Below are 60,195 nucleotides of genomic sequence, written 5' to 3' on the forward strand. Positions count from 1 at the left end.
ATTTGGACCAGGACATGAAAGATTATTCTGAAACCTTATTAGAGGGTCTGAAAGGATTGTTGATGAAGGTGCTCCTCAAAAAAATGAAAAGACAATTTCAGTTGTATTATGAAAATGCGATGGTGCTCAACGTGGTATTGCAAAGGCACGCTTTGCAGGGTTCACAGAGCTGCGTGTATGAATTTGGACCCAGTTCTGGAGCTGTCTGGGTTTACGGCGTATAACCACAGGTTTCCTCCCACAACCCAGCGCTGTTTAGGGTGACTGGTGAATGTTAAGTGCTCTGGGTGACTGAGTTCTTGCACTGGGACATACAGGCTCCCTTCCCTTTACTTCTTTGAATTTACTGTACTATATAAAAACATTTTGCTGACTTTTCCAGTATCTCTTTACAGCAACCAAACCATGCTGCAAATGAATCAGAGCTCAACGGCTGTTTAAATAACTGAGATAATAACAGACTATGAAATGTACTGTGTAAATAACGGCTGAATAAATACAGTGTTAATAATGAAGCAATGCTTAAACTATAGCAATTTATCAAGATGTGTCATGTACTGTGCTTATATATGCTTCTTTACAGCAACATTGTGAAACCTTAGTTTATAATAGTATATTGCTCAAGAACTGCTTCTGCTTGATGAGTAATAAATCACTTTGTTTCACTGAACTATAACCTCAGCTTGGAAGTTAGTGTAAAAAAGGCGCTATCAGTTAGACTAACGTTTTGTCAAACTAGTAATGTGTTTTCACTTTTCTTTTACTGGGTCATGAAAGTAGAAAAACATGCAGTTGTGACATAAGAAAGTTGTGACAACATAAAAAAAACAAAGAAACAATAAATTCCATTTTATTAGACTCTAGATAATACCCGATCTTTTGTGTTGCTGTGATAAAAAAGGAGAGGGGTGCGGTGGCGCAGTGGGTTGGACCGCAGTCCTACTCTCCGGTGGGTCTGGGGTTCGAGTCCCGCTTGGGGTGCCTTGTGACGGACTGGCGTCCCGTCCTGGGTGTGTCCCCTTCCCCCTCCGGCCTTACGCCCTGTGTTGCCGGGTAGGCTCCGGTTCCCCGTGACCCCGTAAGGGACAAGCGGTTCTGAAAATGTGTGTGTGTGTGTGTGATAAAAAAGGAGAGTGCAAATTAATTCAGACGTTAAATTCATAATGGGTGGTAAAGTCAAAATTAAACATAGTTCCAAATTGTGAAAACTGCATTTTATAACTATCACAACATTAACTAAACCAGTAAAAAGCATATAAACAACCTTTATTAGGCTTCTGAGCATATGCAAAAATAAGTAGTTTTTCTACATTTTCCATTTAAATACACAGGACACACCATAAATACTGCATACAAAAAAGTCTATAGGTGCAAAACACCTTATGCACCTGCAAAAATTTCAAAGCTGTTCCAGAGATATTATTTCTATTATCGCGCAAGGTTCGTACAGTAATTGACAAAGACCTGTGTCACATTTATATCTCGCTTAAAAAAAAAAAAAAAAAAACTTCATCCAAATCAGTTTTGTAATCTCATGAGACCCATCCGAAATGAAGGATTTTGGATTTATTTCTAAAATATAAAAGCTCTTTAAGGTGCTTTATGATTCAGTGTTACAGCATGTAAAGTTTGTGAGACACATTTAAAAAGGTGCTCCAGTGGGGATAAAAAATGAATGTTGGTCTTAGGTGGATACATACTAATCTGTGAATATGAAAAAAAAAAAAATAGTTTCCACAATTTATGAGCGTTGTTAATACAGCTAAACATTGTTTCATAAATTTCCACTCATCTCAGTTCCACATAATCTGCTGTAGCTGGACTAGTGTGACTGTAAACCAAAGGTTGCTGGTTCAAGACTCAGTAAAGCAAGGAACTACCAGCTGGTTGGACAGTGATCAGCGCTGCTGCTGGACCCAAAGGTTATTGGTTTGAATCCCCCTCCAGCTGTAGTACCCTTCAGAAAGGTACTTACCCAAAATTCCTCCAGCTAAATGTCTGTACTTAATTAGCTATAGAAATGGGTAAATAATTGTCAACTGCTTTGGGGAAAAGTTTCAGCTAAAAGAGTCAATATAAAGCTCCCTGAACTACTCTGGTAAATAACCCAGGTGTACAAATGGCCCAAATACAGCAAATAAGGAGTGTACAGAAAAAGTGGAGAGATGGTTCAAATTATATCTCGTTTTGAAGAAAACTGTTGTTTCACAATGGGGGCACGGTGGCACAGCGGGTTTGATCGGGTCCTGCTCTCTGGTGGGTCTGGGGTTTGATTCCCACTTGGGGTTCCTTGCGATGGACTGGTGTCCCATCCTGGGTACGTCCCCTCCCCCTCCAGCCTTGCGCCCTGTGTTGCCGGGTTAGGCTCTGGTGACCCTCTGAACAAGTGGTTTCAGACTGTGTGTGTGTGTGTTTTTTCACAAGCTTATCTGTTAAATTGGTCTCTATGCTACCGAACTCTTTTCATTGCCGTTGGCTCTTTCAGTCGCTTGGACGCACAAGAACTTTGATCATATCCTATTGGGCTGTGCTTTTCTTTTTAATAACACAGGCTGGTGACTTGAAATTTTATGTGAGCTTTTCAACTGCAATTTCATTTGAGGTCTTGGTTAGAAGTTTGCCAGCTCAGTAGTATAATAGTATAATAACTCAAGTTAATTGTTGTGCTTTTTCGTTCTGTTTCAGCCATTGTATATACATGTTATGAAAAAAAAACTGGATGATGTACGTGGAAGAACCATCTAAGTCTTCATATTGTCAACATTAACTGAAAACTGAGGACACACTAAAATAACTTTGATGGTACTTTAGTGGGGGGGGCATGGTGGTGTGCTGTGGTGTGGTGGTGTGGTGGTGCAGTGGGTTGGACCAGGTCCTGCTTTCTGGGGGGTCTGGGGTTCAAGTCCTGCTTGGGGTGCCCAGCGATGGACTGACATCCTGTCCTGGGTGTGTCCCCTCCCCCCTCCAGCCTTACACCCTGTGTTGCCGGGTTAGGCTCCGGTTCCCCGCAGCCCTGTATGGGACAAGCAGGTCAGAAAGTGTGTGTGTGTGGTACTTTAGCACTTAGATATTGATAACAAAAATCTCATTTTTTTTTTAACATTGTCATCTTGTTGCCCTGACAGCACGTTTAGCCAAAAGTAAAGTTCATATTATTTTATCAGATGGATATTTCAGAAGGCACCTGGAGCAAGGGTACAACAGCACCCCTTGAGGAGACTTGAACCTGGAACCTTCAGATTTCAAGGCTGTTACTTGTACACCTGTAAGACTACAGTTTACATTTATCTGACACTTTTTCTGCAAAGCAACATGCTATGTTACAATACCTTCAACCTCAAGGGCCAAAGGGAGCAGCTCTAACCACTATCCTACCAGCTGCCCATTTTTGATTCTTAAACATTCAATCATTTAAGTATATATGTGAATGATTCTATCCTGCAGGGGTGTGGTGGCGCAGTGGCGCAGTGGGTTGGACCATGGTCCTGTTCTCTAGTGGGTCTGGGGTTCAAGTCCCCCTTGGGATGCCTTGCAATGGACTGGCATCCCATCCTGGGTGTGTCCTTACGCCCTGTGTTACCGGGTAGGCTCCGGTTCCCTGTGACCCCGTATGGGACGAGCGGTTCTAGAAGTGCGTGTGATTCTATCCTTTTCATCTGTGTACCATTTCACTTGACTTCAGTCCCAGAATTTTGTTTTTGTAACAGTCTTAAGGATGTTAAACATTTTTATTCCTTTTAAAATTATTTTACTTCCTCTAATAGTCCAAAGGTATGTGTTTCAGGTGAATTACTTTAATATATACATGTATGTACATATGTGTATATATGTAATATATAGCAAGGGGGCGTGGTGGCGTGGTGGCGTGGTCCTGCTCTCCAGTGGGTCTGGGGTTCGAGTCCCGCTTGGGGTGCCTTGCGACAGACTGGCGTCTTGTCCTGGGTGTGTCCCCCTCCCCCTCTGGCCTTACGCCCTGTGTTGCCGGGTAGGTTCCGGTTCCCCGCGACCCCGTATGGGACAAGCAGTTCAGAAAATGTGTGTGTGTGATACATATGTATATATATATATATATATATATAGAGAGGCCCATATATACACACATATATGGAAAACTCTCAATTTTAATGAAATTTTGAGACAATTTAGTATAAAGGTACAACATTTGGGAGACAGCAATGTGTACCATTTTTTTAATCATTTACAATAAAGGTAATTACATCTTCGAGTTACGGAGGAACCACCATACGAAAGAATTTCCAGGACTCATTCTCTTCGGCTGTCCTTGGCTGGGAAATCGTTTTTCCGCATTTTTCGTTTGAGAACACAGTCGCGCCCTAGTGGACAAAATGAGACACATAAATGAGACAGAAGAAGCGAAGCGCGGCTGTGCTTTTGCGGATACATGTATTTTATGTGTGTATTGTTTTTAAATATGTATTAATGCAAATAACTGTTATTCCAAACTCCTTAAATAAAAAGAACGACATAAAAGCAGACATATTTCGGACTGGAAATTACATAATGGTATTTGGAATCCCCTTAGATTTCCGAGGATGAATGAGGACACATCACATGCATATTTTTGTGACATCAATTATCTACAGCAGATTTACTAACGCATGCAACAGCTAAGTGAAGCAATAATATGAATGAAGGGCTGAACCTTGTGTCAGAAGACATAACTCATCTGTCAGTGCACATTCCTAACGTTTGCTCAGGCTTTCATTTTCTTTATTTACCAGACACCTCATTTTAGTGAGCTGACCACATCTAGCCGACCTATACTGGCAGATAATGAACTTTACTATGATTTGCTCGTTTATACAGCAACCGAATCTTGCTGTATCAATTCGGGGTACGTAGCGCCATCAAGGGTGAAGAGCAGGAGTGGGGTTTGAACAGAGAACCTTCAGATCACACAGCTGCCCCCCCCCCCCCCCCCCAAAAAAAAAAAACTTAATTATTTCATTCATTTATCGTATGATCAAAAACAGATCTTTAACGTTATAGGGCAAGTTAAGCTGTAAAATTGGCTTCATCATGTAGCCAAAGTTTAACACTGTATTGTCAATGTTCGTCAAATCCACTGAGTGCCACTATATTAATTATTTTAAGACGCACGCACGAATAAAGATTCTTTCAATTTTCATTGCAAATCGACGTTCAAAAATAAGTTCACGAGTCCATTCGGATTCAGCGGAAACCCAGGATCATTTTCTTTTCTTTTTTATTATTATTTATTTATTTATTTTTTTAATTGGTGGCGGCGGTGGTGGTGAGGGGAAACACCGCACTCCTGGACAGCGATGACGCAACAGCAGCGTCACCGTTGGGTGACGCAATCGCCGTGACGTCGACGCCTCCGCGCGCGTGCAGAGCAGGCAAGCCCGACCGTAAAGAAGACGGCCGGTGTGTGCGGCTGGAGATGGAGGTGGAGGAGAGACTTATCGCGGCCGTGTCGGACTATCCCGAGCTGTACAACTCGACGCTGAGCTCCTACAAGGACCCGGAGAGGAAGGCGCACGCGTGGCGCGCGGTGAGCCTGCAGGTGGAGTTACCAGGTAAAAACAGTCAGTGCGAGCCGCGCCGCGGTCATTCGCGCGCTCAGCCCGCAAACACCGTTTCACCGACTAGTTAGTGGAACATCTCGACACATTGCTCACTATTATATTTAGCCCGTTTGTGGCTATTTCTTGTTACTAAGCAACGCCACAGGAACACACAGTACCGAGTGACTGTGTGTGTGTTGCAGAGTATATTGCTTCTAAATCTGGGCATTTTTTGAGAAGTACCTCTTGCAGTGAGGCTTTTTTTTATTATTGCCACTAGATCATGCTTTATTTACACACGCTATAAACAGCAGAGAAACAAGTCAAGTATTTTTTAACGTGTATTTTTTTTGTACAGAATATTACCTACTTGTATGTTCTCTACTGTTAACACCATTCACCCTTTTAAATGTACTTGGAAGCCCACACGTTTAAATAACAGCATCTATTTTTGATGTACCTCTTCAGAAAACAATTGTTATGTAGCTTGCCCGAATATGCAGTAATAAACAATAAACAAAATGAGCATGGTCCCCTGTACGTTACACGTAGTGTCGTCCCACTACGGGTCTCCGGGAGGCTCAAACAGAGCCGGACAGCGGAAGCAGAAGGAAGCGAGTTCGCCTTACTGCGCCTTCGTGTTTCACGCGCATTTCACTAACGCGCTGTCAGCCTTGCGCGTCGACCAGGTTTTTTTTTTTTTTTTTTTTTTCCCCCCTCCCTCTTTCCCCTAAAAATCCGATAAACTCGCGATCTACGTCATGCTGGTTCTTGATACGACCCGATACTCCTTCACCAGCCGCAGTGGCAGAAAGTGTAAAACAGCAAAAGAGGTTAAGCACATTTTTATAACTGACAGAACTGCGTGTTTTATTTTATTTTGTAGAAGTATGCTAAAATATCACAAATAACCCTTTTGCCCTATTTTTCATTAATTAATACTGTCTGGAATACCTTATTTTTAACCTTTAACTGCAGTGTGGTAAATTTTAGACAAGCAAATTTGTAATTTTTTACCTGTTGATACAGCAGGTAATTTTTACCGTATGAGTTCAAGGTAGGTACCTTGGTCAAGGTATTACGGCTAGAGTGTTATTCTTGCTGAGGACGTTCACACCAGGCCTGACAACAGCACCGCTGACACCAGCTGCTGCCTCACTTTTATTGTGCGCTGCCTTTTTGTCCAGGGCTCATCAGCTGTAGAGGTGTCAGTAATTAGGCTTCAAAAATTACTAATATAAAATTTGTAAAATCAGTTTTAGTAAAATGGTGTAGTAATTGATAAAATTGGTAATTAGTTGTCAAAAGTTTGGCTTTCATATGAAGGCAGCTGGGAACCTTGTTGCTCAAAACGGGGTAAGCAGGCTATGACTTTACCGTGGCCTTTGTTCGTTCAGAGGAAGACTGCAGGAAGAAGTGGAAAAGCCTGAGAGATGTGTTCATCAAGGACAAAAGGTCTGAGCAGAGGAGGAGGGCTTCAGGTGGCACTCACCGCAGCTGGAAGTACCGCCGCCAAATGGCCTTCCTCACACCCTTCATCCAGTCAAGGTCTTCATCTTCAGGTCTTGCTGCACAGGACCTGGAGGATGACGGTGAGAAGAGTGCTGTCAGTAACAACTCAGCCACCGGCCTTCCGCAAACGGACGGGGAGATCAGCGACACGGAAAAGACCCTCAATCTCTCCGCCTCTGTCCTACAGGCTCTCAAGCAGGCGAGGTGCCAGGAGGAGGATGGAGGTCTGGACGGCACTGAGGATGAGATGTTCCTCATGAGTCTTCTTCCTCATTTGAAAAGGTTGCCATATGAAAAAAAATGTGCTGTCAAACTGAAATTCCACCAGCTTCTGTATGAAGCCGAGTTCCTTTAGTTTTATACCTATTAAAGCTTTATTTTTGTATTGTACGTGATGGAAGGTTTTTCTAAGTACAGTACAGTATAATAATGTGGCCTGTTGATGAATTATAGATGGCTGATTCAGTACCTTGGAAGGCTATGCTTGTGGACCGTTGACAAGCAAGGGTTTGCCACACTTGTGCGTTTCTGTAAGGTTGACCGTAAGGCAGTAGTGCTTTTCAAAGAGGGATCGAACATTGGTGGATAAATGGCGCTGTTGGATTATTAAATAAACATGATGGGTGACTGTATGACAGGTTGTGCGGGACATCAGTTCCCGCTGAGTTGGTCATGATTGCTTTTTGCTTTTCGACCGTGTCTTACCTTTACTAAACTCCGACACGTTGAGTCCTGTAGAGGACATCTGAGCACCAGGTTTCTGTAAACCTCATTTGAAAGACGTTTAATAAGCATATGGTTCACACATGAAAAATCTGCAAAAGCATTGCAGTTTATAAAAATGTAAAATGAATACTCCTGTTACATGTCAACATAGTTGACTTGGTTAAATATTTCATAGACGGTATTAAGGAGTGCTTTTACTCCTCTTTTAAGGGGTGGAAGGAGTTGTATTTTATGCTCTTTTTTCTATAGACATTTCAGTAACTATGTAACAAGTTTTCAGTCTTATTTAGGCTGTAATTTTGCAGCTTCCTTGACTGATCAGAGTGTTATTGTACAAATGCATCAGTAATGTAAAATAGTAATTTAGTTACAGTATAGTAACTTTAGGAACCTTTCTTGCATATTTGTTGTTTCTAATAAATACGAATGTATTTGGTCCTTAAAACATATTGTCAGAGTGGATAGTCAGTTACTGACACTTTCTAATTTTTAAATTGAAACATCACATGAAAAAGTTTTACAAAGCAACATTGTTTTAATTTATACGTTTCATTTCTAATGACACAAAATAAACACAAAATGTGAAAAATTTCAAAACACAAATGGCTGTTCTGATTTTTTCCCCCCTTCACGTCATCAGAACCTAATCAAATAATTGATGACCCATGGAACTTAATTGCTTCCTATTATAAATGACCTTAAGGAGACCAGCACAGCGTGAGCCATGTTTAGCGATGCCACGGCCATTATATTTAAGGTTGGAATTAATAAGGAAAAGTATTGCTACGGTTAGTTTTAAATGAAATGTCTCAAGCTGGCATAAGTGAGTTTTCAGCAATTTTGTTCAAAGTTAATTGAGATTTCTAAAATTTCAGAGTAAAAAAAAGTTTCTCTGAAATAAGTTTGAGACCAACAGGAACTTAACTGCTCAGAAAAATAATGAGAAATAACTCGCAGTTTCCTGGTGTCTGCCCTGCATCCTTTCCCAGGAAAACGCATGTCTCAGGAAAAGTGCCCAAGGAACTAATAAATGTCCAGTATATTTACCGATATATGAAAACTATTTTTTAAATTAATCAGTTTCATTAAATGCCTGGAGTTTAAAATATGAAGTATTTTTTTTTATTGACAGGACTTAGAATGGATTAATTGGTTCGTCAGTTATAACAGTGCTTTTTAACTTATAAATTATACCAGATGCGGATTCAATAAATCTTTTCCAGCAGAAACCTCATAGTTCGGCATTTTAGCCAGAACCAAAAAGTATATATATTGCTACGTAGTTGTATCTATTCATAACCTTCCTTGCGTATTTTTTTAAACTCGACCGTGCTGCTCACAGACGTCCACAAGGCGCTCAACAGAGACTCATCAGCAAAACAAGTCAAAACAATGAGGGGCTAAAGACTCATTGTTTTTCTCCAGAGAACGGAACTGGCTTCCTTAGAATAGACAAAAGAAACAATTTTCAGTGTTTTCCTGCTGAAGTTTATCTACAGAACAGGACGCAGCTGTTTTCAATATGCCATTCAAATTTGCAAGCAGGACCCCGGGCCAGGGGTTTCTGGTGTGCGTCTTCCCCAAAGCATTCGCGGTGGACAAGGTGGATCTACACCACAATCCTCTATGAGACAATTAATGAGAAGAGCTGTTTTCAGCTGAGAAGAAAATGATGTTGTTGGTTCTCCTGCTGTTCCCTCATCATCTTCTGGTTGATGGGATTATGTCTGACCCAGCTGAAACAGTATGCATGGGCAACGCCTGTTACACCTTCCATCTGGAGCGAGCGATGTTCGAAGGCGCACAGAAGCATTGTCAAGAAAACGGAGGCAACCTGGCAGTGGTAAAAACCAAAAAGGAGGCCCGCAAAGTCCAGGAGATTCTCACACATCTTGGGGCAAAGCATGAACAGAAAATCGATTTAAAGTTTTGGATCGGACTGAAACTGCATAAAGGTCAGTGCACGGTGTCCGCAAAGGAGCTACGGGGGTTTCAGTGGGTTTCTGGAGAAGAGGACACACAGTATGCAAACTGGGAGAGAGAACCTAAAAGCACCTGCACGGAGGACCGTTGTGTTGCTGTCCATCATAGAAGGTTGAACGCTGATGATCTTGTATGGACTGAGCGATCGTGCAAAGATCATAACGGCTTCGTGTGCAAATTTAATTTCAGAGGCATGTGCAAAGCTTTTCCTTTGGTGGAACCCAGTAAAATTACCTACACAACTCCTTTTGCCCAAAGACCTGTGAATAAGCTCACTGTTCTCCCACATGGAACTTCTGCAGATTTATCATGTGACAGTCAACATGTATATTCCATCTGTCATGAAAAAAATGGATGTTTTGGCTGGACCAATCCAGGTTCGAGTTGTGACTTCAGCAAAAAGAGCTGTAAAGATGGACTTTGTTATCTTCACTGTGCAAGTGCTGATCTTCCCTCCGAGTGCCAAGAAGGTTATGAACTTGGAGAGGATGGAGTCACATGCATCCAGAAGGATTTCTGCAAGGATTCGCCTTGCAAATTCAAGTGTGTTTCCGGACCTCAGAGTTACAGATGCCAGTGCCCACCAGGGTTTCAAGTGGCCAAGGATCAAACTAGTTGTGTGGATGTCAACGAATGCTCATCTCATGTCTGCGATCAGCTGTGCATTAACACAAACGGAAGTTACACTTGTCTTTGCAAAGAGGGATACAAAATGACTGATGGCAAGTGCCGAGACATAGATGAATGCTCTGACCATAGGTGCCCACAGGGCTGTGTAAATACCCACGGATCTTTCTCCTGCTATTGCCATGCAGGCTTCAATGGTTCAAATGGCGGTCAAACGTGTGACGATATTAACGAATGCCAAGGCAATCCATGTGATCATGATTGCGAAAACACTGCTGGCAGTTATAAATGTTCTTGCAGAAAGGGCTTCAGATTAGCAGCCGATGGGATTGAGTGCATTGCAGACTCGAGGATCTCCAGCTCAAAAGGAGAAGATGATAAAACTGATATTTTAAATGATAAAAAATCAGAAGTCCTGGAACACACGCTTCCCCCCACCAGTATTTCTGAACAATCTATAACTGTTACATTTACAGACACATATAATGTTTCTGTTGATTCAAGTGTTTCCCAAAATTTGAAAACTGCGGAATCAAACAAAAGCGTGAGGAGTATTTTCAGCCACACGTGGATGTTCGTGAGTATTGTAAGTTCAGTTGGTGCTCTGTTATTTTTGATTATAGTGACTTCTGTTGTTGTGGTTTGCCGCCGTTATGGTATGCAACAAGAGAAAAAGAAACACAAGTTGACTGCTGACAGCTACTGCTGGGTGTCTTCTGGCTGTGAAGTGCAAAAAGAAAAGATGCAGGAGCAGAAATGACATTTAGATACATGCCAGGGATTGTTTCTCGTGCAAAAGCTTAAGGCTGTAAAGCTGTTAAAATAATTTACGCTTTAAGATGGAATAACTGCCTAAAAATTAAATGATTGAAGGAATAACTCAGTAACCCAGTCGGTGATGAAAATGGTTGTTTTTTTGAGTGAATTACATTGACGTAAAATTGGCTATTATGTATTTTGAGTGAGAAATAAGTTGTGGTGAATGTAAAGTTAAGTACTGTTGCATGTTACGCAGGTTATGGAAATGAGTGAGTGAGGATGCGCAGTAAAGTACAGTAAGTGTGGGCATAATGCTGTCCATGTAATTTTCAGAATAAACTACCTATAAAGCACAATTCATCAAATTAAAGCAAAGAAAAAAAAAAACAAAAGAACAAAAATAGTGATAAACAAGGATCACTTTTTAGTTTCTTTTGAACTTCAGGTCGCAATTACGTTTTTTTCTGTAACAATAAACTGAATGTGATGCAACTGTACATAATACTGTGCTTTAAATAAAATAAACTTGCCATTTTAAACATAGATATTAACTGATACAATATTTCTTTGAAATTATTTACCTTAGGGTTAATGGGTTACCTCAGAGACATTAAATGTGTCGGTTTGCAATTTTAAGCTTTAGCTCGGAGAACATAACATGAGAGATAAACAAAACTTACAGTGGAAGTTGATTCACTTTGCATGGGGCTGGTAAAACTGGATTACAACAAATTTGGCTTTTTATTTCATCTGTAATTTTATACATAGGCCTGCTTTCTGTAATATTCTTAAAAATATTTATCCAAGAATTTGTTAAACAAAACAGGGTTTGCTTAAATATTATTTATTTGGAACACACATAAAATATGCGAAATATAATATGAACTATACGTACGGAAAAAATGTTTTATCACATTTGGGGGAAAAAAAAGAGCTGTTGGACTCGGAAAAAACGTTTTCCTTCCTCTTTACTTTGCCTAAACTCGGAAGGAGTATAAAAGGGTGGAACCTGGAGGCACAATGCAAGTGGTTAGTCGAATAAGGTTGTTAACTGGTGGAGTGAAGAACTTGGCTTCATTTGCTTTTATTTTTAACTGCTACTTTTTTTTTTTCCCAACTGCAAAAAAGAAAATATATATCTGTAAATAAAAATGCTGTCCTTTTTTGGAGTTTTCATAGCTGCAATGTTTTTGCACATAGAAGGACATGCACCCTTTGCCAGCTCATGTTTTAAGAAGAACTGCTACATGGTTTTTAAGGAGAAAACAGATTTTCAGACATCTTTAGAAATGTGCAAAATGAATAGATCAACTTTAATGTCAGTAACACCTGGAACTTCCAGTCGAGTCCTGCATCAGCTGCTGCTCGGTGACAAAGGACACTTCTGGGTCCAAGACGGCCGCTGCGGAGGCCTGTCCTCAGAATCGCGGGAACGCAGGCGGGAAACGTGGAACAAGACCGCGAAATTCACTAAGTGGTCGAGAATGGAATCTCTGTGCTCCCCCCACTGCTTCTCTGTTTCCAGCGACACGAATCTGAGGGAAAGACCTTGCAGAGACGAAGTGGATGGATTCATATGTGAGAACACTGTGAATTCTGACTCAGAAGACTCGGTTTATGGACAGAGCGCTTCCAGAAGTTCAGAAAAGCCAGCTGTGCGGTTCGTCCGCACGAAAAGGACCGCTTCGGGGAAGACAACAAAGAAGACACCCCAGTGTGCCAAGGAGACATGGATCGGAAGGACACAGACATGCACAATGGAACATGGGCACTGCCAGAGCCAGACCCAGAACATGACTCTGAGTCCAACCTCGACGTGCCTCTGCCCCAGCGAGAAAGACAATCAGAACCTTGTCTGCACATGCAATCCGGGCTTTGAAATGACAAAGGGTAGGTGCCAAGATGTCAACGAGTGCATGTTGAACCCTTGCGAGCACATGAATTGTACAAACACACCTGGCAGCTATGAATGTGGATGTCAGCCAGGATTTATTCCAAAGAAGGAGGACAAGAACCGATGTGAACAACACTGTGATTCGATGGAATGTTCCCCTATTTGTTTGGGGAATAAAACAAGTTGTTACTGCCCTACAAATTATATACTTAACGAAGACAATTTTGTGTGTATGGACTATTCCGTCAGCAGTGGATCTCTCCTTTACTCTGTGTCTCTGCTTCCATGTGCATTTAATCTTTTTCTGGGCATTTTTTTCTAGTTACTGGCATCCTCAGGAGGCAAAAAATGGTATTAAAGTAGTGCTCCCTGACGGTGCTATTTTTTTAATGAAGTTTGTTCACTCACTCACTCACTCACTCACTCCTCTTTACATATATAGTACAATTAATGATATTTTAGTCTTTCTTCTGCATATCTGAACATGTTAAAATGTGTGATAGTTACAGATTACATGCAATACTAAGACATTGGGTGACATGTTTTTGCACATAGCTCTTTTTTTTTTACACTACATTTGTAAGTCCTGAGACAAGTATATTGCACATAGTTAAAGTTGTTTGTCAGAGTGAATAAAACATGTGAAAAACATTTTAATTTTTTGGTAACCGTACATATGAACCTTCATACTCATGGAGTATTCTTATCAGTTATTATGTGTTGATTTACAGTGATGGGCTTAAAATGTGTGAGTCCTGTTCTCCAGACATTAATTCTTCACTGCTTCTAGCTTTAATTTCACATTATCCTATATTTTTCCACATTGAAGTATGACTAACCTCAATAATCAAATATATTTTCTGCAAAAGGCACTAGTGCACAACAGTTGCTGGAGGTGAAAGGACATATTAATTTTTATTTCAATATCACAAATGTAAATTTGAATTTGTATTGTTCCTGTACCACCTTAATAATAGTAAACCATTTATCAAAGTTCAGATCTGTTATTTTGTCTTAAACAGCAAGGCTTATTTAGGTATTTTTTTAGTAGGTAATTATGATGTCATTATTGAGCTTAAGTAGAAGAAGAATCTCTTTGTATGCATCTTGGCACTAAGTAACATTCGAACAATGCTTCACAAAACACTAAATAACTATTATTTTTACATGTTTACAAAAACATCAATAAAGTGTATTCCTTTTCATAGGCTACTCAACTCTGCCTGTGATATGAGGCCATTTCTCTGCAGAGGAAAATGTACACATGATTTAAAAATCCCATCTACTGGTCTTCTGTCCTCTACAAAGAAAATCAAAAAAGTAAAAATTCGAGGAAAAAAAAGACTTTTTTGGCACAGTTGTAGCAGTCAACACTTTTATCAGCGTGCCCCAATACAGAAGAGACAGAAAGAAGGATGTTTCGGTAATGGGTCTAACAAAAACTGGAGAACAATGAGATGAAATGGTAAAATACCAGATAGTGAGGAAACTTGTTGGAAGACCCTTAAATCATGACAGAGAATGGTCATAAAACTGTATGTGTGTCATCAGAGTGATACCTGTCCAGTGATGCCCCAGGAGAGCTGGACGTGATTCGCTGGACCGGAAAGGCGGGACTTCCTATACAGTGAAAAGCCACTTCCTGGAGGCCATTTAAGAGCTAGCTTGGGGAAAGAACATTTTTTTTTTTTTTTTTTTTGTGTGTTTAATAGTGTGCTCACTTTTCCTGTTTGTGTTCCTGCTGGTTTTTATGATATGTTTGCTTCATTCTTTGTACCACTTTGTTTGTACTGCTTGTACACCTATTTGTTTGTTTTCTTACTTGATGGTGTAAGAATAGTGCAGTTGGGAAGGTGGGGAAGCCTTTGTTTAGGGTTTTGACCCCTTTTTGTTTCTGCGATTCAGTTAAAGTGGTTTGTCTACAAGCATTATGTTACTTAATCTTTTCCTTTGTTTTTTTTCAGTCCCCTTTACATTCTGTTCACTTCTCTAAGGTTTGCTTGTTGGCTTTTTCTTTTGTACACTTAGATTATTTGCTCTTTCACATGAACATTAAACACACGCTCCTGTCTGTGCGCATTATTTCTTTTGTCTCATCGATTCCTAACCCATTCCTTGGTGCAAAAACTTTATTACACCCCTCAACACCTCTGGACAGCCTTTGGGGGCTTATCTGGAATATCTCTCTTCACTGAAAAGTACCCAAAGATTTAGTACCAATTACTTGTGATGGGTGGGGTGTTTTGTTCCGCGGTTTCAGTAGTTCTGTGCATTCTTGTTAGTTCATTACTTCTCATGGAAAGGATGGCTTTGTTTGATTTACAGACGTTCTTGGACAATCCTACCTTGGAACAATGTAACAAGTGCCGAAAACATGATCTGCTGAAAATAGCGGATGACTTCAGTATTCCTATTTTGAGGCAGTCACTCAAATGTGATGTAAAAGCTATTGTCCAGGAGAAGTTGGTAGAAAAAAAATCATTGTTACCTGAAGCTGCTGTGGCAGAGGAGGTCAACTCTGTTGTTTGCCCCCCTGAGTATTTGGAAGAGCAGGATGTTGGGCAGACTGACCTCAGCTAAATCTGCATCTATCAAAACCTGGTTGTCGCCTTTCAGTCTGTTTTCTCCTGTGTCCGCTGCCTCTGGCAGTTCCTTTGGTGAGGCGCAGGAAGCAGCACATAAGTGCTCAGTGGAGCTGAATAAATTAGACCTCTGCGTTCTGGAGAAGGAAGCTGCGAACATCGGACTCAGGTAACTTTTGAATTGGATGCAATAAAGAAAAAGGTGACTATTGCCTCTGTGTGAACTATGGATACATACCAGGAGAGTCAAAGTTCATTTTCCACTAATTCTTCCCCATTTAGTATTCCCAAATGTATCTCTTGCTCTGCCATTCAGTCACAGAGGTTGGCTCTTAGACCGCAAATTTAAATCCCCCATCTGGCGAGGTGCTTAATCTAACTTGCTCTAGTAAAATTACCTGGTTCTTTAAATTGGCAAATAATTGTAAGTAGATTAAAATTGTAAATCAGTTTGGAGAAAAGCATTAGATGAATGAATAACTGTATGTAAATATTTTAAGTTTGCATGTATATCTATAATCAAGAAAGTTTCACAATTGGTTGTTTGCAAACTAGCACTAGAGGCTCCCTAGCCCAAAGCCAGTTCATTAATCTAACTTATCGCACTCTTACAGTATATAAAAATAATAGATAGTGCTTTTGAATAGTGCACGCACTATCGTTACCTTTCAGAAAACAAAACAAAAAATCCTCTATGCACTCATTTTTCAAAATTTTCCTACACTTATAATTTGGCAGTTGTACAATAAGACCATTATATGATATTGTATCCAACTGGTTCAGTTCCCAGTCCAGCCACACCACTGTTCAGTAGGTGTCTTTGGGCAAGATTCCTGATTATAGACTTGCTCACCTGGCTCAAACATCAACAAAATTAATGCACTGAATGTTTGGGAAGCAAGTTAGTTTGATATAAAGTGACCTACTGCAAGCAGTCATAGATGGACAAGATCTGACAACCTTGATGGAATTCATCTGCTTTTTTTTTTTTTTCTCTTTACATAGAGGTGTTTCTGTTTATTCAAGAGAAATATCTTAGAGTTATTTTTAAGTTTGTTTGAGATTTTCTGTTATTGTGACACAGAGCAAGTAGAGACACCCTCAGCACCCAGGACAGCGCCATGTTCCCAATTACAGGAACCATTGCTGATTCCCCAGTTATGCCAAGAGATGAAGAGAGCTAGAAGGCAAGGAGTGGCAGAGTCAGTAAGGAGCCATCCAGAACTGAGCACTGCTCTTTTTCTTTTTCTCTTTCTGTCCCTGTAAAAATGTCCTCAATTTTTCAAAACAAAGCAGTTTCTCTTGCACACAACAGCCATCAGGGCTGGTCATAACGAAACAACATTTATGTGAACTATACTGGTGGCCAGAGATGGACTCAGGAGAGCAAAGTGCCTTTGCAAACTGTCAAAAGTGTCAAATGAACGACAAAACTGCCAAGACATACGTCTCACTATTGCAGCCTATGTCACATCCTGAAGGGTCTTTTTAGAAAGTGGATGTTGACATTGTTGGTCCATTTGAAATGGGATCACAGGACTGCCGACGTGCAATTATCCTGCTTGGTTATTATAGAAAATGGCCAGAGGTTGGATTCACTTCATTAGTTCCAACTAATGTTGTACCTGCTGTTGCAATGCATGTTGCCAGCAGTGTGGTGTGATGTTTTTAGAAAGAAGGGAATGTGTTTTTTTTTTTATTTGTATGTGTAACAGTAAAACTGTTCCTCCTGCACATTAGGTGGCGCAGGAGTATAGGAAGGAGGCAGGAAAGAGAGACGTATGTAAGAGTAGAGCATTTGTGTGCCAGAATGTTATCAAAAAGGAAATCTGTGTTAGAATTTTTCAAGAAAATTAATGGAGAAAATTAATGGAGGTTGTTTCACTAGTTGCGAGTACCTCAGTCCAGTAAACTCGTATCTTATCGCGTTCCCAGAATAAATGTGTCAAAATGTTCGGAGAGGTTTTGCATTTTAAACACAGGTGTGTTGTCCCCTTTAGAGTGACAGGTTTCAGGTACCTAGGATTTTTTCTTAATCCTGGTCTATTTATCCCTAAGAAAGAAGATTAAAGAGGAATTGACTTCAGGGGTCTCTTTACCAATTTCAATATCTGAGAAAACTAACATTGCCTGGATTAATGTTTTTCCTCATCTGCTAGATCTGTTCTAAAAACATGTTCCATATTATCAAGTCACGTAGGCTTCCGCGGCTGTTGTCATTAGACTGGAATTCAACGTCTTCTGGAGTAGACCGTGTCGTTATAGAAACTAATGCCAACGTTTTGTTTCCTATGTTGGAAACATCCTCAGGGTTCTGCGTCGTAAACTGCTAGACGTTGTCTTGGGCTAACAAAGGAACAAGATTGAATCAGTATACAGCACTATAGCAGTACAGATGAATATAGTTTTAATAACTTACAATCACTATTAATAGTGCTTTTACTCTTGCTTGTCATTACCTCTGTTGTTAATCACACACACACACATTTTCTGAACCGCTTGTCCCATACGGGGTCGCGGGGAACCGGAACCTACCCGGCAACACAGGGCGTAAGGCCGGAGGGGGAGGGGACACACCCAGGACGGGACGCCAGTCTGTCGCAAGGCACCCCAAGTGGGACTGGAACCCCAGACCCACCGGAGGGCAGGACCCGGTCCAACCCACTGCACCACCGCGCCCCCTGTTGTTAATCAAATATAATAAATATCACTCCATGAATCCTATTTGTCCTGTGGTATGAAAGGAGTTTGACATCTTTCACATGGAATATTATTATGTATCAATATTAAAAACAATAATAATGTGTTATATACATTACACACACTGTCTGAAACTGCTTGTCCCAAGTGGGGTTGTGGCAAACCGGAACCTAACCCAGCAACACAGAGCGTAAGGCTGGAGGGGGAGGGGACACACCCAGGATGGGAGGCCAATCTGTCACAAGGTACCCCAAGCAGGACTCAAACCCCAGACCCAGCGGGGAGCAGGACCTGGTCAAACCTGCTGCGCCACCGTACCCCCCTTATATATGTTACTCTATATATAACGAAATCAAATATTTTAGCTCTTCAAAATGACATATAATATTCGCCAGGGGAGGGAGACAAAAAGCATAATACACCTGCAAAAAAAAATTTTCCTTTTCTTTTTTTCATGTGAATTGTTGCAAAACTAAATAGCCTGATGTCAAAACCTTTTTTTCATTTGGATGACAGTAATGTGGCACACCTTTAAGTTTTTTTTTCTTTTTTTTTAATCCTTGAGAAATGTTCATCTTACAGGCAGTAGGGTTCATGCATACTGTTATAATTGCATTTGACACAAATAAAGGTAATAAGTCTCAGCATGTTGCTGCAATAAGCAGGTTGATGAAACATAGTGGTTTGACAACTATTTCTCTGCAACAGTAGCCATTTTTATATTTATTTTTTTAAAATGATTATCACGGTTCTTTATCATACTGTAGTTCTGTACTGTGAAATTACTTCTGCAATGCTGCCTAACTAGTTGCAAATGAGCAGAACATTGTAGTCTAATAGTTTGCATCTGAACATTTATGCGCAAGTGCTACCTTCTCAAAACGACAGTTTTCGCTTATTAAAGGCTTTCATGGTTAACTTATTTTTCATTCCCAGCATAGAATGTACCATTTCCATGTTGATAGCATGAGCTAAGCAGATATTGCTAACAGAATTGGCGATCTAATGTTCTACTATAAACACAAAACAATTAAAGGAAGTAAAGATGGCAAACAAAGATCCTCCTTACACACTAGAGCTAACCATCATATTACAGAGGAAAGGATGGTGGTAAACCCTTACTGAACATGAAAATCCCATAAAGCAATAATTTTATATGTTTAAAACTTATTTGCTCATTGTGTGTGTGAGCAAGCTCACACATTGAATGCCACAGTCCGTATTTCACTTTTACACGCTCTTCTCAAAAAAATGCCGTATCATTATTGGGAGAATTAATAAACAAAATGCGGCCTTTCGAATACAAGTCAAAACGCTGCAAACTCAAATGCAAATCAGTGGTATTTGATCCTGTTTTTAAGGGAAACCTTTCCTGTTGCTGACAGACCTAATAAATTTAGTTCCAGCATTTACCACGACATAAATGGAAGGAGGAGGAGGAGCTTTATTAAAAAGTAAGAATTTTGTGTTCCATACATTATATGGGGGGGCGTGGTGGCATGGTGGCGCAGTGGGTTGGACCACAGTCCTGCTCTCCGGTGGGTCTGGGATTCAAGTCCTGCTGGGGGTGCCTTGCGATGGACTGGTGTCCCGTCCTGGGTGTGTCCCCTCCCCCTCCGGCCTTACGCCCTCTGTTACCGGGTAGGCTCTGGTTCCCTGTGACCCTGTATGGGACAAGCGGTTCTGAAAGTGTGTGTGTGTGTGTGTGTGAGTTCATTGGAAGTTGCTTTGGAGAAAAGTGTCTGCTAAATTAACAAATACCAGTAAGCAGTTATTGTGTACAACTTAGCAGTGTCATGACTGCACTTGCATTGCAACCACCAGTACCTGACTCTGCTTAAGCCTGTGACCTCATGGCAATTGGAGCAGTGGGCTACAAGAACCATCCCCAGCTCCTTCCAAGTTGCAGAATCTCTTTGCGATAACAGTCCCTCCTGTGATCATGACTCTTCTGCAGTACCCTGTCAACTGGTCTCCTAGTTCCCTTGTCCTTCTTCCTGTCTCCTATGGCATTGACCCTCACAACAACCTCAAATTCTCCTCACGTACAACGACTGAGTGCTGGATTCACCATGATTGTTCCTGACTACAAGTACTGTCTTGTCCCAAAAACCTTAGCAATAAAGGATCCTGCACCTGAAACCACAGCTGGCTCCCTGGTCTGCTCTGAGTGACAAGTAATTAAATAGCAGTCATCTTTTAATACTTGAAGCAGCCTGCCTAAATAAATAAAGCAGCAGAGTAGCTCCAGCAAAAGCTGTGGTTTTACCAGTTAGACCACTTACATTCTGTTACTGTAACTAGACATCAAGAAGCACAACATAAGGAAACAGACAAACTTCAAAACAGACAGTAGGCAGATTGACGATCTACTTTGGTGCAATTACATCAAAAACAGTCAAATCTCTTGAGTCTGTTTATTGTGCATCATAATAATAATAATAATAGAGACAGCTGGTAGCATAGTGTTTACAACTGCTGCTTTTGGATCTGAAGGTTGCAGGTTTGAATCTCACCTCTGGCTGTGATACCCTTGAGCAAGGTACTTACCCTCAATTGCTCCAGTAGAATTACCCAGCTGTTTAAACGGGTAAATAGTTGTAAATAGATGAACACGGTAAGTTGCTTTTGAGAAAAGCATCAGCTAAATAAATAAATGTAAAAAAAAATCTGCCACCACAGCCAACAGATTGGTTTAGGAATGAAAACTTTACAGTACTGGGGTCCCACATTAAAATGAACTTTTCTAGCTGCTCATTTGACTATATAGGACATACACTATACACTATTTGCCAAATATACACATCAGGGTATTCTTATCAGGGCAACTCAGAGCTTATTTCTTTCTCAAAACACTACAGCAGAAGCCTGGAGTGGGTGTGAACTGACAGAAGTCTGGCCACAAGTCATGTTTTTACCTGCTGGTAGTCCAGTTCACTGGTTCACAAAAGTAGCAACATACCAACACAGACACACACACAGACACACACACACACACACACAGTCTGTTCTGCTTGTCCCAGTACAGGATCACAGGGAGCCGGAGCCTAACCCGGCAACACAGGGCATAAGGCTGGAGGGGAAGGGGACACACCCAGGACGGGACACCAGTCTGTCGCAAGGCACCCCAAGCAGGACTCGAACCCCAGACCCACCAGAGAGCAGGACCCAGTCCAACCCACTGCATCACCGCGCCACCACATCCCCCTTCCCCCGCATACCAACACATTTAAATAAATATATAACCTCAAATACACACACACACACTGTCTGAACCGCTTGTCCCATATGGGGTCACAGGGAGCCAGAGCCTAACCCAGCAACACAGGGCAAAAGGCTAGAGAGGAAGGGGACACACCCAGGATAGTATGCCAGTCCATCACAAGGCACCCCAAGCAGGACTTGAACCCTAGCCCCACTGGAGAGCAGGACCTGGTCCAACCCACTGCGCTACCGCACCCCCATAACCTCAAATATTAAAATAGCATCAACTTTTATGGTTTTAGAAACAATAACAAATAAGTATAGATTATTTGTGTCAACTGAAATCAAGGGTCTACTGTAGCATTTGTTTAGATTGTCTTATAAAAGAAATGCACTCTTGTTTGCTTGTATATGGGCATTTTTGACATGAAAAGAATAACCTAATACTGCATTCCCTTTGGTCTTATACCTCCTGCTGTATGGGGTTTAATTTTCTCCTTTCATGACCAGTTAAATAAAAGGCCTCAGGTAAACTTAAAAAAATTGCTTCATATTTATAGAAATATTTGTGGTGCAAGAGGGCGTGGTGGCGCAGTGGGTTGGACTGGGTCCTCCTCCTCTCTGGTGGGTCTGGGTTTCGAGTCCCGCTTGGGGTGCCTTGCAGTGGACTGGCGTCCCGTCCTGGGTGTGTCCCCTCCCCCTCCGGCCTTACGCCCTGTGTTGCCGGGTTATACTCCGGTTCCCCCGCGACCCTGTATGGGACAAGTGGTTCTGAAAATGTGTGTGTGTGTGTGTGTGTGTGTGTGTGTGTGTGTGTGTGTGTGTGTGTGTGTGTGTATTTGTGGTGCACATACAATTATACAATAAAATAAAGGGAAAGAAAAATCCAAGTCTTAAAAAGAAACTTCACATACTATGTGTTGTACACATTTGTATTTGTAGAGTTTATTTACTGTGAAATATGACTTTGTTATTAAGATAAACTCCATAACAATTAAACACAGTTAATACTGACAACACTGTTAATATCTGACTCAATTCACATTAGGCAGGACCCAAAAAGAAGTTGTTGTTCTGCCTACAAGTCTAGTCTTGTTGCATTGGATGAGATACAGTGAAGTTGGTGACTGCATGAAGAAACAAAGCTATTTGACATGAAAGAAGATGGAATGTTTGCCTAGGGGTGGAGATGGCAGAGTTTGCCAAAAGCGCAGTGAACCAGTAAACAACCCTTGCAAGTTCACCATTTTCAGTGCTTATAAAAGGAGGGCAAAAGCTTTGGACCGATATTTCTACGACAGACTTCACTTACTGTGTGTTTCTTATAGCTCACGTTAAGAAAAGGTAAGGTTACTATCTGTGCTATGTGTTGAACTTTTGCTATTGTCACTTGTTTTCTGCTACAGCCAGAAGGGCAATTCCTTCAATGTGTGAATCATAACAGCAGAAGCTTATTTTTTTTTTTTTACTACAGCTACTTCAGCATTGGAAGGGGGTGCAGTGGCACAGTGGGTTGGTACTGGGTCCTGCTTTCCGGTGGGTCTGGGGTTTGAGTCCTGCTTGGGGTGCCCTGTGATAGACTGGTCTCCTGTCTTGGGTGTGTCCCCTCCCCCTCCTGTGTTGCCGGGTAGGCTCCGGTTCCCCGCGACCCCGTCTGGGACAAGCGGTTCTGAAAGTGTGTGTGTGTGTGTGTGTGTGTGTGTGTGTCTGTCTGTAATTAGACTGCTTTGCTGAAGAAAGGATGATGCAAAAAATTCAGTTTTTGTTTATCGAAAAAAATTACTTGGGTTTTTGATTTTACAATTTCAATGCATTAAAATAATAATAATAATAAAAATATCCAGCAAGAAATTTCAACGCAATTGTACTAAGGAAATACATGTTATAATTCGGTTAGTTCATGTGTCAAATCGTCACCTATAGGCCTTTTACACTTAAAACACTGTCTCTGAAAGATTCAGTTACTTGCCTAATACTTTGGTGTGTTAAACTGGTATCATGTGTGCTTGATCACTTCATTCTTCTTTGTATCTATTCCAAAGAAAAAAAGCTATCAGTTTCCCACATAGCTTATTTATATAGGTGAGTATTTACAGAAGCAATAGTGATTAAAGCTAAGGAAAGCAACAATAATGGCTCTCCCATTGTTTGAGTCTTTAGAGCTGTGATCACTGCCCTCAACCTCTTCATTCATCTCTTTTTTTCTTCTAGATTGACAAAAATGCCTCCTCCTGGTGTGATTCTGGACATTATTGAGCACCGTAGGAGGGTTGAAGGAGCAGGAAGCCTCAAAAACCCTGTTAAATTTCATAGGCAAGACTTCCACACACTGCGCCAGTACTGCCTGGACAACAGGCTAAGGTTCACTGATGGCAGCTTCCCCCCAGACAGCAGCTCCATTGGTCCCGGTGTACTGAAGGACCATGATTTGGCCAGGGTGGTCTGGAAAAGACCATGGGTATGTTGTACCTTTGTCATTTTACTGAGATGTCATTTCCACTTATGGTCTTCATGATGAAAGGACTCGTAACAAATCAATAGTGAGGTCTCACACACACACACACACACACACACACACACACACACACACACACACACACACACACACACACACACACACACACGCAGAATTCAAGAAATGTCTGTGCAGTTCGTCTGCGCATGTTACTCTTTCCTTTGCCTTTTCTAACCTTTAGCACAATATTTCTGAGTTTCTTCGGTGGTTGAGAGACAAATGAGATGTGAAGCTGCATGGCAACTTTACGTCTCCAAGACTTGTGTTTTGAATATGTTCTCATAAGTGTTAGTTGAGGGCTTGTTAAGCAAATTTTACAGCACAAATTACATTTTGCATCCACATTGTTATAGAAGGACTCCTTACTGTTTAACAGAAACCTACACTCCATGAACTGTGATGCTGATCTTTCTGTTTTATTTTGTTTTAATTTTTCACAATTAGATCAAAGATTAAAAACCACATTTTGCCCCTTTGAAGTTGTCTGAAATAACCAAAATGCCTTGCTGTGCAGAGGTGATTCAATAAAACATTGCAATTTATATATTGTATTGCAGAAAATTGTGCAAAACCCATGTTTAATTGTGCAAGGAGTTTCAAGGTTTGACTTTATGCAGGGGAAAGTAGGTAAGGTTTACAATATTTATTAATTTTTTTGCACATTTATTCATTAAACCAACACTTTCCTCCAGAGCAAATTACAATGTTAAGCTGCTTAAAATCATTTACCCTGTTTTATACAGCTGGATAATTTTTAATAGAACAATTAAAAACAGATATGGTACTTAAGGGTACCACAGGTGGAGGTGGAACTTGAACCTGTAACCTCCGGGTACAGAGAGAACTGCTCTAACCCCTACATTACTGGCTGTCACTATACTTTGTTTTCTACTTCTTCAGTATAGAGAAGCACAGTTCAACACGTCCAACACAGTTAAACTTGGAATTTTTATTTGTTTCACAAATGACTTCATATTTCAGTGCACTGAATTACAACATGCTAGTAAAGTGGCAGTGTATGCATTAAAATGCAAGAACTCATCATTAAAATTTCATTCACTATATTCTCAAAAATTTAACTTGGCTCTTTTCATCTGCAGGTGATTGCTGGTTTCTGGCTGCTATTGGCGCAATGACATTTCAGACGAGAATATTGGAACAAGTGCTGCCAATTGACCAAGGATTTGGAAATGATTATGCTGGAATCTTCCACTTCAGGGTAAAGTTCAAATTAACAGCAAAATTACTTGTTGAAAATATTTTAGCCTTCGTATATCTCAAGGTTACTCATAATACTAAGAACAAAGACTTCATAAAAAAAAATTGAAACGGAGTAACCCAGATGAGTGTAGAATTTTTATAGTACACATGTAAACGCTATAACATATTTATAGTATAAAAATAAAGAGCTACTGATTTTTTTTTGACATTTCCATTACATACTCCACTTGTAAGTTAACTGCAATGTTCTGAAAGACACCAAATTAAAAGGCACTAATGTCCATGTACTTGTTCTATTTTTACTTTTATGTATAAACAATTTGAGCCCTCACTTTATTTTCACTGGCTGCCGGTGACCAAGGGTATATATTAAAATAAACATTTCTTTATTTTTCAGTTCTGGAGATTTGGGAAATGGGTGGACGTCGTGATTGATGATAAGTTGCCAACATTAGATGGCAAATTAATCTTTGTTCATCCGAATAGAGACAATGAGGTAGAGTACTGGGCTCCGTTGTTGGAGAAAGCCTATGCCAAGTAAGGAACTTCATCTCTTTCAATCTTAGATCATGCAAAATACGTCACAGGGTAAACCCTGTCTTTGAGAAAAAAGAGCTATGGCTCCATAACTCTTTATGTCATTGATGTCTCCTTTCTATTTCACTTTCAGAGTCTGTGGGTCCTATGCTGATGTGATAGCTGGGAGTGTGTCAGAGGGATTGATGGACTTTGTTGGGGAGGCATATGTGGGATTCATACTGAAACCTGCACTCTCATACCTCTGGGATCTCATGGATAGAGCTAAGAAATACGTATCCCTAATGGGATGTGCAACCCTTGCAGTGGTGAGTCCTGCTCATTTTTTTAATAGAACTGTAACCCCTGCACCACCTGCTCCTCATGGTTGTAATTCTGTATTCAGCCAAAGAGGAAAATCTACAAGTTCTACTTGATGGAAACACTCTCTCTTACAATAAAGTGTTTTGTCTATCATGTGGTTTTGCTGTATCTTTCAGACACCTGGGGAAGATACAGAGTTACCAAATGGCTTAGTAGCTGGTCATGCTTATGCTGTCACAGGAGTTGCACAGGTTTGTTAAGAAAGAGCTATAATTTTTTTTGTAGTGTGTAAGAAATGGATACATTAATTATATAAGTATTAATTAAAATAACTGCTTCATCGTGTTTCTGCAGGTGATAAGTCACGGACATCCCATGAAGCTGGTGAGGGTGTGGAATCCATGGGGATTTACAGAATGGAAGAATGACTGGAGTGACAAGTGAGAACCTGTGAACTTCTTCCTTCAATGCTTTTCTGATGTGTAGATGGTCTGCACTTATAAAAGGTCATCATTTATACTAGAGCACGGTAGATTCATTATGAAGCCCGTAATTCATTTATGTGTGAGTCATGTCTCAGAAACAAATGGAACTTTAAACATTTTCATCCATTTCAGTAAATAAAACCAACTGTTCAAGTACAAGTCTTGTCCAGCATGTTTGGTCAGGATGTGTGATCCCTTGAGACCATTTCTTTAAAATTCCATATGCACATAACTACTCAAGTCCATTACTCTTGTGATTTATTTACTCAGATTGTTTCGTTGATCTATATCTTTTTAATGGTAGATCTCCCTTGTGGCAAACAGTCAGTGAGGAGAACAGAAGAAAGTGCCTGAAAGATGCCGACAATGGAGAATTCTGGTAAGGATATATTATTTTCCAGAAATGCATAAATTCTGGGCTCTAGTTCATTACTTCTGACTCAGCATGATACAACAGAAATACAGGTTGAAAAATTACAAATAAAAAAGGCTTCCTTTGTCACAAGTTTTATTTCTTTTTTTTTTCCAGGATGTCAATGCAGGATTTCCTGGAAAATTTTTGTGAATTGCACATTTGCTCTCTTTCTCCGGATTATTTGGATGATTCCGAGTGTTGCTGGACCTCTTCCACTCAAGAGGGTAGATGGGTTGCAGGAGTCACAGCTGGGGGATGTACTGATCACATGGGTACTTGATAAATTTCTACTTTAACGTGTTCCTTTTCTTAACTAAAAGACTATTTTGACAACCTCTTAGTTGGAAAACCTTTTAACTCCCACCTATTTCACTATACGTGTAATGGAGATTGCAGATACTTTGGGACTATATTAGTATGCTTAATTATTCACTTTTTTTGAAATGTCTAGCTCATGAACAACTTTCAAAGGCCTCTGCCTTACAGTTCATAACACACATAGTTTTCAACTGATTGAAAACCTGCAATCAGGCTGAAGACATAGGCAGTCTCTGTGGAGTTTGAATGTTCTCCCCGTGTCTGCATGGGTTTCCTCTAGGTGCTCTGGTTTCCTCTCACAGTCCAAAGATGTGCTGTTCAGGTGGATTAAGGATTCTAAAGTGACCCATAGTACGTGTGTTTGTGTGTGTAAGTGATAGAGAGGAAGTGTGGTTCACTGGTGTATGGATGAGTGACTCATTGTAAGCAGTGTATCTGGTGAATGAGGTGTGGGCTGACACTACTGCATAGTGTTCATTGGAAGTTGTTTTGGAGAAAAGCATCTGCTAAATGAATAAACGTAAATGTAATGTAATTGTAATGCCATCACCACCTTTGTCCCAGCCATCCAAAACCACTTCTACAAATTTGTGAAGTGACGTACACTTGCAGACAGGTGCACTGGGTTAGGGGAAAGTGCCAACCTTGTAGGTTAGTTAGGGCATCTCAAGATGTAGAAGACCTTGTTTTTGTTTTTGTTTTATTTGGGTTATTTTGGTTACATTATACAGCATTTGAGAGTTGCAGTGGTGTGGCGGGTTTGGCCTGTGCCTGTCTTCTGGTGGGTCTGGGGTTTGAGCCCTGCTTGGGGTGCCTTGTGGCAGCCTGGCATCCAGTCCTGGGTGTGTCCCCTCCCATTCCAGCCTTGTGCCCTGTGTTGCCGGGTTAGGCTCCGGCTTGCCGCGACCTTGCTCGGGACAGGCGGTTTCAGTCAATGTGTGGGTGTATATGCTATATTTGTTTGATTTTGATATTTCTTCTTTGGTACCCTTCATGTCCCTTTTGCCCATGTGACCTTGTGTGTTTATGGGAAAATGCAGCAATTATAGTTTCATATTCTATATATTCACCTGTTGCGTTGTTATTTTGTCCCCTTCCTAAGTCTTTCAGTGTCCAAATAATTTTAATGTCACTCCCCTGAACCCCTAGACAAACTGGGGTGTAAACTAACAAGTTCAGTTGCAGTGTTTTTTTTTTTTCTATTACAGAAACTTTTTGGACAAATCCCCAATATTTGGTGACGGTAGAAAATGAAACTCAGCACACTGAAGATCAAGGCACTGCAAATATGCTGGTGTCCGTTATACAGAAATCTGACAAGAAGCATCGACACCTTGCTACAATGTACCAGATTGGTTTTTACGTTTTTGAGGTTGGTAAAAATTGTCCCATTACAATCAAAAAACCAAAGCAAAGATAGAAGAAATAGTTATATTTCTTTAATGTGACGGCCACATTTCGGCGGGATATAAAATTATGTTATATTATATACAGAACTGTATATATGTCATCCACAATATGGATAAAGTCCTGAGATCACATAACAGGAAATGATATAACAGGAAATGATGTCATTGAATGACCAACTGCTAACACAAATGGTGGAAATGGCACAAATGGCACAAATGGCACGTGACATGTCAAAAATGTCACTTTGAAGAGAATGTGCCAACAACAGAATGAAAACATGAAACAGGACACCTGAAAATGATCCATCTCAATGTATAGACCTGAAAGAGCAGACTTACTGTAAGTGCAATGAAGACGAAAGAACAAAAATAGCTATTCAAAACTTACAGAAAAAAATTAATAAGGGCATAAAGCTAATAAAACTGAGGACTAGACTGCAGAAAGCAGCTTCTCTCTGTAACAGATGTGTGTCCCTATTTCCAGCCCTTCTCGAGAGATTCACTAACTCCGTGCCTATGAAATGACTGTACTGGCTACAGTTTGGCTTGGGTATACCTGTGAAAGTATCCCACTGAAACACCAAAATCACGATACAAGAAATATAGCTATTTCATCTAGTTCCTATGTGCTCACCCATCTTTGCTTTAGTTTTCATATACACCAGGGTATTCTGAGCACCCAAACCCTGAACACCTACGTTGTGTTTTTTTCACTATATTCCTTTACAGTCAGTCATTCAGTTTTTAAATACCTTTCAATATGTTATATTACAGAGAAGGTCACAGAATTGTTTTCTTTTTCTTGTACAGGTGCCCCCAGAAGTAAGTAACCTCTGCTTATTCAAATATTTTTATAAATATAGCGACAATTTTTTTCTATATGTATGAATTGTGTAGGGGATGCGGTGGCGCAGTGGGTTGGACCGCAGTCCTGCTCTTCGGTGGGTCTGGGGTTCGAGTCCCGCTTGGGGTGCCTTGCGACGGACTGGCGTCCCGTCCTGGGTGTGTCCCCTTCCTCCTCCAGCCTTACGCCCTGTGTTGCCGGGTAGGCTCCGGTTTCCTGTGACCCCGTGAGGGACAAGCGGTTCTGAAAATGTGTGTGTGAATTGTGTATTATTTACATTTTAACCTCAGTTTCAGAACAGCAAGCAGAGATTTCCTGCCTCCTTCTTCAACACTCACAAACCTGTCGAGCAGACTAAAACTTTAATCTCTGCTCGAGGGGTTCCAAAATTCTTCTGGCTGAGGCCTGGCCAATACATCATTGTGCCGTCAACAAAGAATCCAAATGAAGCCAGTGGTTTCCTACTTAAAATATTCTCAAAATTCAAAGTTTTTGTAGAGTAAGTCATTCTTTTTGTGAACACCAAGTGAGAGATTTCAGTTGTGCTAGTCTAAATTTTTCACACCCAATGTTTTAAAACCTTTTTTTATTTTCTTCTGTTTTTTTTTACAGGGAATGCTGTGTTCAACCTGATTTTGACGTCAGAACGGTATGAACTCTATTTTCATTTAATCTGAAATTTACTGTTTCTTATGAACTGTGCTTATAATATTCCACACAATCAGCTTGTAGACAGATTTGATGTGGCAATCAATGTTCAGTACAATATTTGGACTTGCAGAAAAAAGTGGTTGTTACCCTCTGGCACGTCAGTGTAAAATTCAAAAGCCTCCGAACACGGAGCAGAAGGAGGAAAAAACTCACATACATGTCAGTTGAATGTATTTACTGAAGTATCACATCCTTCCCTTTCCTCTTGCAGCACCTGGATGGTGCGAGAGGACGTGGGTTTGATCCGCACTCAGTCTGTTTGAAGTTTGCATGTCTCCTCATGCCTGCGTGGGTTTCTACCAGGTGCTCTCGTTTCCTCCCACAGTCTAAAGAGCTGTTCAAGCAGATTGGTAACCGTAAAATCACCCATAGTGTGTGAGCGACAGAGAGAAAGTGTGTTTCATGGGTGTGTAGATGAATGACTTATTTTAAGTAGTGTATCTAGCAGTGTACGTCACCTTGGGTGAATGAGGTCTCGGCTAATAATGCTACATAGTGTCAGTTGGAAGTCGCTGTTGAGAAAAGTGCCTGCAAAATTAATAAATGTAAATGAGAGCATGCAAACTCCACACAGACTGTACTGAATTCAAACCCAGAACAGCTCAGGTGCTGTGAGGCAGCAGTACCACCCACTGTGCTAACTGTTCATATAGAACAGTTCTAGTAATGTTAAATTTTATATCATTAGCAATTTCACACAAACCAGCAAAAGGAACATAATCCACCTTGAGATGTCCCACACACCCACGCTGACTGAAACTACTTGTCCCAAGTGGGGTCACGGCGAGCTGGAGCCTAACCCAACAACACAGGGTGCAAGGCTGGAGCGGTGGGGGAACACACCCAGGATGGGATGCCAGTCTGTTGCAAAGCATCCCAAGCAGGACTCAAACCCCAGACCTGCCAGAGAGCAGGACCTGGCCAAACCTACTGTGCCACCGCACCCCCCTGCTGAGATGTCCTAATAACACTAAATTCCATGATTTCTTCTTTTTCCAGCTCAGTCATTCCCAGAGCTATGAGCCAGAGAACATCAAGAATGTGTTCTCCCAGTACGGTGATCAGGTATTGTAAAGTAATGCTTCAACTCCTAAGACTTTTAATGAATTAAATAACATTTAAATTTATGTTTGAAAGCACAAAAGTTTTCAGTTAATGGTTCCCCAACATAATCATATTTTAAATTTTTTTTTCTAATTAAAAGTATATGGAAATCAATGCTGAACAACTCCAGAAGCTTCTGAATGAGAAGATAATCAAAAGTAAGGATTTGGCAAAAGACTGTAGTTTTGTGATATTCAACTAGGTGTAAGGGGTGGTAAATCTGAACAGTAAATCATGCCGAATTTCGCCTCTTCATTGTATGAGTTTGTATTATTTACACTCAATTACTATTACGTACCTTCTTTTGAACCTCTAATTTGTTGCATTTCAACTAAGTCTAGCCTGTGTTCCCCTTCTTTTAAGAAAAAAACATGAAACAGAATGTAATTTCTTAAATTTTCAAGTAACAATATATGCAGCATTTAATTAAAAGCCAAGACAACCAAACATTTTGAAAGAGAAAGGAAGTAAAAGAAAAAACACTGCTCCTCTTTTTCCAGGAGCTACGTCACAGACGGAAGGCTTTGCCTTGGATACCTGCAGAAGCATCGTTGCGATGATGGATGTATCCTTGCAAATGAACAACAAGAATGTGTAATGTTCTTCATCTCATTACGTTCATCTCATGTGGGCTGTAAACACTGTGGGTACAACGTGACTTCAGGGGGTCCCACACTGAAATTCCTTATTGGCTGAATTCTGGCTATAAACAATTTTTAGAAAGGCAAGTGAAAAAAGCAAACAAAAAAATACAGTATATATATAATGTACAATTTTTAAAAATAATTTGGATTTTGAAAATTTGTTACCGAACAGTCGTTTATTTGAAGAGACAGTCTGTATAATTGCGATTACTTCACACACAGATCCTTAACTCTAATAAGAGCATTAAATTTTTAATCAGTCTCTAGTTGAGATGTGTGCTCTATGCTGAATATTAATATTTGGCTAGCCCTTTTGTTCAGAACTTTTATTTTAATTTATGAAACCTGTAGTTGGTATCCTTAACTAAACCCTCTTCAGCTCTCAACCACTGGAACACTGAGTAACAAGGAATTCTCACGTTTGTGGAGAAAAGTCCTGAATCACAGGGTACTTAATGCCACACAATGGCACATATCTTCACAAAACATATTTTACAACTGCAACTATTAATGATACAGGTCTGACATCTAAACATTTTACAGGACCTTTTCCTGAAGCTTGATGAATCTCGTTCAGGAAAACTGCCACTGAGTAAACTGTGGAACACACTCCAAAGAACAGGTTCTCCATCACTTTTGCCATAAACGGAACCTGTTTGGGTATCTCTGCCAGACTTTGACACCACTAATGATATAAATGTATCAAATGAATTTCATATATATATATATATATATATATATATATACATACATACGGGAGGGGTGCGGTGGCGCAGTAGGTTGGGCCGCAGTCCTGCTCTCGAGTGGGTCTGGGGTTCAAGTCCCGCTTGGGGTGCCTTGTGACGGACTGGCGTCCCGTCCTGGGTGTGTCCCCTCCCCCTCCGGCCTTACGCCCTGTGTTGCCGGGTAGGCTCTGGTTCCTCGTGACCCCGTATGGGACAAGCGGTTCAGAAAATGTGTGTATATATATACATGTATTTATTTTCATAAGTGATATTTTACATATTTCAATTTACATTTACATTTATTCATTTAGCTGACATTTTCTCCAGAGAAACTTACAGTGTTAAAGCTACCATTATTTATCCAATATATAGCATAAGAACAACAGCATAACATATATAATAAGTATGTTATATACAGTATATAAATATATATTTACAAATATCAATTCAGCTACAACTGTGTGACCTCTCTGGTATTTACTCAGTTTTGCATATGTCAAAAAAAAAATGAAAAAGGCAGTTGACCATTTTTACTAACACTTTGGAAGGAGAATGATTTCAAGTGGTGTCTCTGACTGTCTCTTCTCTCAGGTACCATGGTCGATCATACCTTGATCCACCTCATTACCTCCCGCTACGGCAACTCTTATGGAGAAATCAGCCTCCAGAGTTTCATTTTCCTCCAGCTGCGCTTGGATTACATAGACAGTAAGTCTTGTGGACAGGGCTAATGGAAAGCATTCATAAAATATGTACTTTATTAATTTCTCTGCATTAATTTTATTGAATTAAAATTCTATATATCATTGCATTTTTCTGCTTTAATGCATCTCTGCCTAATAACTTCAAAGTTAGCTGAACATTGATGCAAATTTTTTGTAGGTACACATTAAATATGAAAAAGTCTCAAAAACTTAAAAATGTTGCATATGTAGGAAAACATTGAAGGTGACTTCAGGTCAAAAATATTACTGTAAGGCTCCATTAAAGCATAAGGATGGGATAGGGTGGTACTTTATTGATTTCCAGAAAAATTTACATAACTGAGACATGTACATCATGCGTTGCTTTGGAGAAGAGTGTCTGGTAGATGAATAAATGTAAATATAAAAATAATTGTCAGTGTCACAAAAGTTATGACAAATAGGGCTTCCCTCCTAATTTCCTTTGCATGCCCCATGTAAGCTACTAGGTGTTTTCACTGGGTGCTTCCTTTTTGAGCTCACTTTAAGACTGTTCCATTAGAGAGCTTAATTATGGTGCAGCTGATAGTGTAGTGGTTCTAGCTGTTGCCTTTGGACCCAAAGGTAGTAGGTGCAAATCCTGCTTTTGGCTGTAGAACACTTGAACAAGGTACTAACCCTCATTTGCTCCAGTAAAATTACCCAGCTGGATATATGGGTAGATACTTTTAAGTGGCTTAGAAGAAAAGCATCAGCAATTTGAAATCTGTATCTTCTTGCATGTCGTGAAGTAACAGAATAAAGAAGAATAGTGTGTTATACACTGATTTTCCCCAACTTTGTGACTCTAAATTAAAAGGACTAATATTCTCATAGAAACATTTCATACCCTGTCCAAAGGAAATGGAATGCATCTTCAACAAAAGGAGGTAAGGTAATTTATCATTTATAATCAGTGCATGAATAGTAACGTTTTTAATATCTGGAGCTAGGTAAGAATGCACAGAAAAGGAATTTTACTTAAAGACTGTATTTGAAAATGTAGCAGTTTGATACAGTGCAGCGTTGTGACCAGAAACTTGCTATGTTTTGTTACAGTGGCTGCACCTCGCCATCTACTCCTGAGCTATCATGAATCTCACTGAAACAACAGACAGAGCTAAGAATCATGGCAGTGAATGAGAATCAAAATGTAAAAATCTTCAGTAATTATTTCTGACAATTCTCTCCTTTATAAAGCAAACTGCTTTCAAATATTGAAGACATTTAAAAATTGGGAAACTTACTGTATCAGTGCAGAAATTCACTTTGCTCAAAGGCACTACAGCAAGAATGTGTCCAGAATGTGGGATCTTAAAGTACAAAGTGATGGCTTTAACCTCTACGCCACCAAAAAAATATTTACAGAAGTTCTGTTTTATTACTGTAGTTAATAACCAGTATGGAATTTGAGCATACAAAATTGAATGACTAATACATTTTTTGACTCACATAAACATTAATTTTGCTTATATATGCAGAAGAGGACTATTTTATTACACTGGTTAATGATCCCAATACCGTTTCCTTAAAAAAACAAACAAATTCAATAGATGGTGTAATGATGGTTACAAACGAAATGGGAAAATGGAATAAAAACTGTAAAGTTAACAGTTATACAATTGAATCGTGTGGAGTACTAACCGAGAAACTGGTGGTGGACTTTTACAATTTTTTTTTTTTTGTCTTGCATTTACTGTATGTAAATCCCTACTCTAGCTATACTATACAGACACTATTGTATGTATTGATCAAATAAAAGAATAATTTTCTGAGTTTACCTATGTTATGATTGTATAATTCTTCAGCTGAATTCTCTTATGACAGGAATGCCAGAAATTCATTCACAGTACTAATTCTGTATTACTTCACATGTTACTACTTGGTGCATTACCATCTTGCTTGCCTTTTCCCCTGCATGTGTGTCAAAAAAGATGTATACACACACACACACACACACACACACACACACACACAGTTTTATATATATAATGACATCTTGGAAGCTTGCACCAGCTTTTCCAGAAGCAGTGGAGGTGGCCTCAGCTGTAATGTGTGTCAGTATGTCCTCATTTTGATGAGTCTCTGTACTGATCAGCATAGGGAGTCAGTCATCAATGCTCAAGCATTATCTTAGACAGAACTTAAGCTACTTTTGTCCCCCAGTTAGGCTCTTAATTAAGGGAAAAAAATAAAATGACATCTGCCTTTAATACATTTGTCTTCCATATGTGAAGTTAATACTTTACATGTTGCTCTAATACAGTTCAAATCTGGCATACGACATTCTCTGATGCTGCTAAAAGTACCCACATCTCATAACAGTCAAAGAAACTTTCTCTGCAACCAAACTTGGACCACAATTGTAGGCCCATCTCTCTTTCTTCTCAAAACTCTTGAGTGTGCATCTTACAACAGTTATCTGCATTCCTCCCAATCTCCATTGTCAGTTTCCTGACGTTATTTTAGAAATATGTTTATTTATTGTCATATGTTTTATTAATTTTCTTGTAATTGCAAGTTACATATCCCATAATTTTTATGTGGTGACAGGGTTGGATGGGGTTTTTGACTTTACCCTCAGAGCAATGTAACAGACACATTCATTCAGTAAGGGAAATTTAGAGTCATCAGTGAAACTGAAACACATGTCTTTGGACTGTAGGGGAAATCAGGAAACTAGCAGGAAAAAATTTGTTAAGTGTATTGTAACTAATAGCTACACATGAGTCAAATAAGCAGAGATTGACAGTCATGTAGTATTATGGCATAAATAATGAGGGGAAACTACTTTTTCATGTTATGTTTTGTTATGAAAACTAATGTAAACTATAGAAGACACTGTTCATTTTAACGGGACTTGGTGGCATTTTAGCTTTATTGAGCATCTCTTTTGAGGCTCAAGGATGAAAAAAAGTTTTAACTTTATAAGTAATGCTAATTGCCCCTTGAGTTATGAGAATTCATTTGTCACGCCTCAAACTGTATACCACCGGTGATCACCAGAGGGTCATGGCAACTTGCGGAACCCAATTACAAGTGAATTCAGTTGACAACCTGGGCTTTAAAAGAGAGAGGCTGGCAAGAGCCCGATTTTGGATTCTCAAACAGTGCATGCCTCTGTATTTGCTTTACTTGAGAAGCTCTGCCCAAATTTGCTGTTCTGGTGCTCCCGTTACCAGTTAATGGTACAGCGGTCTCGCCATATTTCCAGAGTCCTTTCATTGTTGGGTCTTCTGTGAGTCACCATGTTGCCTGAATCATCCAATGACCATGCCTCCCAAGAGTTCCTGTTGCTGTGCACTCCACGTCCTCCCAGCACAGAACCTGCACTTTGCACTTGTAAATAGCATTTAGCTGATAGTCCTGTAAATAAATTCCGCACATTGAGTCACAAACTTCCACGCCTCTGCATGACCATGACATCACCTTACAAAGAGTTTTTCGACAATGAATTGCCTTTATAAGGTGGGGGAAGACTGTTCACATTTCTTAGTGTGTACAAAAATGAGCATTTTTCTTGACAAAGTCAACTCAAACTTCAGCTTTTCTTGACTAAGTTCTCACACTTCGAGAAGGGTGGAGCTGGAAAATTAACAACTGCAATGGGAACCACTTTGTTTGCATCCTCAGAAGTAAGGCATGTAGTCTTAGCCAAAGCTGGACTTAACCCACATTTAGGACACATTTATAAGATGATTTGTTATTGTGTCTTGCTAAAAATGATTAAAAAAAAAAAAAAAAAAATTTAAATGCTTTCACATATTTAGCCTGTTCATTTTCCTTTTATCCAAGGTGTTAAATACACACACACACACACACACATTTTCAGAACCGCTTGTCCCTTACGGGGTCACGGGGAACCGGAGCCTACCCGGTAACACAGGGCGTAAGGCCAGAGGGGGAGGGGACACACCCAGGACGGGACGCCAGTCCGTCACAAGGCACCCCAAGCGGGACTCGAACCCCGGACCCACCGGAGAGCAGGACTGTGGTCCAACCCACTGCGCCACCGCACCCCTTCGGTGTTAAATACAGTACAATGAAATCATTCAGTTTTGTTTGTGCTGTTTTACTTCATTGTGTAACTTTGGCATTATTCTATTGTTTCCTCTTGCCTCTTTGTGTTCCTTTTCTATTTACTTTTTCTGAGAGTAAACTTGCAGTGTTGTTGTTACCCTCCTTGTATTTGGATTTGATTAAAGAAAAAAACAAAAAAATGGGTTACTGTATGCAGTAGCTTTATGGCTGACATGACAGATAGTGACATTTCACTTAGGGGTGGAGCTGAAAGCGTTTGCCGAAGGCGCAGTAAAATGCAAATACACCATTTTCAGCACTATATAAATAGTCCAAAGCTTTTGTCCAGTTCATACCAAACAGACTTCAGTTGCATTACAATTGTTTTTACTCACCTGGCTAGAAGGTAAGATTAGCAACATCCAGAAATCAGAAAGAAAATCTTTCTCCGTTCATTTGATGGGTGCAATGGCAAAGCAAAATCAGACTACTCCTCATTTTACCTTGACTGGTTGAATATTTCTATTCAATGGGTAGCTAATGATACAAGTAAGACGGATACTTTTGTGTACTGGAATTAAGTGTGTAACAGACTAAACATAAATCACCTGTAAGACTGTGCTATAGATGTGTTGATTAAAAGTAAAGGCTTAGACAGCTGGTTCTAGAATTATTAAAATAGCAAAATAAAATAAAAATTCAGATGAATCAAATACCAATTGTATCTGTAAATTATATCTTTAGTGTCATATCTGTTTTGAACTATGTATATGACATAATAGTTTCCAAACTTGGATTAAAATGAAAATTTTTACTGTCACATTCTGCCAATGTCACAATGTCAGTTTTGTTTTTTTTTTTGAAGATATTCCTGCATCTCTATTCAAGTCTTTGTAGGTGTGTATTCCATGTATCTATTCCAAAGAAAAAAAAAGAAGCTATCAGTTTCCCACATAGCTTATTTATATAGTTCAGTATTTACAGAAGCAATCGTGATTAAAGCTAAGGAAAGCAACAATAATGGCTCTCCCATTGTTTGAGTCTTGAGAGCTGTGATCACTGCCCTCAACCTCTTCATTCATCTCTTTTTTTCTTCTAGATTGACAAAAATGCCTCCTCCTGGTGTGATTCTGAACATTATTGAGCACCGTAGGAGGGCTGAAGGAGAAGGAAGCATTGAAAACCCTGTAAAGTTCCATGGGCAAGACTTCCACACACTGCGCCAGTACTGCCTGCGCAACAGGCTGAGGTTCACTGATGGCACCTTCCCCCCAGACAGCAGCTCCATTGGTCCTGGTATAATGGAGGACCATGATCTGGCCAGGGTGGTCTGGAGAAGACCATGGGTATGTTACTGAGGAGTCATTTCCTCCCATTGTCATAGAACATGAATTGTGAGAATTAAAACAATAGAACAATGCTATTCTGTATTTAAGAATAAACATAACCTTGCACCCTCTATTGCTGGGTTAGGCCCCGGTTCCCTACCAGCTATGGACATTGTGTGTGTGTGTGTGTGTGTGTGTGTGTGTGTGTGTGTGTGTGTGTGTGTGTGTGTGTGTGTGTGCCTATTTGGTGCTCAAATAGTGTCTCATTATAGGGACTGTTTTGGGAGTTGTAATGACTATTGTTTTATTGTTGGTCATCTTTTCCCCGAAAAACATGTACAGGAAGTTGTGAAAAACCCACATTTAATTGTAGATGGCGTTTCAAGGTTTGACTTTGGCCAGGGGAGATTAGGTAAGGTCATTTAAATAGATATACAGTATCTATTTATTAACCTAGTTGTGTATATTTATTCTTTAGATTGTCCAGAACAGTTAAAGTTGCAATTTTTGTTTGTTTCACATGCGTCTTTCATATTTCAGCATCATTTCATAGAATGTGCTGGAAGAGTAACAACTAATTCGTTATTAAATTGTGAAATATGTAACTGACCTTTCAGTTCATTAGAGTCTCAGAATGCAGTTTTTTGGCTCTTTTCATCTGCAGGTGATTGCTGGTTTCTGGCTTCTATTGGCGCAATGACATTTCAGAAGAGAATATTGGAACAAGTGCTGCCAACTGACCAAGGATTTGGAAATGATTATGCTGGAATCTTCCACTTCAGGGTACAGTGCACATCAAGAGCAACAAGAAATTCTATCTTACATTAAATCTATGCTAAGGATGCTTTACAAGCAAGGAAATAAAATTTTAATGTACATTGTTTTAGTTTAAAACAATTGAAGATGCATGTTTGTTTTTTGGATGTGACCTTTCCAAAAAAATACTGATGATTTTTAGTCACTGAGAGTCTATTTCAGTTTTAATATTTCTTTGCCTTTCAGTTCTGGAGGTTTGGAAAGTGGGTGGATGTCGTGGTTGACGATAAGCTGCCGACCATTAATAACACATTCATCTTTGTTCATCCGAAGACTGCCGGCGAGTTCTGGGCTGCCTTGCTGGAGAAAGCCTATGCCAAGTATGCTTGAGATCCTCTGCTGTGTCCTCTGTCACCATCAGCCTTGTTATTATATTAAATACTTAAGAGATGAAACTTTGTCTATTAGGAAAAAAGAACCAAAGCACTTTAACCCTTATTGATGTTCTTTTTCGATTTCAGAGTGTGTGGCTCCTATTCCGACATGGCGATTGGATATTTGTCGGAGGCAATGTTGGACTTCACTGGGGGAGTTTATGTGGGATTTAACCTAAGAAGACCACCCCCAGACCTTTGGGATATCATGCACAGAGCTGTAAAACACATATCCCTATTGGGGTGCTTAACTCCACAAGGGGTGAGGGCCATCCATCCATCCATCCATCCATCCATCCATCCATCCATCCATCCATCCATCCATCCATCCATGCATCAGATCTTAATCTAACAGTTCTGCTTTTTACACACTCAGCTTGTTTCAAATGCTTGTCTTGACAAAATGTCATGCTCCCTGTTCCTGCTTATGAAAAGAGGTTCTGTTTATGCCATGCTTTGTTCTATATTTTAGCAAAAGTCAGGAAATGCAGTGTTACCCAATGGCTTAGTGACCGGTCATGCCTATGCTGTCACTGGAGTTACACAGGTTTGTTAAAATCACATACACTGCAAACAAGCAATTTAGCAAAGAGAAAATGAAAAAACATGATTCAAAAGTCACGTGATAGCACGTTATGCCATGTAATGATAAGTAAAAATCGTGATACTCGAGAGCAGGAAGGTACAGTTCTTGGGCATCCATCTGGGACTTCATCATATGACTCCAGGTGATAAGCTATGGCCAACCTGTGAGGCTGGTGAGAGTATGGAACCCATGGGGCCAAGCAGAATGGACCGGAGACTGGAGTGACAGGTGAAAATAACATCCCGCAAACATCTTCCTCCCAAACTCTTTCTATATATGATGAAAAATTATTTACAGTTCTTTGGCATGTGAAACATGTGCCAAAACTGCAGAATTGAATGTATTTTTATATTGGTACATATAAAAATATGTATAAATATTTTAATATATTTCTTATTGGAACATGTCTCAGCATGGTCTGAAAGATTAACTGAGCAGATCTGTTTTGTGATGACAGATCTTCCTTGTGGCAATCAGTCAGTCTGGAGGACAGGGCAAGGTGTCTGCAAATAGCTGACAATGGAGAATTCTGGTAAGGAGATGCTGAGTTTTCCAGCAATGCAGTTTCGGTTTAGATTTACTTTAAAATCCTTTGCTGCTGTACACTACTATTCAACACAATAATAAAGTTTTATGTATCAAAAAAAGTGCAATTTCAGGACTTATCTATCTATCTATCTATCTATGTAACAGTGCAGAACAATACAATAAAAAATATTCATGTATAAATATTTCTGTTATGAATACTAGCCTTTGCTGTTTTGCATGTTTTTTATAATTTTCAGGATTTCTCTTGATAGTTTTCTGAAAAACTTTTGCATACTGGAGATTTGCTGTCTCTCCCCAAATTTTTTGGATGATTCAAAGTGTCGCTGGGCTTCTTCCTTTCATGACGGCAGATGGGTTGCAGGAGTTACAGCTGGTGGATGTATTGATCATATAGGTACAATTCCTGCTTTAAAATGTTTGTTGTCCTTAATTTAGCCATCGATTTGAAAAGATTTGTACTTTAAAAAGATGGAAATGAAAGTACTGTTCCTTTTTATTTAAACATTGCCAAGGTGTAAAATTTAGAGATGTGGATATGTATACTCAAGATTATGGTAATGGTTATAGTATTATTATAAAATAAACATCTCTCTGCAATAATATGTGCTATGACAAAAAAAAAAAAAAAAAAAAAATGTTTGTAGGATTCCCTTGGCACTTTCTTTTACTGTATCATAGAAACCTTTTGGACAAATCCTCAATATCTGGTGACAGTCACTGCAACTGGACCTCAGTACACTGAACATCATGGCCTCAGAAACACACTGGTGACCCTTATACAGAAATCAGACAAAACTCATCGACACCTTTCTCCGAATTATGGCATTGATTTTTACATTTATGTGGTGGGTAACCTTTCTGGATATAACAAAAAATATAATTTTACATTACTTTTACATTCTGGTTTATAAATTCTGAGCAGATGAAAAGTCCCAGAAACAAACTTTCTTATGCTACATCAAGCTCCAATTTGCACCCCACAACAGATGCAAAAACTAATAATTGTGACCTGCAGTTTCTTCTTGTCTGTTTTATGTTACAGGTGCCGCCAGACGTAAGTCTTATTAAATTAAATACACTGTTTTCTTTAGCATATATTTGAAGTTCAAATACATTTTAACTTTATATATTTGTAATATAAACCAACGTGCTGAAACTTATACATAATTTAACCACAGTTTCAGAACCATAGGCAGAAATTTCCTTCATCCTTCTTCTATGGCCACAACCCTGTTGCAAAAGCAGAAAGTTTCCCAGTTGCTCGAGAAATGACTGCATACTTCCAGCTGAAGCCTGGGAAATACATCATTGTGCCATCAACAAAGCATCCAAATGAAGCCAGCTCTTTTGTGCTGAAAATATTCTCAAAGCTCTACATTTTGGCAGAGTAAGGCATACTTTTTTTGTCACTAATGTTTTGTGAACATGTAGACCACAGCATATCTAAATTATACATTTCTAAACATAGTTCCTTTAAAAATGTTTGTGTTAATCAGAAAAAGTCTGGTTTAAACCATTGTACAAAGTTCATATATATATATGTATATAGTACCAGTGAGGGGGTGCGGTGGCGCAGTGGGTTGGACCGCAGTCCTGCTCTCCAGTGGGTCTGGGGTTCGAGTCCCGCTTGGGGTGCCTTGCGGCGGACTGGCGTCCCGTCCTGGGTGTGTCCCCTTCCCTCTCTGGCTTTATGCCCTGTGTTGCCGGGTAGGCTCCGGTTCCCCGTGACCCCGTATGGGACAGGCAGTTCTGAAGATGTGTGTGTGTGTAGTACCAGTGAAAATTTCTGAATACACCTGATTGAAACCAGACTTGCCTGGACAAGAAATACAAAAACTGAACATTTGAAGAGGAGAAGTTGCTGTTTTGGACTAATGTGAGAACATGTGAAGTATTTTGGTATACCAGCGCTACATTTTTAAGTGTTCACGAGTCCTGCCTGTGTGGTTCCTGTTCTCCACCATGGTGGCAGCAGCATCATGGTGTGGGGCTGTTTTACTGGTCATGGAGTTGGTAATCTTTACCAAGTTTATGGCAGCATGCCATTCCATCAGGGTTAGCACCTGTTGGGAAGACCTTCATTCTTCAGCAATATAACAAACAAACTATTTATTATACAATATTTTTGGTTATCTCCAGATTTCAGTTCTGCCATGTATGGTGTTTAAGGTTAAAAAAAAATCATTTAATTGACATTGATTTGGCTGTTATTTCCTAGGGACTGCTGTGCACAAGGTCATCTGGACATCAGCAAGGTAGAAAATAATTCTAATTTAATTCCATCAGAAGTATATGTTTGGATATTGTTTATCATATAGAACCTATTTCAGCTCTATCCAGTTGAATAAAGGGCTGGTGTGGCAAGCAGGAAGGCTGTATACACCTTTCATGTAAAACACTCCAACTAACATTTTTTTATTCCGCAGCACTTGGGAGCACAAATTCCAGCAGCCCCAGAAGATGGGAACTCTGCCAAGAAAAAGGTGTGAAAAAAGTCAAACAACTGGCAGTAAAACCATTTTTTCACTTTTTATCCCATTATAGATATGCTCTATGATAGACTGTTGCCTCTCAGCATTTACTTTTGCTTATTTGTCAAATAGTGCAGTAATTACATCTGACAGGAATCTGATACATAAATGTCAGGGGAAAAGACCAATCATAAAAAAGGAATATAATTAAACTCAAAATGCCTGCATAATACTGACTAATTCTGACATGGTTTCTCATGCTTTTAGTTCAGCTGTTCTGAGAGGCATGAGATGGAAAACTTTCAACATGTGTTCTCCCAGTACCATGATCAGGTACTCTAAGTTCATTCTTAAGCCCCATAGGGTTATAATAAAATGCATTACATTTGTTTTCAAAGGACATCACAAGTTGCACTAATTATATATTTTCATCACAATCCTGGTTTGAATTTTTTCCTTTTTAATAGTATATGGAAGTCAATGCCGAACAGCTGCAGATGCTTCTCAATGAGAAGGTAATCAAAGGTAAGCAAGCGACAAAATATTAGGCGGAAGGCATTGTAAAGACAAAATGAATAAGGACACATGCCATTGAATGTTTCATACATAAAATCTCTTTCTCAATGAAATATGTTGTAAATATATGTGTAGTATCTCAAATATGTGTAGTGTTTACAATTGATTACGTATTGCATTCTGTAGATGGGCACCTTGTTGACAACTGTTACTTCCATCTCTCCAGTAGGAGTCTAGTCTACTGGTTTCCATTAATATATCATTATTATTTTTTGATGATGCCATTGTCCAAGGAAACTTTTTGTTTTAAGTATATGCTAATAAACGTAGGGAATAAATCTTGGAAAAAAAACCCTAAAACCTTATTTAAAGTTAGTAAAAACCATTTTAAATATGCCAGTAATAATCTATAGTTAAGTAAAACCAAATAAAACTTTAATTTAGAAAGGAATTAAACAATTTTTTAAATCTTCCTTTTTTAGGACTGACATTTCAAACAGGAGGCTTTGCTTTGGATACCTGCAGAAGTATTCTTGCAATGATGGATGTATCCTTGGCCATCTGCCATGCAACAAGGTCTGAAAAATTTACCTCAAAACTTGTACACAATGCAATGCTTCTCACTGAAAATGCTTGACAGACGTATGATAATAAAAAAAATATTCCTTTCACCAGCAAAAACAAAGAAATTGGGGAACACTAATTTGATAGCTTTTTTTTAATGAAATACAAAATTAAAACTTTGTTTTACAAATTAAATGCAGCAATTAAACTGTGATTGAAGCTTGAATAACTGAATCTGTATAAGTCATTTTTAAATATCATCCTTAGCCAGATTCTTCTCAGCTTTCAGTCACAGGAAAACTGTGTAACGAGGAATTTTCACGTTTGTGGAAACGAGTCCTGTACTACAGGGTATGTAATTTAATACAGTGTCACATATTTACATAAAATGTCTTTTAAAGCAGTAACCAGTACAGATGCTATTCTGGTACTAAAATGTTTTGAATACTTTACAGGACATTTTCTTAAAGTTTGATGGTTCTCACTCAGGAAGGCTTCCCCTAAATAAACTGCGCAGCGCAATCCACGCAACAGGTTCTCCATCTCTTTTAACAATCATTGAACCCATCTGCATTTCTTAATGAGGCAGACTGCATTTTAAATTACACTACTAGAGAGTTTTGGCTAAACCTTCATATCATAGATTATATCATTTAAATAATTTTTATATTTTCAAAAACTCCAGTTTAACTTCTCCTTGGCGACTTCTCCATCATTTAAAAACGTTGAGATTTAGCACAGCTTTTGCCCAACAGCTTGAATGAATGATGAGTGTGCGAGGTGTCTCTTTTCCCAGGTTTCACAGTCAGTGATGGCTTGCTCAACCTCATCGCCCTCCGCTACAGTAGCTCTTCTGGAGAACTCAGCCTAGAGAGCTTCATCTTCCTCCTGCTGCGCTTGGACTGCATGGACAGTAAGTCTTTCCTATTGGACCAGATTACTGACACACATTTAAAAAATATGAACTTTCTTTATTCCTTCTCTATGCCACCCTTTTTAATTAAATGTTACATATCACTGGATTTTCCCACTGTAATAACTCATATTCAAATAATATTCTGCTATGGGTACTGAATACTCGTGCTCCGCGTAGCATTAAAAAAAAAAAAAAAAAAAAAAAAACAGTAAATGAGACATTATTAATATCAGAACACAATGATATGTATGAGACTTTTTAAAATGATTCTTTGGATTATACTGAACAAAAATGGTCCTAGAATCCAGTGTTCTGACTGAGTTGTTTTCCCATCCCTTGTGGAAGATCCAGATTATCGTCATTTGCTAATGTTCTGAAGCACACTTTAAAAATTAAAACCACACATCAGTTACACCCACTGCCTGGTTAGAGGAAATCACATCACTTTTATATCTGCTTACATTCTATTCCGTAAAAATACGCTAGAAAAGTATTAGTTCTTGTATGTTATCCCAAAACTTGGTGATTATGAATTCCGTGGGATCATTTTCTCACAGAAATATTTCGAAACCTGTCCAGTGGAAGTGGCATACATCTTCAAGAAAAGGAGGTAATATGACTTTTAATGTGTTTCTTTCTGGTGTTCAGTATTCCAGTAAGGAAGACTGTGATTTATATTATCTGTACAAATGCAAACAATGTAATGTTTATAATTTCTGAAGATAAGAACACAATACATTTTATGTGAAGTTTCCTAAAAGACTATATTTTAATTTTTTACAATATAGTAGTGCAATGCTGGGCAGCTCTCTGACCAGAAACTTTTTCTTTTCACAGTGGCTGTACCTCACCATCTACTCCTGAGCTATCAGCTAACTGACTGAAACATGGGACAGAACTGAGAATCATGGGAATGAATGAGGCTCCAATAAATAAGATGTCAGCAATAATCGTCAATGAAACTTATTTATTCATTTTTGCTGACACTTTTTTCCAAAGCAACTTACATTGTTAAAATTATATACTTAGTTATTGGAGGGGGGTGCGGTGGCGCAGTGGGTTGGACCGCAGTCCTGCTCTCCGGTGGGTCTGGGGTTCGAGTCCCGCTTGGGGTGCCTTGTGACGGACTGGCGTCCCGTCCTGGGTGTGTCCCCTCCCCCTCCAGCCTTGCGCCCTGAGTTGCCGGGTTAGGCTCCGGTTCCCCGTGACCCCGTATGGGACGAGCGGTTCTGAAAATGTGTGTGTGTACTTAGTTATTCATGCATTCATACAGCTGTACAACTTCTACTGTATCAGTGCAGGAATTTACATTGCTCAAGGGACCTTCAGGACAGATGATAGTATAATGGTAGAGTTCCTACACTGGGCCCTAAAGGTTGCAGGCTCAGATCTCACCTCCAGCTCCAGTATTCTTGAGCAAAATATTTACCCTGAATTGCTCAGTGAAATTATCCCACTGCAAAAGATGGATCAGTCATTAACACTGTAAATTGCTTTGGAGAAACACATCAGCTAAATGAATAAATGTAGGAAGTACAGCAGGAGGTGGGATGTGAACTCAGGACATTCAAGTAAAAAGCTGATGGCTTCAGACACTACAGTGACCAATAAAAATGCATAGGAGTGTTTTAGTACTCTATTACTGTGGAAATGATCCAAATACAATGCCCTAAAAACAACTATATTCATAATTTCATTCAGAAGAATTTCTCCATCTGCTTCAGTTTATTCTAGAAGACATGAAAAATAGAATCCAAACTTCGAACTTGAATGAAATTGCAATGAGAAGTCAGCAGAGGGCATCATCAGTCTAACATGGTTGACTAAGGATGGAATTTTACCTAGTTATTAATAATTTTGCAATGCATATTTCCAGCCTCAACTTCACTATAGTATACTTAACATTCTACAAGGAATATTTTCAGATCTGCTGCTTCACAGACTTGACTGAATGTTTCAACTTTCAAATTCAATCAGCCAATAAATAAATTTTAATATTCCATGTTAATTTTGTTATATGGTCAAATACCTTTGTATCTTACAGTGCTTAAAATATTCCAGAGCAGTCCATTGTGACAGAGCTTATGGATTAGTAAAGATCATATGAATTTAATTTTTAGGACTGAAGTAAAGGAACGGCAGAAGTGTCATCCTAAGATCGGTTCGGTTTTACTGCGTGCCAGCAGTTATTTGTTTTCTTCTCTACGTGTATATCAAGCAGGAAGTGGTGGAAAAAACTGATGTTTATTATTTGGACCAGATATCTTGTAGGCTTCTTCTTTTTCTCCCATTAGCAGAGGAGGTGGTGTCTACAGGGTCCACCAGAAGTGTGGTGGTGTGACACTCACCCATAGTTGATGTAGACGAAGGAGCTTGGCCTAATAAGGATGTGGTTCTCTGCTGAGCAGTGTAGTGTGGTAATGCTGACAGTCGTTGCTCTACAGGGCTTTCCTGCTGACTCTGCTAAAATTATTTTTGTACTCTTTTCAGTTGGACTTAATGAAGGGCGAGGAAACCACAGCTATAAATACCAATTCATATATATTTACATTTACATTTGTTTATTTAGCAGACACTTTTTGTCCAAAGTGACTTCCAATGAACTCCATGCAATGTTATCAGCCCACACACCTAATTCACCAAGGTGACTTATACTGCTAGACACTACTTACAATGGGGACAGTTTGTAGTGTAGTGGTTGGAGCTGCTGCCTTTAGACCCAAAGGCAGCAGATCTGAATCCCACCTTCACCTTGTAGTAGCCATGAGCAAAGTACTTACCCTAATTTGCTCCAGTGAAATTACTAAGCTGTATAAATGGGTAAATAATTGTAAGTTGCTTTGGAGAAAAGCATCAGCTAACTGTACAATGGGTCATTCGTACATAAGTAGAACACACTCTTTCTGTCACTCACACACTACAGGTGAACCTGAACAGGATGTCTTTGGACAGTGATATATTTTGGATTATATAGTACGTACTTATAGACTACATACTTTATAGTGATAATCTTTGGACTTCACACACACACACACACACACACACACACACACACACACTCACTCTGAAACCACTCGCCCTGAGCAGGGTCGCGGCGAACCAGAGCCTAACCTGGCAACACAGGGTGCAAGGCTGGAGGGTGGGGTCACACCCTGGGCAGGACGCCAGTCCGTCACAAGGCACCCCAAGCAGGACTCGAACCCCAGATCCACCAGAGAGCAGGACTATCTATATATTTAAATACGAACTGCCACAATTCACCATTCACCCATGCATTGATCCATCCACTGTCAGTAATGGATGGAATTAATCACTTTTAAGTCAGTCACACACACTCATTCCCTCACACATTCACACAGTGAAGAATCACCAGATCACCTAAAACATATTTTGTTGGACTGCTGGAGTAAACTGGAGCACCTGAAGGAACTCCACAGAGACATGAGGAGAACATGCTAACTCCACACAGACTGAGCTGGTGTCACGCCCCCCTCAGCGCAATGAGGGGCACCTGCGGCTGATCAGGGAGCGACCGCATAAAAGGACGCTCCAGAGCACATGCAGATGTGGAATCTTGTTCAGCATTATCTCTTGCTTGTGTATCTTGCCTTTGTGCCCATCTTCCTTGAATCCTCATTGTCGACCGTCCCCTCGTTTCCCTGACCCCTCTCCTGAATCTGCTCGACTTTCTGGCTCAATGACTAACTGCTTGTCTTCTGGATTATGTCTGCACATCAGTGACCCTCTGCCTGTTTTTTACTATGTCCTCTGGCATGTCCCTTGAAAGCCCTTCCTGTGCTCCACGCCTGAGTCCGCCGCTCTGACCTGGGGAAAACTCCGTGACAGCTGGACTCAAAGCCATGTCTGAACCTCCGCATAAGAGTGGTGAGGCACCAGTGCTACCTGCTGTGCCACATTTTACAATTCGTTATAAAAAAAAAAAAAAAAAGACCCTCGGGCTTGTTTGGTTCATATGTATGAGACTGCACAAGATGACTGTTGTCGGTGTGACATCGACATTTATTATGCAGGTTACCCCTCTGTAATACACACTGGCTCAGCTGTCACCTTGTCACCTCTGTGGCCTTTTCCCGTTCCCGGTCAGGCTTTTCACAATGGAGGGCTCCAGCCCTTGACCTCACCCTGAAATTTGTCACGGAAATTTATTGCGCAAGCAGATAAATACACTTTGCGAATATCTGGCGATGGCAATACACCACAAGCAGGTGTCAGCTAACAGGAACTCACATGTCCGCTCAAGATACCAGGCCCCGCACCACAAGTAAACAGGAAGCGGGATGGGCACTCGACACATTGTAACTGTAGTAGTATCTTTACAGGAGTATCAGTTCCCGCAGCCCTGAAAGCTGTCATATGTGCTCTCAAATAATCCCGCTCTGTATCTGGATCTTGCCCAAAGAAAACTATTATACTTGTGCACCAATGACATTTTCACTATTGCATAACAGTCAGAGATGTGGGATATAGGACACACTTGTGGGTGATAAACTTATACATTGGAAGATACAGTATATTTCAGGTAATAGGTTAAACAGGGCATTTTGCCTTTTTTTTTTTTCATGTTGAGTGTATATGTTTGTAAAGCCACGCTATGAATTCTTTATTTTATGTATTCAGGGTTATGTATAGATTAGTCATTTCACATTCCTACAAGTGCAACACTGTAAGGTCATAAAGCGTAACGGTAAGGTATCAATAAGCAAAGTATTTACATCTTCGGTGGTTTCCAGTCAAACATAACGGACTGGGGTTTGCACAGTTCACTGAACCGATCTTTAAGGGTTCCCCCCCCCATAAACATCAGAAGAGGTCAAAATAATAAGCAAAAACAAGAAGTGGGAAATGATCCTAAACGAGCGCAATGAATGGCACAGCCGGCTGAGACACGTGTCCTAAGCTGCACCGCGACCTCTTTTCTGCGCGGAAACGGAGGCTCGAAAATTCATCACCTCAGCAAAAGTTCTACTCTAACCAACCGGTAACGCCCTTCCTGCAGCTCTTCGCCCTCCCTTGTGCTTAGCGCACGTTTTGCATGTTTCCTTTGTGAGGTGAAGTGAAGCGAAGCGATACCCTCCTCTTTCTCCTCCTCCTCCTCCGCGGACCCGCCCTCGCTAACCCCGTCCCTCTGTTTGCGTCGTGAACGCGCGCCGGGTCTCCGCCCCCTCCGCCCTCGTGCCTCCTCGCGCCTTCTCCACGTCAGCAGTCACTGAAGTCAAACTCCATCCCGGAAAAAAAAAAAAAAAAAAAAAAAAAAAAACAACCCTTCAACTTCTTGTTCCTCCTGCACTTTTTTGTTCTTTGAACACATGATGCTTCAGACAGGTACGTACGTAAAGATTCGTGACTTTTTGAACAAACGAACTAATGATATGATGTGTTTTTACACAACAAGTTCTTACTTTTCTTTCCAGAGTGACGCGTGACTCCACACACGCCGACTTTGTGAACCCAGCGGCCTCCGTGCGGTTTTCAGGTTTTCAGCGTTTGTAAAATAATATTAATTTTAAAAATGAGACGTTGTGAAAAAAATAGCCCGATGGAAATCGCCAGAGGTTCGCGAGCGTCTGAGCAGTTGAGCAGGTAGCGCTCGCGCGACCAGTCAGTCAGTCAGTGGGCGGCGGCGGCGGCAATAATAGCAAGCAATAATTTCTGCGCAGTTTAGAAAAAAAAATGAGACTTAAAATCCACAAGAGAAATGTACTGGCATTTCTGTTCGCCACTTTAATCGCGCTCTTCCTGCTGTTTTCCATACGGAGGAACGGCCAGTCTGGCGTGGACAGCAGCAGGGCTGATGTCCACAGTAAAGAGCTGGGTGCTGATGATCATGATGTCCAGCATGCTGGCTACACGCACAAGTTCTACTATGATACCATTTTCAACATGAAGAAGTCTGTGTACGAAGGCAACTACAGGCAGCTTGTCCAAAATGCTGACAAGTTCCCTGGAGATCCCCAATTGGTGGTAGTGGTGCAGGTTCATAACCGGCCCGCTTACCTCAAGATGCTGGTGGATTCCTTCCAGAAGGCCTCGGACATCCAGAACGTCCTTCTGATTTTTAGCCAGGACTATTTCTCCGAGGAAATTTCCAACATAATACAAGGGATAACTTTCTGCAGAGTTTTGCAGATATACTTTCCGTACAGCACGCAGCTCTACCCATTTGAGTTCCCTGGACAGGACCCCAAGGACTGCCCTAGAGATGTTTCCAAGGACACTGCTGTTCGAATGAAATGTAATAATGCAGAGTACCCAGACAGTTATGGGCACTACAGGGAGGCCTCTTTCACGCAAACCAAACATCACTGGTGGTGGAAGCTGCACTTTGTGTGGGAGAGAGTCCGGACTCTGCAGGGCTACAGCGGGTATGTCTTGTTTCTCGAGGAGGACAATTACCTGTTGCCCGATTTTGTTCACTTCTTCAAGGGAATGACAGAACTCAAGAAGCGCGAGTGCCCTGACTGCGACTTACTTGCGCTGGGCAATCACGAGAGCTCGGTTCAGTTTGAAGAGATGACAAATAAGCTGGAAACTTCAGGGTGGCTGTCCACCAAACACAATATTGGCATTGGTATGTCCAAGGACCTTTACTACAAGTTGATGGGGTGCAATGCTGAGTTCTGCACTTACGATGACTACAATTGGGACTGGACTCTCCAGAATCTTTCTGGGATGTGTCTGTCCAAAACGCTCAAGGTTCTGGCAGCCAAGGCCACCAGAGTTTTGCACACAGGAGACTGCGGCCTACATCAGAAGGACAGCTGCCGGTCTGAGCTTGCACTCCAAAAAGTTCAGGAGGTCCAGGAATTGGCGAAAAAATCCCTTTTTCCCACTTCTTTGGTCATAAGCAACCAGGAATCAGTGGAGAACAAAGCTCATGTGAAAAATGGAGGCTGGGGAGACATTAGGGATCATTCATTGTGCAAAAACTATGCCAAAGTCCTGTGAAAACTTTTTTTTTTTTTTTTTGGTATGGTTAGAGGGAGCACTGTGGTGTGAGGGTTCATTTCTGGTCACAGCCAAAGATTCTCAACTTTCATAGGTTGATACAACTTTCAGGTAATGAAATTACCTCAAGGTCGTGTGTCTTCTAACTGCTCTCTCAGGATAGTCCTGTTGGCTTGGGGCCTGCAGGGATGCCTTGTCTGCCATGTTAATGTTTCCTTTTCCTTTTTTGGGTAAGAGGGATAAAAATTGATTTCCCACCCCCCAGCAGGCTTATAGATTCTCTTGTCCTGTTACACCTGCATATGTAAGATTTGTAATTTAGCAGGTTTCAGATCACACAGGAACTTGTTAATGATTACCAAAGATTGTTTTTTTTCGTTTTTAAAGACTCAGATTCTTGACACAGCATTTCTATCTTTGTTTACTTTTTTGGGGGAGGTGGTCTTTAATATGTATGTAGTGATTTAAAATACTGTAAACTTTGGTAGAATGTTTATATGTATGTAATGTCGTGTTGGAGAACATGTTTACTCTCCAGTTTTTCAGGTTTCAGTTACTATGGTTCAGATGACAAGTTGCAAGGCCCCTTGTAGGAGGGTTTCAGATTTAACAGTTTTGCAACATTGTGTGATGCAATATTAAAGGGGTGGAAGTATTTGGTGAATCATTTTTAGCACTGGGAATTCCTGCTTTATTTATACAGGTTATTAGGATGTCTTCAGATGGGTCTTCTCACACAAGATAGCATTCTGTTTTTAGCAGTTAGAATGCAAAACTGTCATAGGAAAACCCTTTGGAGTCATTTAATCAGTGCAATATTGTAATAAATTTAATGTGAATCTTTTTTTTTTGTGACGAAGAATGTGTGTGGGAGAATCATTCTGTAGTTTTTTTTTTTTTTTTTTTTGGTAATTGTTTGGCTAAGAAATATACTGACTTATACATTGATTTTGGGAGTTTATTATTATTGTACACTTGAGGGGGGTTTCCTATTCAGTTGTATATGGGAGATGACAAATGACTGTAGCTACTTAAATGCTGGACAATGCTGAACTATGCAATTATTTAATATGTACAGTAGGGAAAAACCTCAAGTATTTTTCTGTATTGAATTCTGGTAGCCAATGATTATACATTAAATAAAGTGATTCTGTATGTTTTACCCTAAGGCGTTCAAAGTTACTGTGGCTGTCCTACTCTTGTGATTCGCTGTCACTTGCAAAGAAGTTGTGATTCTTCAGTCTTTTTAAAATATGATTAGTACTGTTTTGGATGTAAATATTTAGCTGTGATCTCTGAGTAACCAATAAGCGTATTGTTTGATTTATTATTCCACTGTTTATTTTTAACACATGATATGGAAGTTTACTCACATTAATGTGGAACCAGAAAAGGGAGCCTAACCTTGACAAGTGCATATGCCAACTAAAAAGCCGATGATGCACAACTACTTGTAAGTAGAATTAGCTTATATTTACATTTCGTGTTTTCAGATGAACTCGTAAAGCAGGATTAGATAACATTTTTTTTTTTTTTTTTTTGTTTGAAGCTTTATGTACTCATGAGTTCACAAAAACTCTCTAGCTCTTCTTCATGAAGTTTAACATTGGAAAATATATTTGCAAACAATACTGTAGTATTCATAATACACTGTACCCAATGTATGATAGTTAATGTACGTAGGAGTGATTTAATGCATTAAAATGCACTTAGTTTAAATTCTTAAATTTTCAAACACTATGGAAAAACTTGACCAGGACTTCTTTAAATATTGATTATGTGTGTCAAACGTATAAAAATGTGCAGATCAATGACCGAATTAGCCTGAAGCTCTACAGAAACCTTCATCGAATTCCTTTGTGTTCAGTTAGTTCTGGGGATTTCTTCACTATATTTTTCTGAACCACATGTAAAAATGGTGCCGTGCTGCTGAATTTCTCAAAGGAGATGATCAGAGGAGATTTTTTTCTTGCTACAGAATGTCACACTGAGTCTGCCAGAGGGCAGAACAATTTGCTGTTCTCTTGGATTTTCTTTTTTATATCATCTAATTAGTTGCAGGAAAGGAAAGAATTGCGCTTAATGTGCTTATTTCTAAATAGAGACATATATGTGTCTATATATTTCTGTGAATGACACTGCTAAGAGGATACCATGTGTTTTATTGCGAGCATTAACACCTTTATTACAATCACTTTTGAATTGTTAATCAAACAAATTGATTTACTGTCGTGTGAATGATTACTTTTTCATAGGCCCAACCACCTCTCTGTATACATCTCCAAATATACATAAAGAGACACTTCATTCTGTGTTTACACTATATATATTCATGTTTTGATAGAAGTGTTTCAGCATGAAGATGTGCAATGACCTTCTGTGACCCTTAGAGTTCAATTCAACATATGTAGCGGGAAGGGGGTTGCGCCATCCTCTGCAGAGCGGGCTTAGCTGAGATGGAAAGGGGATGCATCCTCAGACGTGCATTGAAGGATAAGGTGACCACCCGAGGGAGCAGCTTTTCAAATTTTCTTTCCAAGTCAAACCTGCTTGAGTTGGTGACAAAATGTGCATGACAAAGCAGTTTCCCCGATGCTTGACTCTCAGCACATTTTACTGAAAGCGTTTGATCCTGCACAGGTCTTTAGTGCCATAAATGTGCTGTGTGAGTCTGTTGCAGTGATATGTATTACAAGATTCATTTACAGAAGTCCAGTAAATGGAAACCCTGCAGCGAATATGTTGTATAGGTGAAGGAACTGTTTTTTTTTCCTTGTAAAATGGGTCATATTGAAGTCTGCTTGTAAAATCAGTTTACACTGGATTTGTCACTTTCTTGGTAACCAGCAGGCAAGACTAGGATTTTTATGAAGAAATCAGCAGTGGACCCTTAGTAGGATTCATGTGTTCCTTTCTAAAAATCTTTAATTAAATCACAGAGCAGGAGATTCAATGAGAAAACGGGACAGATAGCTATCTGTTAAGCTTAGACAATCTGAACTGAAGGTCAAGAAGCTTTAATTTAATTTTTAAAGGCAAAAATATTGAGGAAATGCTGAAATGGGTTGATCCTCTTCTCCCTTTAACTTTGTGTGTGTCCTGGAAATGTCTTCCCTCATCCCTTTGAAACTGAGAAAAACCGCACATTTCAGTGTGTAGCGAATCTCACGTTATAACTTTTCATTTTTTTCCAAAAGAAATTGAAATTTTATACTTGATTCATAATGTGTATTAATATGGATCCAATTTGGCATCTGTGAGTTTCTGTATGTGTTTAGATGCAAGCAATTTTTTTGTGTCTTTTATGGTTAAGCTCACTGCAGCAAACATGGTGAGTCTCTTTCATTTACCTCAAGACATATACGTTAACATGTCACTAAGGGGTGTCTGTTAACTTCAGAAACACTTCTGAGACGACGCAAAAGACAATTTTGTCTTCAAAGGAAATGCATGGCAAAGACGCCCGGCCGGAATAAATTAAACCTGCAAAACATCCTAAGGTGAAAGAGTTGCGGGTGTCGAGGGAATTGAAAAATTACTTAAACGTGCTCAAAAAATTCAGCTGTAGAAACATCCAACAAGAACTTTCAGACTTTTATTCAGACTTTCTCTCATTAACTCACCTTCATTAACTCACATTACATCTATGGCACAGAGGCACAGCAAGTAGCGCTGGTGGCTCACAGCTCCTAAATTGTGGATTCAAATCCAGCTCGGTCTGTGTGGAGTTTGCATGTCCTTTCTGTGTTTGCATGGGATAGACGCCAGACCACCAGGACCCTGTGCTGGATAAGCAGGTAGTAATAACGGAAGGATAATGCACCTACTGTATAAAAGTGTACGATAGCCTTTTTTTCTGCCCTGTTTATTATATGATGGGATTACAGATATGCAGAACAGGGTGTGCATTGTATAATGTATATTGTTAAATGGTTGAATGGTTAAATAACTGGTGTTACCTGCTAATGACGTCAGTGGAGGATTTGCATTTTATTTTAATATTTTCGCCTGTGAAAACCAAGCCAATATCTGACCAAGATGCTGTTGCTACTGCAGAGGGTGCTCTGCTCGACCCTGCCGTGAGCTTCTGGTTTTAAGGTGTTCAGCCATGTGAAACACTTTAACCTACCTCATATATTCAGCCCTACTCGTGTTTCTTATTTGTCCTGTTTTGTTGTGCTGTTGCTCTTCTCTTCTTACAGTTTCGGTCATTTTTCTGGGGCAAGTATTGTTCCGCAGCTCATAAAAAGGGCATGGAAGTAAGCATATCTTGTGAAAGCAGTGCTTCTTCTCTCAGAGTTGGTTGTCAAACTGGGCATAAATGACCAGATCACTCTTTTGAGCTCAGCTTGGTCTGTTACATTCATTGTGCTGTTAAGCATAAGAATAGTGAATGAATTCTATCAGCCGTGGGACGCGCAGTGGTGCAGCAGGTAATGCTGGTGTCTCATAGTATCTGGGCTCTGTGATCAGACATGGGTTTGGTTCTTGCTCAGTCTGTGTGGAAATTACATGTTCTCCCTGTGTTTTGATGGATCCTGAATTGTTCATAGTGTGTATAGATGTGTGTGTATTACATTGCCCTGCTATATAGATGGGAGAATGACTGTAGGGAGTTTAGTGTAGTGTAAAGAGCATTGCAAGTCACCTTGGATAAAGGTTTCAACTAAATACTACGAAGTAATCACAATACATCGGTTTGGAGAAAAGCATCAGGTGAATGTTAAATATATGCAAATTTTACCAATTTTCATAGTGTGCAGCTGAAGTTACATGGCCTAACTTTTCAGTTTGCTGTCCCCAAGATACACATATAAGGCATACAGTATTATTTTTCATTTGATTACCTGATAAATCGCTTCACCCCAGCAAGAGCACTACACTCCTCCACATCTGGCTTCCTGCATGACCCATGAGGAGTCCAAAATCCAAGGTCATGCGGTTCTTGGTTTTAGCTCTATTGTGATGGAGCAAAGCCCACTGTCCCTCAGAACTGCTGAATCCCTCCCAGCATTCAGAAAAGGTCTTTAAACCCTTTCAACTCATTTTCCTCCTGACCTGACACCTTTGTAAAGTAGTCCATCACCATCTGCTGCGATTATCTATATATTTGTTCTATGAATCTCATTTTCACAGGCAGCTACCTGAGAAAAGTGAACTAACCAAATGTCAGTATGAAACAAATAAACTGTACCTCAATAAACATGTCCGCATTTAAAGCTCTATTGAATGAAATATGCAGTATTGTACTACAGTGTCTAACAAGATGACATATGGATGGCTTTTACTTAGATTACTATAATTTGATAAGCTATCCCAGTGTATCTAACATAAAGGAAGGTATCAGGTAGGATATTGACCTAAGCAAGGAAACATGGGTATAAGTTAACAGAACAAATGCCACATTGTCCTACTTTTTTTGTTAATCTACTCTGAACTTGACATTTGTAAAGCACAATGGTTTGGGACAGTGAGCTCTGTGGCCAATATAACTCCCCTTCATCTCAAATCAAACGAATCCTCACTTTTATTATTTTTTTTTCTTTTTTATTGCTGCTGACCATTTACCCTCTGCAAATGTCATTGAATGTCTGTTGTTTCCAGTTTATTTCCCATTTTCGACATTGCCTGTGTGCTTCCACAGCAGTGTTCATTTAAATACAATATGTAATGCTTGCTTTGGAAAAGAATTTTGACAGGTTTTAAGTACATAAAATTAAGTGTGCTACCAAATAATTTAATTCCAGTATTATTGCATGCCATAAATTTTCGACAGTTATTGATTAACGAGTTTTCGGTGATCCGGAGTCCGCTGAAGCTGTAAGCCGAGAACTAAAAGGGCCCCAAGCTGCTAGGTTTGACTGTGGGACATCTCATCACATGAAAAAGAGAATCCAAATCAAAGGTAAGTCTCGAACCTCGTACAGCGTCTCCCTTGGATTCTTTAAACCTCGTATGACCACAATGCTCTGAATGCAGGATTTGAAAACACACTGAAAACGCATTGCAGCTGCAACTCAGATGATTTAGACAAAATACAACCTACTGAAAAGAGCATACGTACTGGAGCGAACGCCTTAAAGTGTGCCACCCTGCCTTTTATTTATGGCCATTGCTTTTGTTTAATTCTAACGGTTATATACTTTCAGTTCTGGCTCAGGTTTCAGGGTCGTCCCTCTGGCAAACATCTGTGTGAATTATACACACACTTATTTCTGACTGACTTGAGATATTTGCAGTAGCCCTTTACTTATAAATAATATATGTTATTTAGTACTTTTTCCCAGGGTGTCAGTGCATTGACTGGTATGGACAAGAATGAGCATGGAATACACAAAGAAGACCGATACAAAAACAACCTCAATAACGGATTCGTTGCCACTGTAGCACAACCCAGACGTCTGCTGTTTATATCGGCTGATGTCCCTGGTATAAAAATTCAGTGGTATTTATTCAGTCATTGGCCCGGATTCAACAGGACAGTTATCTGCTTAGGAAAAACAAACAAACAAACAAACAAACAAACAGAAAAAACCCATTCAATTACTTGGCATTGTGTGAAATGTCACTTAATATCAAGACAGGGCAGGAGACACAATGGAGAGCAAGAGCATTTCTTAGCGTCTCCAAGTCCTTTCCCTCCCTATAAAAATGGCTGCTTTGCTTGAGAGCACCCAGGGATTAGAAATATATCTGTGTGATAAATAGTAGATGTGTCCTGGCTGGAGTATGACATGGCAATTTCACAGAGGGCATTAGAGATGGATATAAGCTACCTTCTCTAAAAATCACATTTAAAAAAAAAAAATGTTTAAGGCTATTTGATTTTCTTTCTTTTTTCATTTTCTAATCTTGCTCACACAGTTTAATGATGCATTTATTGCTCCAGCTTTTATGACTTCACTAAACCCCTGGAATTTAAATCTCTTGATCAGCATGGCGAGTTTGTTTTCGGGTAATTCCGGCGAAACTGGAAAAGAGGAGTGTGAATCCTGACCTGAAAAGTTACTTTTCCTTTTGTTCATGTGAACACCTGATATACAAGTAGAAATCCAGTAAATTCTGTCTGCCTTCCCTAAGTGTTCATAAAATTTAGGATTTTCTTTTTTTTTTTTTTTTCCTTTTTAATGAAAAACTCATATCACTTGGTTTTCAGCCGTGAAACTGTGAGACTCTGGGCTACGTAGTTCCAGAAATGCAAACAAAAAAAGTGATAATAAATTTAGAAATGACAAGATATAAAACTGAAGACAGAGATATCTGCTGTTTGGATGAAAGCACCAATGAATTTGCATGAAAATTATTTTAATTAAAGCAAGATTTCAGTGTCTGACAGAGCAGATAAATAAATGAACCTTCATTTTGTTTGCAATGCTGCTAATAAAGAGCATTACCCCCCTTTTTCTCCCCATGATCAATTATAATGCGGTATTTGCAGGATGTGGTCAGCTGATGATGGGCGGTTGTTGGAGTGATAAAAGGTGAACTATGAAAACCATGTTTTCCTCAATATTACATACAAGCTGACTGGTGAAATGACAGCAGTCACAATTCTAGCTTTGTAAAATGACAGCTCTGGCACCCACACTATGATCAGCCT

The 60,195-nt window shown here is 39.9% G+C and overlaps 6 protein-coding genes across 6 annotated transcripts; all 6 read left to right on the forward strand.

The window, feature by feature from the left end:
- Positions 1 to 5,269: 5,269 nt before the first annotated feature.
- LOC108921332 (transcription factor Adf-1-like) lies at positions 5,270 to 8,216 on the forward strand. Its single transcript, XM_018730774.1, has 3 exons — positions 5,270 to 5,561; positions 6,947 to 7,141; positions 7,249 to 8,216. Exons 1-3 carry the CDS (start codon positions 5,426 to 5,428, stop codon positions 7,299 to 7,301), a joined length of 384 nt encoding a protein of 127 aa, XP_018586290.1. The 5' UTR covers positions 5,270 to 5,425; the 3' UTR covers positions 7,302 to 8,216.
- A 1,101-nt stretch (positions 8,217 to 9,317) lies between these two features.
- On the forward strand, positions 9,318 to 11,541 carry cd93 (CD93 molecule). Its single transcript, XM_018751628.2, has one exon. The coding sequence runs from the start codon at positions 9,457 to 9,459 to the stop codon at positions 11,155 to 11,157; it is 1,701 nt and encodes a 566-aa protein (XP_018607144.2). The 5' UTR covers positions 9,318 to 9,456; the 3' UTR covers positions 11,158 to 11,541.
- Positions 11,542 to 11,655: 114 nt separating this feature from the next.
- Positions 11,656 to 15,132, forward strand: LOC108934164 (thrombomodulin-like). The gene has a single exon (XM_018751731.2). The coding sequence runs from the start codon at positions 12,308 to 12,310 to the stop codon at positions 13,370 to 13,372; it is 1,065 nt and encodes a 354-aa protein (XP_018607247.2). The 5' UTR covers positions 11,656 to 12,307; the 3' UTR covers positions 13,373 to 15,132.
- An 8,000-nt stretch (positions 15,133 to 23,132) lies between these two features.
- Positions 23,133 to 35,194, forward strand: LOC108921282 (calpain-2 catalytic subunit-like). The gene is made up of 22 exons (XM_029258640.1): positions 23,133 to 23,163; positions 23,748 to 23,994; positions 24,609 to 24,678; positions 25,152 to 25,270; positions 25,670 to 25,809; positions 25,943 to 26,117; positions 26,289 to 26,363; positions 26,467 to 26,552; positions 26,902 to 26,976; positions 27,127 to 27,284; positions 28,539 to 28,702; positions 29,550 to 29,561; positions 29,874 to 30,082; positions 30,196 to 30,232; positions 31,294 to 31,359; positions 31,499 to 31,556; positions 31,899 to 31,963; positions 32,422 to 32,490; positions 32,586 to 32,664; positions 33,359 to 33,475; positions 34,327 to 34,379; positions 34,549 to 35,194. The coding sequence occupies exons 2-22, from the start codon at positions 23,758 to 23,760 to the stop codon at positions 34,573 to 34,575; spliced, it is 2,091 nt and encodes a 696-aa protein (XP_029114473.1). The 5' UTR covers positions 23,133 to 23,163; positions 23,748 to 23,757; the 3' UTR covers positions 34,576 to 35,194.
- Positions 35,195 to 38,618: 3,424 nt separating this feature from the next.
- LOC108921654 (calpain-9-like) lies at positions 38,619 to 46,493 on the forward strand. The gene is made up of 22 exons (XM_018731240.2): positions 38,619 to 38,855; positions 39,180 to 39,249; positions 39,502 to 39,620; positions 39,840 to 39,973; positions 40,115 to 40,289; positions 40,500 to 40,574; positions 40,756 to 40,841; positions 41,071 to 41,145; positions 41,399 to 41,556; positions 41,841 to 42,007; positions 42,205 to 42,216; positions 42,341 to 42,549; positions 43,381 to 43,417; positions 43,589 to 43,645; positions 43,901 to 43,966; positions 44,101 to 44,158; positions 44,632 to 44,696; positions 44,996 to 45,064; positions 45,169 to 45,247; positions 45,510 to 45,626; positions 46,187 to 46,239; positions 46,467 to 46,493. Exons 1-22 carry the CDS (start codon positions 38,619 to 38,621, stop codon positions 46,491 to 46,493), a joined length of 2,145 nt encoding a protein of 714 aa, XP_018586756.2.
- Positions 46,494 to 51,279: 4,786 nt separating this feature from the next.
- On the forward strand, positions 51,280 to 53,752 carry LOC108921073 (alpha-1,6-mannosyl-glycoprotein 2-beta-N-acetylglucosaminyltransferase). The gene has a single exon (XM_018730343.2). It carries the CDS (start codon positions 51,321 to 51,323, stop codon positions 52,593 to 52,595), a length of 1,275 nt encoding a protein of 424 aa, XP_018585859.2. The 5' UTR covers positions 51,280 to 51,320; the 3' UTR covers positions 52,596 to 53,752.
- Positions 53,753 to 60,195: the final 6,443 nt, after the last annotated feature.

The sequence above is a fragment of the Scleropages formosus genome, chromosome 15, assembly GCF_900964775.1.
Source record: "Scleropages formosus chromosome 15, fSclFor1.1, whole genome shotgun sequence".
Classification (NCBI taxonomy): domain Eukaryota; kingdom Metazoa; phylum Chordata; class Actinopteri; order Osteoglossiformes; family Osteoglossidae; genus Scleropages; species Scleropages formosus.

Excerpts from the sequence above, each read along its gene's own strand:
- LOC108921332 (XM_018730774.1), top strand. The coding sequence starts at position 5,426 with ATGGAGGTGGAGGAGAGACTTATCGCGGCCGTGTCGGACTATCCCGAG. Across the intron at positions 5,562-6,946 it reads CCTGCAGGTGGAGTTACCAG|AGGAAGACTGCAGGAAGAAG; the intron begins GTAAAAACAGTC and ends TTGTTCGTTCAG. Across the intron at positions 7,142-7,248 it reads ACAGGACCTGGAGGATGACG|GCTCTCAAGCAGGCGAGGTG; the intron begins GTGAGAAGAGTG and ends TCTGTCCTACAG.
- cd93 (XM_018751628.2), top strand. The coding sequence starts at position 9,457 with ATGATGTTGTTGGTTCTCCTGCTGTTCCCTCATCATCTTCTGGTTGAT.
- LOC108934164 (XM_018751731.2), top strand. The coding sequence starts at position 12,308 with ATGCTGTCCTTTTTTGGAGTTTTCATAGCTGCAATGTTTTTGCACATA.
- LOC108921282 (XM_029258640.1), top strand. The coding sequence starts at position 23,758 with ATGCCTCCTCCTGGTGTGATTCTGGACATTATTGAGCACCGTAGGAGG. Across the intron at positions 26,118-26,288 it reads GATGTGCAACCCTTGCAGTG|ACACCTGGGGAAGATACAGA; the intron begins GTGAGTCCTGCT and ends TGTATCTTTCAG. Across the intron at positions 27,285-28,538 it reads GGGATGTACTGATCACATGG|AAACTTTTTGGACAAATCCC; the intron begins GTACTTGATAAA and ends TTTCTATTACAG.
- LOC108921654 (XM_018731240.2), top strand. The coding sequence starts at position 38,619 with ATGCCTCCTCCTGGTGTGATTCTGAACATTATTGAGCACCGTAGGAGG. Across the intron at positions 43,646-43,900 it reads GGAACTCTGCCAAGAAAAAG|TTCAGCTGTTCTGAGAGGCA; the intron begins GTGTGAAAAAAG and ends TCATGCTTTTAG. Across the intron at positions 45,248-45,509 it reads CAGCGCAATCCACGCAACAG|GTTTCACAGTCAGTGATGGC; the intron begins GTTCTCCATCTC and ends CTCTTTTCCCAG.
- LOC108921073 (XM_018730343.2), top strand. The coding sequence starts at position 51,321 with ATGAGACTTAAAATCCACAAGAGAAATGTACTGGCATTTCTGTTCGCC.